Genomic DNA, 72089 nt, shown 5'->3' with positions numbered 1-72089 from the left:
AAAAATAAATCTAACGGTCTAGAAATGTCGAGTTTTTGTAATAATATTTTGCCAATGTTGGAGGTTTCCAAATGAGTTGAAATTTTATGGAGATGATTTTCACAAAACATTGGGATTGAATTCATTTTCTATGTGAAGTTTTACTTACATACTTATCAAGTAGCTACTTTTTAGAGAATATATATATAGGAGATGGTTATATGAACTCCATTTAAAATGACTCTAAAAAAACTTCACCACTAAATATATTGAATTAGAAGCTAATTTTTTGTGTAGATGTTCTCCATACAATATAGATCATCCTCACAAAAAATCAATTCATTTGAAGATGTACAATCTCGTCAAAAATCGTTTATAATGTTATGAAGTTATCCAACGGCCCATATTATTTTAATTTTGGTACAACTTTTGACAATGTTAAACGTATTCGATTGAGCTGATTTTTTGTGGGAGTGTTCTCCATCATGTGATGTATATCCTCACAAAAAATTAGATCTCAATTCATCTTGTAAGTCCACTATTATAAGTGGAGTAACTTTGGAGTCATTTTAAATGGAGTTCATATAACCATCCCTGTATATATATATATATATATATATAGCTAGGAATCATTTGCATGTGGGGCACTTGGATACATAACCGGAAAAAAAATTGATTTGCTTAACCATACACAAGTAATACAACCAATAAAAACTTGATTATTAGGTCACAAAACGACTAATTAAGGATTATATTTTTAACGCCTAAGCCACATAGTATTACATTTTCGTTGAAAAGATTTGGAAATTTTATAAGAATACCGCTCCCTTTCTTTTCTAGTGTTATTTTTTTTTTCTAAATATAAAATACATATAAATATATTATACCAAGAACCTTAACTCTGTAGACATGTTTCACTTGAAATCCTTACATGTAATAAATTGACAATAGTGCAAAATTGATTATGTAAAAACAACATGGTTAAAACTAAGTTTGAGTACTTGTACAGTTGTCCCAGATAGTTATATCCACTTTTTAATTGAGTAATTGTGATTTGAATAATAAACACTGGTAAGAAGTGGCCAGTCACTATAATAATAAAATTATTTTTTCCCTCAAGTTCAGGGTACGTGCCCCATGTAACCTCCATGTGGTTCCGCCACTGGTATTAATTAAATATAGAAATATCTCTACTACTTATAAACAACATGGGCGAGTGAACTGATGAAGCTGTCTATTGGTTATGCCCTTCATGTTTTCTTGACACATGTTCATTTCAACTGTTTTGTTTTTTGTTTTTTTGTTTTATGTTGGCCCACAAGAAAAAAAATAGGTAAGGAAGAGAGTCAGATAGACCATATAAGAAGAAAGAGAGCGATGTGGGAACCACATGCCCAAAACTAGTATTTTTTAATGATTTATAAGTTATACGGTTTGGTTTCTACTAAGGGTGGGTGCAATGGCTTCTCATTCTCTCAAAATTGGTGGGAGTTGTTGTGGTTTTTTCTCTTTATCCGTATTTAACTCTCTCTATATATATAGAATGTTATCGAGGAATGGAGAATGCATTCTATGCGAGTTGAAATGGCGTGGTTTGTAAAAACCTAAATTGCGCCACTTGAAGTGGCGTGGAATGTAAAAACAATTTCATACGGCGCCATTTGAAGTGGAATGGTTTGCAAAGTGTCCCCCACCAAACTGATTTTGAAATACAATTTCATACGGCGCTGGTCGAAGTGGCATTGAAAAACACGTGGGTTTCAAACCACGCTAGTTCAAGTGGCGTAGGATTGTTCAAACTATTGATTCAGCGAAACATCCGCTCTATCTGTATAACACTATTTTTTGGAGGAATATAGATGCATAATACATAGCCATTGGACTCAACAAAAGTTTAGATATATATATATATATATATATATATATAAACTGAAGACCGAACCGAATACGCTAGTTCTTAATTTCAAGACCCATAAACCAAACGAAGGCTATCATATCATAACCCATAAAAACTCTCCGATTTTGGTTCGGTTTCACGTTCTGGTTCTTTGGTGAACAGCCTTGAAGCCCCTGAATGCTAAGGGGTTATTTGTTTTTTTGGGTTAAGTTATAAGATGATCTTATAAGACAATGTGTTATAAGAGTGTCTTATAAGATGGTCTTATAAAGTGGTTTGTTTTTTATTTTAAGTTCCTCTTATAAGCACTTGTAAAAATAGAAAAAACAAATACATGACATCTTATAGATGGTTATTTGACAAATATAACCCTACTTTACATCACATTTAACTTGAATAGATTAATTTGAAACAAACGTATAATTTGATTTTCGATTTCAAATCAATTTTGATAATTAGAATATCAATTTTAGGAAACTACCTTAATTGGCGGTGGTGGTGGTAGTGGTCTTAATAGTACGGTGGTGGTGGTAGTGGAGGTGATGATATTGGTTTTAATAGCACGGTGATGGTGGTGGTAGTAGAAATGGTGGATGTCTTAATAACACGGTGGTGATAGTCTTAATAGTATGGTGGTGGTGGTAGTAGAGGTGATGATATTGGTTTTAATAGCACGATGGTAGTGGAAGTGGTGATGATTTTAATAGCATGGTGGTGGTGGTGGTGATAGTCTTAATAATACAGTGGTAGTGGTGGTGGAGGTGATGATGGTGGTGGTGATAGTCTTAATAGTACAGTGGTAGTGGTGGTGGAGGTGATGATGGTGATGGTGGATGTGATGATGGTGGTGGTGGTAGTCTTAATAGTACGGTGATAGTGGTGGTGGTGATGGTGGTGGTGGTAGTGGCGGCAGTGGTGGTAGTGATTTTAATAGTTTGGTGGTGGTGGTGGTAGGCGGTGGTGGCTAAGGCAATGAAGTTATTTGGAGAATAAGATAATGAAAAGAGAAAAAGATAAAAATGAGGCTAGGGGTATATAGATGAGGGTGTTTGAGTTATTTTTCAAGTTATAAGACTTATAGAATTGAAATAGATCTAATTTTAGAGCCTCTTATAAGACATTTCTAGTATAATGTCTTTTATAAAAGGCAAAAAACAAACAAAAAAAATATCTAAAATCACTAGGCCACATATTATAAGAGGTTATAAGAGCTCAAAGTCTTATAAGAGACAAAAACAAATGCCCCAAGTGTCTAGTATTAGTCAAGTATTTTACCAATTAATAAATTCCCGCAAGAGACTATTCCTCGACAAATTTAAGGTAGAATGTTCAACAACCTTGTTGAGAAACTCATTTCCAGGCGTCTCTGCTGAGATTACACATGCCATGCACATGCAAATGCAAGCGTGCAGCAATGGAACTAAAAGTTTTGTGACTCCTCTACAGTCTACACCACTATATTATTATATATTTCTTCTCCTAATAATTTTAAACTCAGTATTTTCTTTACCTACTACTAATTAAATTAATAGTTAGTGTGGCTAACACTTGTCATTGTAGCTTAATTATTAAAACAACTATAATTCCTTTATTTCGCAGGTGGATTGAGCAGCTGATCGAACGTGGACGGTTAGGTGAACCAAACAACCATAGACCATAGTGTATAAGAGAAATAGGAGATACTCTATCTAGAATTGCATGAACTTAATACAAAAAACACCCGTGAGACTCCTTTTAACTCACCACCACCAAAATACTTATATTATTAAAAAAAAACAGTTGTAGAGAAAGAGAGAGAAAGATGGGTGGGTGTTTTTCAGATACAAGAGGAGGACAGCAAGCAGTAGGAGGAGGTGTTCATCAACCTACTACACCGTTTAAAAGAGGAGATGGAGACAATAATAATAATAATAATAATGATGCAGTGGACATGTTCTTTAGATCTCGTGGAATTACCGCTCTTTTCACTTCACTCGAGGTACACTGTTAAAATTAATATTTGATTACTTTTCTTTAAAAGTTTGCTTACTAACTATTTGACGTTTGTCTTTACCGAGTATTGACTTTTCTTATTTTTTGCTTCCTCTTGTTGTTTACGTGAATTGTGCTGTATAGAAAACGTGTATGATTAGTTTGTATATATAGGTGGGTTTTAGATTGAGAAGTTGAGATTAGGAATATGCTAAAGATAATAGCACTTGCCAACTTTTAACATGGATATTTTATGGAATCCTGGATAGAATGTTTGTTAATTTATGTCTAACACACTTACTAGGGAATCTCTACTATTAGGATTTTCTTACGACGGTTAGAATGGGATACCTGTAAAAGTTGAGACTGATATGTTGTTTCCTGTCCTATCTGCAAATCCTTCCAATCATCGAGTATATATAACTCTTTTTGAGTAATTAATCATAAGGTAAAATCTCTACGTACTATTCAAGTTTGTTCTTAGAGTCAAATCCAAAGAGGAAATAACTGGATCCGTCACCTATCTAATACTAGTATATGCCCTGTGCCTTAAAGGCACTCATCAGTGGGAGCAATCGACAGAAATTAGAACAATGATAAGCAAATCTCTGTAGAGATTATGACAATTTAGAACAATGAATATGAGCTAAAAGGTCTCCACTTTAATTCCAGAAAAAAACAGTGGTAATGGATAACCGGTTAGCTGCTTAAGGTTAACTCGACCCTGGGACCTGTCATTAACGGAATCCCTTAACGGACTGCTAGTACAAAGGAAGTTTCACAATATGTAGGGGAATTTTATTAATGATAACACACATCTCTAGGAAGGTTATCACACAACAGCCATTGGATGGGGATTTAAACCAATATGGACTGTCCTTTGTATTAGGCTAAATGTAAGTACCAATCTGAATCTCTTCTTTCTCGATATAATTACCACGTTGGTCAGGAAGAGAAGGTTAGACAGTTTGCGTGGTCAACAAAGTTGAGCTTTTATGATGGTGGTGGTAGTGATGATTTTTGAGAAGGGGAACACCATCCCTCTTCTTAAGGCCGGAATCAGAATCCGACATCGATTCATTGAAAGAAGTTTCGCATCCCTTCTCTGACTTGATTATCTTTCCAAACTAACGACCTTTGGTGTTTGATGACTTGAATATGGAGGAAGGGAAGGAAGTTCATTTCTTTTTGAAAGAGTAAAACTATTGCGACGATTGTAATTTAAATCGTAAATTCTCCCATAGCTGTGATCGGCATGGTTCTTCGATCCATGAAAACTTTAATGATCCGGCGGCAATGATGACTCTCTTCTTCTTCTTCAATAATACTCCATAACAATATAATTTATTAAAAAGTTGGAGAACTTTTTTTCGCATGAATAGTGCTCGGTGAACAGTACTGTACACAAACCCAGTGTTTTGGGCATGTGATGAACAGTAGTCCGTTGTGAACAGTATTTCGGTGAACAGTTATTTCTGCAAAATTCTCACAAAAATTGATCAGTTATGATACCAAATTTGATGTAACTTGTTGGAGCTTAAACATCAATTAAGCTCCAACAATACTCCATAACAATATAATTTATCAAAAATTTGGAGAACTTTTTTTTGCATGAAAAGTTCTCAGTAAACAGTACCGTACACAAAACGGTTTTGTGTACGCGATGAACAGTAGTCCATTGTAAACAATGTTTCGGTGAACAATACCCGTGAACAGTTTCCTCCAACAATGGGTAAACATCAATTAAGTTTAATGAAAGAAACACCTAATACTAGGGTTTGAAACCTTCAATTTGAAGAAGAAATAATATTCAATAAAAACCAACTAACAAACCATATTCCTAATTCTGGTAACCAAAATAAAAACCTTACTAACTAACCTAGATCTAATACAACTAGGAAACCAATGATATTAAGCTATTATTACGAATTTAATAAAATAACCAATATCCTAATTTAGTAGTCATGCTCATGCATCACAACATCAATGTGTTTCTTGTCAAATTTTGTTTTTCTCTACCTATCAAATGTAAGGTTAACTTCCTCTTAATGCCATATTCAGCAATTTGATGGTCCATGTATCTTTTTCTTCCAATCTTTGATGCCTGTTGATTTTATTTACACATTGTTCAATTTGATGGTTTGCATAACATATTGGCTTGATTGCAGCTATCTTTCACTGCTGCAAAGTTACGTGATATGGATATATTATCCAAGGTATGGCTCTCCGTTAATATAAACTAGTTAGCTTTTAAGTGTATCTGACATTATTTGCTCTTAGTTGTTGCTGATTTCATCTGTTAAAATTGATCATGTTACTTCATTATCCTTGCTTGTATGCTATGGAATACTATGCTTTCTTATTCAAATATTGTTAACCGAATCTCCATTCTCCAAGCATTGCACAAGTGTTTTTATTATCATTGTCCTTTTGTGGGGTGGGGTTGGGTTGCTTTAGCTATGTTTATCATGCACCTTATTTTTCTTCCGGGTTATATGCTACCGACTTCACTAGAGAGGTATTTCTAGCGAGTGATGTTGAACATCGCTTGTATCTTCTTTTCAGTTGGATGTTGTATGACGATTGTTATTTTTTGGTAGCCTTCATAAATTTCAAGCCATATTAGTGGTCCAATCCCATATTTTTAGGCCTCAGTTTTTTCTATGTAACTGTGTCACATCAAATTTTCCTTTCTAACCAATTTTTTTTCTATCTTTATTGGTTAATCAATGAATTTAATTTATTGCGCATTTATACTGTCATGAAGTATATATATCCCTCAGTTGAATTAGTGCCATTATTATGAGTTCTTTTGATTTTTCTGTAGAGTGATCCAATGGCAGTAGTTTATGTAAAGAGCCGGACTGGTACACTTGAGGAAATTGGCCGAACAGAAGTACTGATGAATACATTGGATCCTGTGTGGATTAGAAAAGTATCCATTGATTATCATTTTGAGACTGTTCAGCCACTAGTGTAAGATAGTCTTCCTTATACAATCTGACCTCATCTCCTCAGTAGGTTTAGGTTTTAACCGTTTTATCATTTTTGTTAACTTATTTATGCTTCTTGCTCACAGGTTTCACATATTCGATGTTGACACCAAATATCACAGTTTACCTGCTAAGGTATCTCCAGCTTTACGTATATTTTTCTTTTTCTTGTTGGGATTCTTCGACTGTTTAAAGTTGTACATGTAAAGCCTCAAACAGATCCTTTATATACTTGCAGGCGCTGAAATTGGACGAGCAGGATTTTCTTGGAGAGGCTAGCTGTGTTCTATCAGAGGTAAGTTACTTCTGATTTTTGGGAATTCACTGATGATTTTCCCACCTTTTATTTGATTTCAGAATAATTCTCAGGATATTTAATCAATTGTCTAAACCTCCAAAAAAAAACTCTAGGCACTTATTTATGTTTCTGTGTCAAAGTGTGCAAGACATGTAAATTCTCGCTCGGCGGACACATCGTGTGCCTGCTGTGATCAACGTAGATCTTTACATAATTTTGGAGGGCATTATCAAATATCAATGACTTGACTTTGGAGGCTGTCAGCAAACAAGCGGGTGTCACCTTGCCCTCTCATCCGGGCAGCTTCTTGTCCTCTCTGTCATGCTTTTACTCATCCAAGCTTCCATTCTTGGTCATACTCTTTGCAGTCTGTTTGCCTCTGTGTCTATCCTTCCTGCTCGAGTCCCAATTCACGGCCTTTACATGGATTCATCTCTTATTACTTTAAAGGCTTGAAGACAACTGAGCTTACTGTATTTTGTTTGTTTGATTGATTGTTTGTTTATTTGGATGCCAGATAGTGACAAAACGTGATAAGAGTATGACACTAAATCTTCAAGGAAAGAATGGGCATAGTGGCATGAAAAGATTAGGCACAATTACTGTCCATGCAGAGGAAACGGTTGCTTCAAGGCAAGCTGTTGAGATATTATTTCGTTGTTCAAATCTGGAAAACAAGGATCTTTTCTCTAGAAGTGTATGTACTTTAATGCCTTTATATAAATACCATATACAAGTGCACACTATTTGCAGTATAGTACTGTACTCCTATTTCCCTCCATTCTGATATATAATCTACTGTCCATAATGTAGGACCCATTCTTAAGAATATCAAGAATTGTAGAGTCTGGAGCTTCTATTCCAATATGTAAAACTGAAGTGGTGAATAACAACCTGAATCCGACTTGGAAGCCTGTATCCCTTACTATGCAACAATTCGGAACCAAGGTATGCTTTTCTCTTTCTTTAAATTTTAAACTATATGGGACTAAATTTTAAATAGCAATGAGAGCATAAAATGGTAAGAAGCAAAGAAGGGGGGCGGGGGGGGGGGGGGGGGTGTTGTGGAACTGCCATTCACGAAAGACTTGTTATCACTGTGGGCAAGAAGTCCTAACCACACACTTTAAACTGTCTCCTTTTTATATTTCCTTCTTGACACTCTCATTTGATGCAGGATAATCCCTTAATCGTTGAGTGCTTTGATTTCAACAGCAGTGGAAATCATGAACTTATAGGGTAAGCAATGTCAATTCTCCCAGATACACTATTTTCTGTTGTTTTGTGGTGTGAGCCTAAAATTGTAGTTTTTATGACTTGTGTCATCAGAACACTTCAGCAATCAGTAGCGGACCTGGAGAGACTTTACAGGGAAAAATCTGGAGTGAATTACCAAATCCCTTCGTCTGTTCGGAAACAGCATATGAAGGTGGTCTGTTGTTCTCTTCTTTTTCTTCTTCTTCTTCTTCTTCTTTTTTTATTAAGTTGTTTTTTCATATCTATGTTAACCCTACATGGGGTCCAATTATGTGTACAGACGTTGAAGGGCCAACTTTTCGTGGATGGGTTTTCGGAGAAAACAATCTTTAGTTTCTTGGACTATATTTCCAGCGGATATGAGCTTAATTTTATGGTTGCTGTTGATTTCACAGGTATATATTAATAATCTAGAAAAATATAATTTTAGTTTATTGTGATGTTTTTCTTGCAAATAACATTTGTCTCCTACTCCTTATATGTAGCTTCAAATGGAAATCCTCATCTCCCTGATTCCTTGCATTATATTGATCCTTCTGGCCGATATAATGCTTATCAACAGGTGAGTTTTGTCGCATCAATATCCTCTCCATTTTGAAAAGAACTATTGTATATTTGTATACTGTTGGTACTTTTTTTTAATAATATCCATAAATAAGTGGACCCGCCATCAGATACTTAGTCATCTCCCTTGGAAATTGATTTGATAATAGACTGTTCTAACCATCATTATGGAGATCTATTATCTATGCGCCTACTTAGGGCAAACTCCTTTATGATCTTCCATTCAGCCTAATTCGATGGGTAGAAAAGGTTGCTATGAGAATGGTCCAAATTAGGATTATTTTCATTGGCCTTATATGATCAAAAGCTTATGGATTTTCTATTAGTAGGGCCTGCCTTGAGCAAATAACATTGAGGAATGTTTGTGTGTGTGGTCCAAATTAGGATTATTTTCATTATGATCAAAAGGCAAAAGCTTACGCTTTTTCTATTAGTAGGGCCTGCTTTGAGCAATAACATTGAAGAATATTTAAGTGTGTGCATGTGTGGTTCGATCCAATTGCTTTTTCAATCCGCCCTGTTGATAGAATCCATTGAGTGAACCCAACCTTGTGCGTGCGTTCCTGGATTTCTTTTTGTGCAGTATTACAGCAAGATCTTTTCAATATGCTAATGTAAAATTTCGATGATTTTCTTCAACAGGCTATCTTTGAGGTAGGGGAAGTCATACAGTTCTATGACTATGATAAACACTTTCCTGCTTGGGGTTTTGGGGGTAGGACCAAGGAGGGTGTGGTATCACATTGTTTCAACTTGAGTGGAAGTGCCAGTAATCCTGAGGTAAGGAGATTTTTCTATATAATTTAATTTCATTGTGCAATCATGTATAAATGCAATGTGTTGATTTCACCATTCACGAGATTATGGAATTATGCTTTCAACGATTCATGCCTATTTTCTTCAATATCTTCCTCTGTGGTGATGGTTAGAATGTCTGGGCTGTGTTGAGAACATTTATGCTAGTCTTCTCAAGACCAACCGATACTAATCAACAAGCCACAGTTTACAGATGTCGCTTTGATAGAAATCAAAACTATCCAAGAGAAACCAACTTTGTCCACTATAGTTACGGACTGCTAATGTCCTAATACAAATCTGGCGAAGATGCGACACCAACACTGGTTCATAAAGCTTTGCAGTCATTTGCAAGATCTTAAATATGGGTGGGTCGATTTTCCTAATGCAAATACTGGATCCTAATCTGATTGGTTGTCAGTGTTGGTTCGCTTGTCATGTGATGAGTTGCTTAAGACAGAATTATTTCACAGGGATTGGGAAGGTGTAATTATATCCTAGTATGAGTATTGTGCTGCCACCTTACCCGATGTGCTCTATTCATTGAGCAGCCAAATTTCTTAATCAAATATAGAATGAGAACTTGTTTGAAGTGGTGATGCTCCTTGGCTTATGGGTTGTGGACTGTTATTTATTGTTTTCCTTTGCTTTGTAGGCTGAAGGTGTGAATGGAATTATGGCTGCCTATGCAAGTGCCCTACATAATGTGGCTCTTGCAGGGCCCACATTGTTTGGCCAAGTGATCAACATGGCTGCTAATATTGCTAGCCAATCTGTTTCTTATAACCAGAGAAAGTACTTTGTCCTGCTAATTCTTACGGTAAAGAGAATTTCCTTCTTAACCATTTTTTTGCTAATTGCTAGCCAATCAGTTTCTTATAACCAAAGAGTACATTGTGTTTAATTTTTGTTTGTATCTTTCGATAGGATGGAGTACTTACAGATCTTCAGGAAACCATAAATTCTTTGGTGAAAGCATCTGATTTACCATTGTCGATTCTTATAGTTGGAGTTGGAGGGGCGGATTTCAAACAAATGGAGGTAAGTTTAGTATCATGTTATGACAATGATCTAGTCCTCGTTGTCCATTGTCATTACAGTGAGATCATGAGCTCCATTTATTTTTTTGTGGTGGTTATTATTTACTTTAAATGTTACATCCTATATGTTTGAGCAGATCCTAGATGCTGATGATGGAAAGAGGTTAGAGAGTTCCACAGGTCGGATTGCTACACGTGATATTGTGCAGTTTGTTCCAATGCGTGAGGTGCAAGGTGAGTATTGACTCCTGTAGGGTATTGTTACCACAATCTCGCCTTTTATCATTGCTTCTGCTAAACCTTGTTGTAGTAATTGATACAAGTGCAAATGATCTTAAGATTTATTAACATGAACTAATAATTTATCAGAGACTGACTCTTCAGGACAGATCGGGGGAAAAGTAACTCCCAGAACCAATTTTTTTTTTAATCACTCACAAGGACCGGGTAGATCAAAGGTCAAGTATACCTTTGACGCAAAATTAAAAATGGCTCGGGTAGATAAAAAGTCAAGTATACCCCTAACACGAAATAATAAACGGCTCGGCCCAACCGAAACGACCCAGTGTATATAGTATGAACAATCATTGTTCATATCCCAAATAGTCATTGTTCATACATCAATCTGAGCTATGAACAATCATTGTTCATACCTATTTGGAGTATGTACAATCATTATTCATACCTCAACACAAGCATGAACAATCACTGTTCATGTGAACACTCATTCTTCATACCTATTTGGAGTATGAACAATCACTGTTCATACCTCAACATAATGTATGGTCAGTAGGAACACCTATTGGAGTATGAACAATCACTGGTCATACCTCAACATAATGTATAGTCAGTAGGAATACCTATTTGGAGTATGAACAATCACTGTTCATACCTCAACATGAGTTATGAACAATTATTGTTCATAAGTTCATACCTCAACATAATGTATGATCAGTGATAACACGTACTGGAGTATGAACAATGATTGTTCATACTATGAACAATCATTGTTCATACATTAACATAATGTATGAAATATGTTCACCTATTTGGGTATGAACAACTATTGTTCATATATCAACATAAAATATGAATAAGGCATTGTTCATACCAAAACGACAGAAAGAGTGAAATTGGAAGATATTAATTTCAAATCCGGACTATTTGTCCTTGAGAATTATTTTCATTGGAAAATTGTCTTTGAAAGTAATTTAAAAAAAAAAAACAATAGTTCTAAGAGTGATTTTCATCCGAGAATGGGTTTTGGGACCAATTTCTCGTAATTTATAATTCTATGGTGTCCTGTGTGGGCTGTGGCTATTGGTCAAGGCTTGAGAGGTTGCTCCGTTTTGGTTTCCATTCCCACCTTAACTAGGGAAAAAGGGATGTGAGGAATTAAAGATAGAATTTTTATAATAAAAATAAAAGAATAATTGCATAGACACAGAGAAATATGATAAATAAACTCGATCTCACAAGATATATGTTGTGACTTGTGATACTATTCCTCATTTAGTACGAGGTTAAGAACTAATTGTTAAGGCTCTGTTTGGTGTGAGAACAAAAGCAACACAGGGTCAGCAATACCTGTGTCAAGTCTAAGATACTGACTTATAAAGTGTAAAGAAATGTTTTCTAACACACAAATCAAAACATAACTTTAAGTAGATTTTTTATGTGCCTGTTTAACCTTTAAGACTTGTTACAAATTTGCTTCTCCAACGTGGTGGTATTCTGTGGACAGGTGGACAGATCTCCGTGGTGCAATCTCTCTTGGAAGAGCTCCCAACACAATTCTTGACATATGTTCGTAGTAGGAATATCAAGCCACTTAATACCAGTGAAGGTCAAACCTCTGGTGGCCAACATCCAGTTCAAGGCGTTGGAGCTTAATAAATCTGAATTCACTTCCTACGTTGGATGGGGTTGCCGTTCATCATTTTTTACTGTGCAAAATGTAGTTTAGGTCAATGTGAAGTCAGCCAATTGCATATAGTGATAGCTCATACTATGACAGAGTGCTAGAGCTCCTGACCATTCTTTTAGGAAAGGGGGCACCCATTTTTTTTGTAAAAAGTCTCCTAATTCTTAATTGAATTGACTAGTTACCGAATTTCTAAATGAAGTAAAAAGGGTAAAAGCCTCATAATTCTTGATGCTTACTGATATTTTAGTGTTTTGTTTTTCTAGCAGTTCTAGAGTACGCAAGCGCGAGCTGCACCTATACATAGGCATGAGGGACCTTGATTGCACTACTTCTTGGGGCAATACACACGCACCCCTGCTTGATGAGTGGCTTAGATTCTCGCGCACACCTCTCTCCTGTGCACAGTAGATTTTTTCTTGTTTTTCCATATATTTTTATGAAGATAGCTAGAGTGCAAAAGGAATAACCAAACTTTACATATATATATTTGCAAATTTTGAATTTGATATATGCTCAAAGTAATTCTGACATGATACACAATCACACACGGTACTATTTTATGTTTTAATTATTATTATTATTATTATTATTATTATTATTATTATTATATATATATATATATTTTTTTTAGCGAATTAACGTTTTCATTATTGTCAAATTCCGAATTTGTGACTATAATTCTTAGTTTTAAAACGCAAATACCTTTTATACACTCAGCCATTTTCATTTTAATCTTTTCGCAGGACTAACTCAACAAAGAATGTGCTTGTTAATATCATTTGAAGTCTAATGATCTATATGCAAAGGTTATCGAAAAAAATAATAATAATAAAATAAACGGAAAATTCCTGGATCGGGCGTTGATGACTAACTCAACAAAGAATGTGCTTGTTAATATCATTTGAAGTCTAATGATCTATATGTAAAGGTTATTGAAAAAAATAATAATAATAAAATAAATGAAAAATTCCTGGATCGGGTGTTGATTGAGAAATGAGGACAGAACAGCCAGCTGAATATGTCAGACAAGTTTTATTCCACTGCTGGACGTGACCCCCACTAGAAGATAGTGTGTAGTACCAAAAATACCCTTTCCCATATTAGTTATTTTTAATAGAAAGAAATGAAATTAACATAATAGGAATTTACATATAAACCCTTGAACATCTCTTACCCTCTAGTCACATCTCTTACGAGAGAAATTTTTTTTCTCTCCTATTCCTACCCAAACTGGACGTCTCTTCTTTTCTCTCAACAATATTCACTCCTGAGTATACAGTTTTCAATGAAAACTTTATTTCTTCCCGCCCAATTTCCTTTCCCACACTTTTTTTCCCTCCATTTCTACTCTGACAAGATACATCATCCTTCAGTCTAGAGTTCTTAATCTAAGAAAATCATTCGAGTTAAATGTTAGTTTAATAGCAACATCCTAAATGTCCCAAGTCACTTTGATCATTGGATTCTTTCCACATGTTCTAAAAGTAAAGCAAAATAGGGATGAAAACCGTATTAATCGTCTATTTTCAGGTTATCCAAACATGAATTTTATAGCACTACATATTGTTGTACATTTGAGATAAGATGTCGTACTATGATCATATTCATTTCAGTTAAACTGTAGTACGCTCTCTAAAGTGAACTTATATAGTGGAGTACATATGAGATAAGATGTCTTAATATGATCATGCTTAGTTCAGGTAAACTGTAGTAAACTCTCAAAAGTGAATTGATATAGTGTTGTACTTGGGATATAAAATGTCATAATATGATTATGGTCAGTTCGGGTAAGCAATAGTATGTTATCTAAAGAGGACTAATATAATGTGGTACTTGGGAGGTGAGATGTCATGATATGATCAAGTTCAGTTCAAGTAAACAATAGTACGCTGTCTAATGTGGACTAATATAGTGTTGTACTAGGGAGATAAGATGTCTTGATAAGATCAAGTTCAGTTTAGGTAAACAGCAGTACGCTTTCCGAAGTGGACTAATATAGTGTCATACCTGGGTGCTAAGATGTCGTAATATGATCTTGTTCAGTTCAGGTAAACTGTAGTACGGTGTCTAAAGTGATCTTATATAGTGTTTTAGGTGAGAGATAAGATGTGTTAATATGATCACGTTTAGTTCATTTAAACTGTAGTACACTTTCTAAAGTGAACTAATATAGAAGTGTTTCGTGTTTTTGTTTCAGCCATGGTCACTAAAGCATATCAAAGTCATGTGGAATTATACCATGATGGTGATTTTGAAAAGACTATAGAGAGGAAGTATTGTAGAATGAAAGCCCACTATTGGTGGAAAAGTCATGTCGAGATGGGCACATTTGTCAAGTACTAGATTATTGGCAAGAGACCAGAAGTAGTTGTGGCTATATGTAACAATAATGGATACCTTCATTTTCGTAGTTACCATCCCCAGACCCCTCACTGTCCGGATCTAGAGACTCTGGCCTATTTGATGGAGATCTTCGTGGTGACAATTAACAAGTTGTACAACTTCGAGCTCAATATGGAGGCAGTGGTGAAACGAGAATTTCACAAGTTAGTTTCGGACATAGACTTGCTTAGGAATTGGCGTTTCGATGTAAATTTCATGGCTAGGTATCTGTATGAGATGGGATGCGACTGTAAAGTAAAACCATGTTTTATAGCAATGCAAAAAAGGCCAAAGAAATGAGGTTTATTCTATACCCAAGCGTGGTTTATGCGCTTAAGTTCCTGGGAGAATTCGAAAGTACAAAAGACTATGATGTTTCTGAAAGACCACCACGCCTGGAAGCACTGCCATTTCCACTACCATGCCAAGTATCAGTGGATAGCCAAGGAAAAAAGGTAATAAATATGGTTTTGAAATATATAATAGTATTTGATATATAAGGAAAGGAAAAGTTATTGTTGCCTGTTTATGTAGTATGTTATGTGCAGTAAATCTGAGTTCAAATCTTGTGTAGTTGAAAAGAAAATACGACGAGGCTATGACATATTCTGAGGACATTGAATGGAAGGCGTATCTACTCTCAAAATGACCACGACTAGGAATGGGTGGAAGTGGTCATAAGTGCTATGTGCCTGCAAAGCCAAAGGACCCATGCATCACATATACGCTGCCATGTGGATCTCTTGAAATTGACTTCTACGACAAAGACGAAAATGGTGATTTGGAATAATTTGTATGAGGAAAGTTTTGGAGTTTCAAACTTGTTTTATATGACCCTTTTGTTGTAATGAAAGTGAATACCAGTATTGATAAGTTTTAGTAAATTATATGGTAGAAGTTGATAGTTTGAATCTGTCGAAAGGGAGAACCCAAAACAGACCAAAATACGACGCTTTCCATATTTAAAGTACACGAAAATAAACAAACAAATCCACGACGCACCACATGAACAACTTCAATAAATGTCACTGAAATATGTAATTTTTGCAATGCGAATATAATTAATCCGTATAATCAAAGTCATCAGAGATCTACTATTATCTAATAACAATTACGATGTCGCAAAGCGAGTTTACATTGTTATAGTATGGATATCTTTGTCTCCAGGGCAACAAAGATCTATCAATATTTCAAAGAACGCGCATAAGGTCTCAGTGGGAGCATAAACTGTCTTGGTGGAGGCGATGTTTGGACTGAAAGCAAAAGTAATTAAATACAGTCCAGCAAAAAACAAAACCCAAGAGCACATAATTAGTTTGTCCATTCCGTCAATGAACCACTAAGCCTTTTTATTGTTTTTTCACAGGTCACCAGGCATGGAAGTCATCCCGCAGTCTAGAAGATCTTCGGCTATCGTATTTTTGATGAAGTGCCCAGGGCAGCCAAATTGTAAGAGATAGCAAATACATTGCCTCGACAGAGGAACATAATTACTCACAATAATTGGTATATGATATACGAGACACTTTAATTTATTTTTAAAGATAAAAGGAAGACTTCCAAAGCTAGGAAGGATAAGGCACAACCATTACTGATTGAGTAATAATCAGACAAGCATCCTGCGTAAAAATTGTGCAGAACTCAGCAGGTAACTATGTTATCATACAACAGTCACACAATGTCCTACTGAAGTAGCAGAGTTTTAATCCACAATTAGAGTATAAATCAGTGTTTGGAACATATTTAAACAACCATCTCCACTTCAGCAATAGCAACAGTTAGTGTATATTCAACTTCAGATATACCCTTGACTGTTGGAGTTTTTTCTCCCGCATCAAAGTCCAAAGACCGAGCAACTTTCCTCATACAATACTCTTCGTTGGTCATGCTACACTCCAACAAGTCCTTTGCTATTCTTTTCCTGATATACGTTCGCCTCTTTGATTGAAAGACGGGTGACAAATTTTTAAGTAGGCAGTCAGCAAAGGCAAGTGTGTAAACACCACAGCTGGTGTCGTCGTCCTGTTTGGCGTATTCGGCAAACTCCAATTTCCATTGGTGAACCAGATTTGCCATGTCTATACACTCACTATCTGAGCTTAGAAGTGCGTAAGGGAGCACCGTCAACAACTTTGTCAAATGTGGTGCGGGGTCCAGAGCCCACACGACACCATCTTTTGGCTTCTCCAACGAGTTGTAGATTTGAACAGTCCATGTGACAAAGTTAATGACGATGAGGATCCAATGCACTCCTTCAACATTCACCGTCATCATCAACCCACGACAATTTCTCAAGTCTAGCCTTGAACTGTCATGCTGAACCAGTTTGACGATACGGGTCTTTAAATTACCCACAATTTGTAGTCCAGCTGCCCAAACCTTATCTTCTACGGGCATTTGCTGGTCTTCTAAAATAGTGGCCAATCCATTATACAAATCACACAAATAATGCTGTCATTACAATAATAAAATAAAATAAAATAAATCATTATACTGAATACAATAAGGAAAGAATAAATCCCATAAATCATTATAGAGTTCTGTAGAATAAAAAACACGAAACGTGTGTGACAATTACCGAGAACCACGACTCCGCAACTATGATGTACAAATTCTCCATTCCATAGGGTTGTGCTACGGAAGTGTACCACCGGCCTAGTAAGCACATGTATGAGTCCAGTACCTTGAACCCAAAAACAATAATAATAATCAACTTCAAGTATATGTAGAAGAAGTACTTTAATAGACAGAGACATACCACATCATTAAGCCATCCTGCCCCGAATAGTTCATAGAAGCTGCTGATGTCAATTTGAAACCCACTCCCATACCGTCTAACAATGTTAGAGAGACTGGTTTCATCATTGTCGTGCTTATTCCAGATTTACGACACTTGTACATTCGAGGTATGCAATTCAGTCAGGTCATCTCCGACACTTTTCCGACTAGCAACACCAGGAGCTATATCTAGCAATCCCACTCCCTTATTGAAAACACAAAGAATCAGATCATGGCAAATGTCAGCCACTTCCACCTCGAGTTCACTCCTTATATATTGAGTAAATATTTGTTGCCGTGATCCCTGTGCCATATCTACTTGAATCACAGAAGTAGGCACACAATATTCTTCCTCTCCTCCATCAACAATCAGGAGGCAACCTTCCACCCCATTCTTAGAAAGTCCATCACCATTATCATCCACAATGGATGTCTCACAAGCATCCTGTGTCAGAAAGGAATGAAGTCAGAAGGCATCTATGATGTTACACATCTGGAACTTAATGTCCCACTAAAATAACAACCTTTTAATCCATATATAGAATATAACTTAAGAGTAATCCGGGAGGCAATTAAAATAAAATAAGAAAAATAATGTACCTTGACTACATTTTCCCCTTCTATAGGAGCAGTTGGTGCAATATGAATTTCAGCAATAGCGCTCCCACAAACAGATTTATGTACTGAAATAGCACCTTCTACCGCATCAGCGCCACCACCCTGAACACTCATAGCAGGCATAGGGCATATTTCTGTGGCTTCCATCCCTAAGTCCTTGAAAATAGAAGCCTAAAAAAACATAATAATAACCTATAGACACGACAATATTTTAAAAAAAGTAATTAATAGTGAAGCACAAGCATCGGTATTACCATATCAAGTACAAAATCATCAGTGTATTGATCATTAGGATCAAATTCTAGTTCCCCATCTTCTAAGTTGTCCTCACAGAAAGGAACTAATTCAACTTCACCATCACGTGGAGTCACATAGACTACCTAAATAAACAAACTTTATATAAGCTCAGAAAGTAGATATGATGTCTCAAAGAAGCCACATAAAGTCCCACTCATATACAAAGCATTTAATTGAAGGAACCGTTATGGTTTTGCCGAATGATTTACTACAAACCGTGAAACACCCACGCGCAACGGAATAAGGGGTGTCACGGTTTGGTTAGAAATTTACCTTTTAGATCAGCTTCTTGATATCTCTAAGAATCCAATAGCTATGAAATCCGAAATCAACCTCTTGATCTTCTGTTGTATTCCTATGCATAAAGTGGACGTTGTGTGGGTAACGATCTTCCAACCTCTTCTTTCTCTCTTGGCCTCTCTCACTCACAAAATTGGATCCGATTTATGGATCTATTTTTCTTGAGCAAAACCTTGATTTTTCTTGTGTAGAAGTCGGCCAGAGAAAGAGGTTTCCTTTATATAGGCTATAACAGGGACCATGAGGAGAAATTAGGGTTGGGCCTCCTGACGGGCTTGGGCTTCCCATGTTCGCCCAGAACACACGACCCAAGTCCGTCAACAAATGGCTTATTCTACTAAAGGCCATTGTTGCACTACCGCCCTAATCCCAAATTACGTGTTACGTTTATGGGCTCCATATTATATGCTCGTTGATCTCCCCGTGTTTAAGATATCAAATGTCCATTGATTAAGTCAAGTTACTGACAACTACATTAATCAACTTCTTATGTCCTTGAGTAGTACCACTCAACCTCATTATCATGTCGGATCAAATCCACCTGCAGGGTTTACAATGCAATCCTTATGAGCTCCTCAAGGGGACATTATCAGCCCGACTTTTTGTGAGACACGGATTCTTTCTATAATCAACAGCACACCTTACATACAGTGTCATTACCCAATCCATCGAGTTTTGTTGATTCACAAATGAATCTCACTCATTGATGATTTAAAGCAATGTACAATGCACGTAAATGCCTGTTATTATATCCGGATTAAGAGGACAAACATCCATAATAACAGAGGCGTTTGTTTTCTTATATAGTCAGTATAAACAGAAACAATCTCACTTGGTCCTATTCAATACACACAAAGTGTACTAGTGTAATCCTATAGTCAAGATAGACTAATACCAGATTATACTACAACCATACCAATAGTTTGTCCAAATCCATTTAGGTTGTGAACGTTTACTTATACTTTATAAGGTAATGATGATATGATCTTCTGTGTGTCAACACACACCATATCATCTGCAATATAAAGTATTAGACACATGCATATAACTAATAACATATATAATATGCATAACATTTGCCCATATGATTCTCATTTAAAATATAAATAATTAGAGTTAATACAAAAGTAATGCTTTTAGTATATAACCCTATCATTAATCTCCACTAAGAAAATAAATAAGTCATAGGGACATATTTAAATTTCACTTACCTCGGACGCACTTACGACATCCACAGCTGAAATTGATGCAGTTTCATTACTAGGATATTCCTCTTGATGAGCCTGTTCCCCATCGATACCCGCCATCTCAATCTCAGGAAGCGACTTCTCATTACCCATTGCGTCTATTTGCAATTGCCGATTCCTTGACACATATGATTGGTACACTTCCATGTCACTCATGCTCCCCCTCAGGTGTTCACCAGCCTTAACAGCTGGCTCAGGTTGACTCTGCTCAGTGTAACACTTGTTAAATTCTTCAGCCGAAACATCTTTCAGCAAGTCTTCTCCTCCCCTATCAATAACATCAGGCTGACTCCCAGACAACTGCACACTTAGATACTTGTTGAACAACCCATCCATTTGTTTAGGGGGGATAGGGTTAATATATTGCGCAATCTCCACAACAAATAGGTGGACTACAAGAAAAAAGGTTTTATATCACTGTTAAAAACAGTGACAAAAAGTCTTTTGTGACTGTTTTTTTTTTTTCCAAAACCGTGACGGAGTGAGAGTCATTTATTTTTTTCCAAAACCGTCACAAATAATTCCCTTAGATAAGCCTATATCCACCACATAAAACCGTAACAAACACTTAAAAACAGTCACAAAAAAGCATATCGTTTGTGACGGTTCTAACAGAACAGTAATATAATCTTGTTGGAACGGTCACAAAAAGGACAACTATTCATGACGGTTTGGTTAAAACCGTGATAAATATATATTTTGTTTAAAAAAAATATCGAATACACGTAGAATTGGACCTGTAATAAGCCACTCTGAATATTATCAATTAAATTTCAAATAGCATTCATAAAGTGCTAATTTCATTGAATTATCAGCCAATTCCCTTGGATAACCAATATATATTTGTATATTCCAAAACATAATGAAGTAAATAACACATTCCCAATGTAATACATACAAAGTAAATCAGCCAAATCCAATTGAAAAAAAGAACCTAATCTTGCCCAAGTCGATCACCTACGTGTATGTCTTAAGCCTTGTGGTTGTTCTGCATTTGGTTTTCATCTTGAGAATAGTTCATAATACATTCTTGGATGAACTTAACAAAGTCCATTCGAACGTCACTCCAGTATGTCCTTGTAGGTGTAAGCCGTTTTACGGCTAAGATTCTTTATCTGAAATATAATAAACCAATCGTATAAAATAATTGGAAAAGTTACGTGGTGCTTCCTTACAAAGATACATTGACATATTAGAATCTCCAAGTATACAATGTGGTATTTCCTTAAGTTATGCTGGAAGCAAAGCTCATTTCTCAATATATATAAGACGCCAACCTAATCTATGGATTCTTTGGAAGTAAGGTTTACAAGATGTCAAATCAACACCTAATAGTGGATGGTACAGGAGGCCATTATTAACATAGTGCCAACACCTAAATTATTCACAAACTCACGTTATGTCATAATAGGTTGTCAAACGACAGTCTTAGAATAATACCCATGTGCCGCAGGCCCAAGGCTACAATTTGTATTGTAATTGCAAACTGCTATCATATCTATTTCCAAGGGGGGTCCAAGGCGAATCTATATAACCTAGCGCCTTGCCTCACCCTGATCCGTTGTGTTAGAAGGCCTTAGGTCAAAGAGTAATCGTAAACATTTATTGAGAAACATGATACAACATTAAGATGTAAAGGAAAGATGGGAAGATGAAATGCATAAGAAATAAACATACACAAGATTGTCTACACAATGACATTCACTTTATTGAAGTGGTACCTTAACACAACCTGTCATAAACCTCCATTACTTAAGAGAAAGATAGGCAGAAACTGCTTGCTTGTCACCAATCTTGTCCAATTTCTTCAGCTAAACTCTGTTGAGCAAACAAAATATTCATGGAGTAAGGATTTAGACTCTACATACCGAACGACACAATGACATGCAAACTGAATTTTGAAATAATGTAACTAGTTCATGTATAAACTCAAGAATACGGGACACCTAAGTGGAGGATAGTCAATTAGTCACTCTTAAGGACTAAAATCTGTGCACAACAAAGACACAGAAAGGGAAAGGAAAATAATTAAAGGCTTGTGATTGTATCTTTACCCTGGAAATGTTTGGGGAATTCGAAAAACATCGGAAGTTCAACAGTGTCCATGTGGCTAGAATTGATCCAGTCAGCCACTCAAGCTAACTTGTATGTATCCTCACCAGCATCTCCAATGTTATCACCTAAGAGCAAAAATCATAGAATAATAATTGCTTTTTTTATAATACAATACCTTAGCTTTTATCGACAAAAAAGACTACATATACCAAACAAAAAGGGAGCGGAGAAGAGATTACATCAACTTTCAGTGTCAATATACAACCAACACCCATAAGTCTAAAAGTTGGAAACAATTGGGGGATAAATAAATTGTCCAAATTTACATAAGAAATTGAAATTGATTGAACCTCCGTAACATAATCCGTTGAAGTGAAAACCAGTGGAATTTGCTCCAAATGTCACTGTTCCAACCATACAAATTTACCCAATAAACAAACGGAGCTAGTGTTCATAACCTGCAAAGGATGCAAACATTAAAAGAAAACAATAACCAGTAAAAGGATAGCCCCATATACAAGTTTCTAGGTATGTTGTTGATGTATCAACATTATTCAAAATAAAGAGATTGAAAATACCTTGATGAATGGGATAATGAAGGATTTCAAATTGAGGGTTTTAAGGAAACCCCGTTGAACATATTGGTGCTCCAAGCGCAAGGATTTAGGTTGAATAGCTGGAACTTAATAGAAGTGAAAAGAAAATAAAATGGAAAATAAAAAATTGGATTGAAATACGAAGAGACAGATGAGAGAAAACAGATCGAGCGAGAGCTTACCTTGTCTCCACCATTTGAACTATATAAAAGAATCGCCTTTTACTTGAAAAACAACCCTAAATCAATGAACGCCATTTTAAACAATTGCCTTGCGGTTAAATCTAAGAACAATATGGAAGGGAGAGGGTATGTACCTCTGGTCTTCAAAAAAGATGAGTATTTTCTTCTTTGAGAGATAAATCACGAAGGAAAACATTGTTAAGATAGTATTTTCTTCTTAGGAGCCATAACCATTGGTTTTGGGAATTTCTTCACATCCACCCCAAACCTTACTTAGATATTAAAGTCATCAGAAAAGTACTCAACCAAGGTCATTTCAATATTTTGACCCCTCGAGCTTCGGTTCCATCTAACATCTTTCATTTACAACAATTCTAGAATAAGCAATAGGAACAAACACCATGCTGACCAAGTAAAAACACGTGCGTGAAGGTAACCTTTTTATTTTAGTAAGTCAGAACAACAATATTGAAACCGTCAATTTTAATAGCAAGACAGAGGAATAATATCTACATACACCAATTTTTTTTCCATAGGAAAATGCTTTAAATAGGAAACTCATTGCACGTTATCAGCAACAAAGTAATTCCACATTGGTACACAAGTAACCAGAAAGTATATTTTCGTTTAGTTGTATATGCTTTAAATATCAAAACAGGTGAGTAATAAGTTATCATAAGATGATGCAAACAACTAACAAAATGGCATGATAGCAACAAATTAAGTACCATACCAACAACCTATAACTCAGATTCAAAAGGTAGTAGTCCTTACCCATTCTGCACCAAGGGCATATATTACCTAAGATTCCATGAACTTATGAGGTTCTCTCTGTGTGTTCAGCCCACTCAACAATTGTGCATTGGTCACACTCCCTTTTGCATGAGTAGAAATGATTGGTCCATCTACATTACTTGATTTGAACTACTATAAATTACAGTTGTAAAGTCGTAAAAGTCATGTATACTGTGTTTCTATAAATTCTTCCAAGAACTAATTAATTGTGAGTTACCATACATGTGTTTTAAATTTAATGTTGTGCAAGTCATTACAATTAAGGGACATCCTGGAGTGTGCCGAATAGTCCAAGCATGAAGCATATGGTCTCAAGTCATGCGCAATTTAAAATCTTGCTATACCATTCCTTTGTCCATAAAAAAATGATCAAACCGAACACTTGTTAGCTTGAATTTTCTCTTATAACACTTCCCGGCCCAACATCTCTCTTATAATCCTATATTACTAAGAACAGGATATACATTTGGATACGATAATAACCTAAAGAAAATAACCAGATTGGATTTCCAAATTGTTAGACCCATAGGAGATATTCTTAAAATTGGCATTTTAAGCTTGGGGTCCAGCTTGCTAGGAATATATGGTCTACTTAGAGATGCTTTCAGTGGTTCCAAGTTGTAACATAATCCCAAATGGTCTGAATACTCATACGCCATTAGCCAGAAGTTGGTAATGGGGTGGAGTTAATCGATTAAGTTTTTCTTCTTATTTTCCCATTTATTATTACTTATATACCATGGGTAAGCATCCTAAATGGCAGACCATAATATCCCAAGTCATGTACTAATGCCAGTTCCAAATTACGAAAAACTTTTTTAGAAAACCAGCCCTTACTGAGACCAGAAAGTAAAACGGACTAACAGAGGACTAAGAGTCTAAGAGTCTCAAAAATACCACGGAGGACCAATCTTTTAGCCACTATATACTAGACACCTCGACCTTTAAATGAAGGCACATCGCTACGACAAAAATCGCTAAATGAATAACTTCAGATTTATAAATAAATGATAAATGGAAATGCACTAACGCAGCCTTACCCGTGGGGTTAAGAGAAGTTCAGCATCATGTTTATTGAGCCTAGAATGCAAAAGAACAAAGTAAATCTTCCAAAAGCATCCTTCGCTCATATATCCCGGGCAAATCTCAATCCTAAGGGCTGCTAATCTTGGTGCAAGACGTTCAACAGCCAAAGCATGCTCTTCTTGGGCATCAGACAAATCAAAATCTACGCGAAAAAAAGTTAAAAGTATAATCAGAATTCAATATTAACTTTAACAGTTCAATCTGCATTGCATTAACTAGTAATGGGCCGTGTACCATCGGAGTCTTCATCATCAGCAAGAGGGAAATCAAGCCAAGTTTCAGGATGCATTGCAATATTTCTAGCAAAAGTCAACACCTCATTACAACCCATCCATCCCCTCAACTTCATTTCTCCTGAAACATTACAACAACTCAGTTTGGACAGGCCCAACCATAAAACCCGAGGCACATGCTTCTCAGGCAATTACTCATAGAATAAATTGGTTAGCATTTAAAAGGAGGCTGGAGAAACAAACTAATTAAAGGTGATAAAAAGAGATGCACTACCTCCAAATTTAATCTTAATTTTCATTCGACCATGCCTTTTCATTCTTACAAAACTTTGAGGTTTGAAAGCTTTGCGAGTTCTCTTGGAATTGATCCTGTGAGTTTGTTATTTTTCAAACGGCAAAGCCATCAAAATACAAGATAACAGTGAGTTTACAAATTACAAGAACATAATAAAGATCTAATAACACAACAATCAAAACCCTTATCCAAATAAAACTTACAGAAACTTGAGTGACTTCAATTTAGACATAGATTTCGGAATACTTCCTTCGAGCGCATTCTCATACAAATCCATGCTAATTAAATTCTCCCGTCATTGAGAGCGACCTCCCAGTGATTAGAGTAGAGAAATAATAAGGGGTTTTGAGAAGAGGAGAGAAAGTGGAAGGGGTATTAAGCATGGAGGAGGGACAAAATTTGGTTTCAAGAAAAGAGGGTTTGAGTTATCCACCGAAATTAATTGAGTGAAGTACTCGACAGCGGCAGTTAGAAAGAAGAACGGCAGTGAGAGAGAAAAGAGATTTTTTTGAAATAATGCTAGCGGGATTTTTTTTTGTTTCCCTGTATCGCCAAATTTCGAATTTGTTGGGTTTTCAGGATTTGTAACACTTATTACACGGTTTTATCCGATTTGAAAGTGTTTGAAATTAATTCACGAAATTCACCCGAATTAAAGCAACACTAAACAACATTCCCAAACGTTTATATAGTGTTAGCAACTTACCAACGTCAAAAAAGTGTTACAAAGCAAAAAAAGTGTGCGTTGCAAATATCCTATTATGGTGTAGTGAGGAGAAAGAGAGAAAAAAAAAAAAAAAAAAAATATATATATATATATATATATATATATTTAATTGGTAGAGGCTGTGGCGGACGAAGCTAAGTGGGTGAAGGAGAAAGTTGGCTCATTTGGAACTGTCTAGTATTTATTTTCTAAGTGTGTTTAGTGTTGGGATTATTTTAGACGGATTTTTTTTTTCTTCTGGTGCACGTAGCCACGTATGGGCTGGAAGTGTTTGTAGGAAGTGGGAGTTTGAACGTGGGCTCACTGGGGTGTGTTTGTGTATCTAAGTAGTTATTTTTAGTAGAGTTGTGGTGCAGACCGAAAACTAAATGAGGTCATTTAAGATGGTGACATAAAGTGCAGGAGTATGTAACTGTTTTGGGAGAATAGTCACAAATAATCTTCAATACACGAATTTTTTCCAAGAAAAAAAGAATTGTGACGGTTCTAGATCCGCCGTCACAAAAAGCATTTCAAAACAGTCACAAAAGCCCTTTTCTGCCATTTGTGACCGTTTCAAACAGAACAATCACAAATAACATTTTAAAACAGTCACAAAAACCCTTTTTTCTACTAGTGGGCTCACTAACACTGGGGTTGGGAGTCTCTTGAAGGACCTGCACATCACAACACGGTAGGGAGAGGGAGATATAGTTGCAAATTTGTATCCTAACAATTTAGCAATTACTGTTGCCATAACAAATGAAAAAAATACATACCACTTCGGTAGGTACTTGGTTGTCGGTGCTATGACCCGCTTCAGACTCCTTCAAAAAGTTATACAAATCCTGATTTAGATCAAACCCACAAAGTGAGGAGGTTATTTTTTCATATTTAGCCACTGAGGCATCTAAGGACGGTGCAAATAAACCCAAATAACGATCTCCTTTTTTCATTGCAGCCACTAAGACTCGACTCACCACACATGCTGACGATGACATTCTCTTCTTTGCAGCAGCCTCATCCTCTAATTGTTGATTGTGGATCAGTCTTGCAAGGATAAGCGACCCTTCTGTGTATTCAATAGGGTACTGTTCATCTTCCTCTGTGACTGATAAAGGCCCCATTTCATTCCCCCTAACACGCTGGGGAATAACTCCAGTTTCTCTAGCCTGGGATTTAGTGCTATGTTTGTGTTTGGGGTACTTAGAAAGAGGCAAGCTGTCAGACACGGTATAGTTTGACGAATCCCAGAGTTGTTCAGACACAGCTTTTCTCTTCCTCCCATAAGTTGAGGGGAGCACAACACTTACTCCAAGGGGGGCCGACGATCGAGTTGCCCTTCTAACGGCTCCGGTAATAGGTTCAGTTTGTACTTCTTGTGTTATGGTAGTAGGATTATTTCTTGGAGGGGTACGTTCTTTCATTTTTGGAAGTTGGGGGTGGTTTCCTAGTGGAAGGTCGGGGTGCTTTTTTTTAACAACGACAACTTGTTTCTCTTTAACAGGGGTTCGTTGTTTCTTCCTGACAACTTATACTTTGACAACTTTTCTTTGGGGAACAGACTCACGTCTTGTACATTTCCTGGTATGCACTTTTTTGGACTCACCTTCACTACTAACAGCTTCTTTTCCCTCTTCATCTTCTTCCTCGTCCCTATCTAGTTCCTCTTCCACCGGAGTCAGTTCTCTTCTCACATACCTTTTCGCTCGTTCGTGGGCAAGAGCAAGGATCTCCTCCGCAGTCTTCTTAATCACCTAAAACGAAACAACTTAGATGTCAAAATAGTAGACCAAAATGTCTAATGTTAGTGTTAAGTAACGAGTAGAATATAATAACCCCTCATAGTTATACCAATAACATATCCATCTCCAAATTTCTTCTTTGCACCAGAAGATCGTAATCCCTAGACATATCGAGCCGCTCTCGCTGTCATAACAAAACATGAAAATCATAAAAAAAGCTACTCGAAAATGGTAAACATAACACAGTATAACACCGTGAATGGTTAGGCAAAGAGATACAAACCTCCAAAGCATATCTGACCACTTCCTTATTCCTAATGTCCTCTGGAATATCTAGGCGATCGATAACCACAACATCCACTCTTCCCCTCCGAGTCAGCTTTGATTCCTATCCAATGGCCCGAGAACTTTGCCCAGGAATTTTCACCCACCCTTTAAACCACGGGAAGTTGAGATGATCCAACCGTCTTGCCCTAGGAGTGTAAAAAAAAACCGTTGACCCATCATCCGGTAGGGTACTCGGTCTTCACCCGCCACCCAAACCTGCACCGACCCGAAAATAGACCCGCCCCGCACCGCCACCATTTTTATGCAGTCGGGCTATGGGTGTAGGTTCTATGCTCAAATCCGACCCGTTAAGCCGCCCGACCCGCACCGTGTCAAAAGCTGTTGACCCAACCCCGTTGATCCGCACAATTTCAAGACTCTAACTCTAATATTTTTGCATTTTGTTTATATTTTCTTTTAACTTTTGTAAGAATTTGAGAGATATGAACACAAACTTATGAGTTCAACATCAATTTCAAATATTCAAGTTTGAACATTGGGCAAATATCAAAAGTTTAAATTCAACTTTCGAATTTTGGAGAAGATGAATCATTCATCCTTGTATTAATTTCGAATTTTTTTAGTTTATATTTTATTGTTTTGTACTATAGATCCTCGCTCTCATCTTCATTTTATCATGCTATGGAAAATAATCAATTTACAAATGGTAAATCAGGAGAAAAAAATTTCAAATTTACAAATATGGTTTTGGGTTCAAGTTTAAGTTTTTTTTTTTTTTTTTTTTTTTTTTTTTTTTTTTTAATTTTTTTAATTATTTTTGTTTATTTTTTATTGATGGATTCTATTTTTTTTTCTCTATGTTGTGAATTGGAAATATATTACTTGCAGAATTAGAAAGTTTTTTTTTTTTGGTGAAATTGGGTTAAAATGATAATTTCCACCCAACCCGGATGACCCACCCAAAACCCGCCCCGTAAGGTGACCCAACAGGCCGGGTGATGGTACTAAGACATGACACTTCAACCCGCCCCGCCCCATCGGGGACTACTGGATTTGTATTTCCTAGACCCGCCCTATCACTATTTGACCCGCGATTGATCCGGCCCGCCCCATATTACACCCCTATCTTGCCCCCAGCGACGGAATGTGGAGGAATACCCAGAGGTTGAATGCTAGGACACAACCGTGGAGGTCCCAGTATAAGGGCGGGTAGGAAACGCCGCGAAGTGGGCATTCATCTTCTCATACAACGACTCAACTTTATTGTATACCAGTTCGTAGGTAAGATAACCCCAAGGAAAAGAATCAAATTGAGCCAAATCAGCAACAATGTCAACCCACTGGACTTTGACCCCTTGCGACCTAGTCGGCATCAGGAAAGCACCAAGACAGAAAAGCCTGTTAAGGCAGTGGATATCATCAGCCGTGTTTGGATCAGTTACGGCATTATCCTTGGTTGTCTCTCTAGCCTTGAGAATCTCTTCACATTTAATTTGACCATGTAGTGAAGCATAATCTTCTGTTAAGGGAAAATACCTCGTCCGGAAATCACTCAGCGCATTCTTGTTCATTTCATAATACCAGCTAGGTGGATGTTAGCTGGAAAGCCCGGTTAGTAGTGCCATATCTGACGACTTGAATGAGATGTACTTGCCACTAACACGGAAAGGTCCTAGAGCGATTCTCATTTTCAACAACTCTGAAACCAATTTGGGGTGGCTAAAATGATTGTACGCGGTTCTTGAAGGATCCCGAGAGTCTACAGTCCCATCAACCATCAGAAGAAAACCAAACGAAGAAGTCTGAAAATGTTCTCTTTCATCATTATCAAATACATCAAACAGTTGTGAACGAAGCTTTCTAGGACAACAGCGGGAAGTAATCTTTACTTCAGGTCCCACTGGATGTTCAACTTTCTTGCCCTTCCTCTTTGAACTACTGCTTGTTTCATGACATTTTGTTAGCAAATTAAGACAACATCACTAATAATTAGACAACAAAAAACTTAGAAACATCCTAGAGAGCACAGATGATTAATTCTACAGTTACTGCTAAAGCATACATGATAAGAGCCCAAAACTGTAGTTTTAACCCTGTAACAGTCATACTATTAGACCAATTATGTGAGTAATAATTAAGAGTTAACACTGATTACGTGTTTTTATGCATTTCAGGTTTCAAAGTCCATTATGTGCAGAAATGTGCCACTTTAGCGAGATAAAGGAGCAAATGTCGGTTACTAAGGAGTTCCGTGATTAAAGGCCAAGATTCAAGAAGACAAAGCCTTTCTAAAGCTCGGTCAAAAGCTGAAAAGTCGACGCGGGCAGAAACAACACACAAAGTCAGCAAAACTTCCGAAGGCCATATCTTTGGACTCAGACCTCGGAATGGGGCCTACCTTATGTCAAAACGACCGGCTCGGAAAGAGATTTCCAATGGTCTAAGCCTTGATCCAATCAAAGGAGCAAAAGCGGACAAAAAGTCTGTTGAAGCCAACTGCAGTTGAAGAGGCCTTTTTGGACTGAAAGAATTGGGTTTTGGGCCTGATTCTCTGGCCCAAAACATGGCTCCAAGCCCATGCACGATTTTTGGATCTGAAAGTATAAAAACAAAAGCTTAGCTCTTTGTTAATGGTAGATAGTTAATGGTAGAGAGTTAGGTTAGAAAATAAAAGTAGCTTAGAATTGAAAGTAGCTATTAGAATAGCTTCTAGATCTAGATTTAATTCTTTATGTTAAGTTTAGTTTCAAATCCAATTCTTGTTTTAGATTAAACTCTAGAATCATTATTCTTAATTAGATTGATTAATAAAATAACTAGTTTGTTAATTTCGATTCTTGTCATTTATATTTGTGTTAGATCTGATTTCATTTATTACTTGTTATTCAATTCTTAGTTATTAATTAGATTTTAATTATTGTTTAATTTAGATTAGTAAATTCAATTCGTTATATTATGTTTAGTTTTAATTTAATCGGAAATGATTGCGTAATGATTCTCGGCTAAACCTCCATTAGAGGGGGTTGAGAAGCCTTGATGAAAGCTTGATTCTGATTATCGTAGAGTCGTCGTAATTTCTCTTCCACTCTAGAAACGATTAGTCCACCATGAGAATGGGTTTAATCGTTCACATGCTAGTTATGAATTGGTAGGAATGCCATGTGTAATTAGGGATTAGGAAGAACCAATTGTTCTGCGAAGCAGTTCAAGTTGGATTTCGACGATTCGTCGTTAATAAGATTAAGTTGAGTTAAGGTGGAATCAATCTCCCTCTAACTCGTTATCATCGAATCAACGTAGCATTCCCATAGTTATTTTGATAATCGACTAGTTGCATCTTGTGGGTAGTTGCATCGTAGTCTAGTTGCCACTTCGTTAATCTCTCATTAGACTTTTGAGTTAAGAGTACTTATACGTAGAGAACATTAACATGCGGAAGGACTGGGAGTGGAACGAATCACTCTACTCCACTATATCTCATAGGATTGAGAGTAGAATCTTTGATAAAATATAGGCAGCATAAGATAGTTTTAGTTTACTTACGTTTTGAGTTTATCGTTCATTTCGTAGGTAAACTATTTCATTTTATGATTTATCAAATGGCACCGCTGCCATCTTAGTTTCACTTTCGCATTGTTTTCGTAGAGTAAGTACTTTTCTTAAAGTCCCATTTCACCCACCCACCTTTGTTTGATTCATACTGTGGTTTTCTGATTCAGCGTTAAAAAGTTCCGGACAAAAATACACCGAAGCGACCGGCGCTATAAGGCGCACTACGCCTATAGCTGGAACATTGAGCGACCATCGTGTGGAGCGACCATACTAAAACAACGTAATTTGAAAATTACACGGGCGACGACCATCACTATGCCTTCTATGAGTCTGCCCCCTTTGCTAATTTTTCCGAATTCTACGGTTTTGACTTTCGAACTTTGATTTTTCAAGTTTTTCAGTGTTCTAACTTGTTATATACACTGAACACGCCAAACAAGGCGTTATTCATAAAGCGAAGCAAGGGACGATATAAGGTATTCCTTTCTTCCGCACCTCGCATCTCTGTTAGAGGTTTATACTAGTATATCGAAATTGTTTGGAGTGTTGATGTGTTTAGCTAAATTTGGTTTTAGCCTTGTATGAGATTAAGGTCCGGCGAACAAAAACACCGAGCGTAATTACACAACAACGTTAACAAACAAGTCTATCTAGTATACCACCCACTACACCTCTAGCTACTATTTCACACACATCACGACCTGATGCCCGGCGAAGAAGAGACTCCTCTCTCGACTTCTACAAAGCCTTGGCGATAGCCCCAAATCTTGCATCGTTCTAGCGGACCCGATTGGGGATTTCGAATCCCCAAATATTTTAATTTGTTACCCGTTTTCATGGATTAGACCATGAAAAACCTTATCGGCTATCGTAGGATTGAACAAGTCCTAACAATATTCCACCATCCTACGGTTGGTGCGGAACAAATTAAACTCATGGTATTCCCTTTCACCTTAGCCGATAAGGCGGCGTCTTGGTTAACTGCCCAAACGCCTAATTCCGTGGACTCGTGGGCTAAACTTGTTCAGCTGTTTATGGAATATTTTTACCCACCCCTAAAGACGGATGAGATGCTTTCCAAGATTCATTTCCTTCGACAAAATCCTCATGAAACATTTTCAGAAGCTTGGAATCGTTTCATCGATCTCCTTATAGAGTGTCCACATCATAACTTAGCGAAAGACACGTTAGTTCATGCCTTTTTCAAAGGACTTCTACACCACCATAAAGAAGTCCTAGACATAATGAATGGGGGTAGTTTCTTAAGCAAAGGAGCCTCGGAGGCTTATAAATTTTTAGAGGATCAAACTAAGCGAAATAACAACTGGGGGGGTAGTGATGATATCCACCGCTCCGCTAGTTCATCAAATACAGTTAAGGCCGCCGGTATGTTTGAAATTAAACACGATCCCGAGCTTAAAACTCTAATCGAATCACTCACTAAAAAGGTAGAGGCCATTTCTGTTCAACAAAAGCCTATCCCCGTTATGAATGTAAATTCAAATCCATGTAGTTTCATTTGGAGCCCTGAGCATCCCGACTCCCACTGTCCTATAGCCTATGAATAGGCTTGTTCTATTAATAGTGAACCTAACGCCCCTTGGAGACAAAATCCCAACTTCGGTTGGAGAAATAACTAACACGTCACACCTCCAGGGTACAATAATCAATATGTTAGGCCAACACAAAGTTTTAACCAAGCTCCACCATGACAAGGACAGGGTCAGGGTAATTTTAATAATTATAACAACCAAGTGCAACCTCGACAAGGTCAAGCACAAAGTCAAGGTAGTTATAATAATTATAATGCTAATAGAGGTATCGTTCCGGTAAATAATAACTATCAAAATCCACCAATAAATAATTCACGTGAAATAGTTCGATCCACACCACCGTGACTACTACACCCACACAACCGGATCGTCTTGACACCTTCATACAAGTAAGCCAAAAACTTTTCCAAACCATGGCTCAATCTAACCAACAGCTTCTATAATCCGTTAATAATTTAACCCAACAGTTGGCTCAAGATAAAGCCTAACCCAAAGGTGTGTTTCCAAGTCACGAAATACCTAATCCTAAAACAACAAATACAGCCTTTGAGATAACCGATAATACTAGTAATGAATATGAAAATGTAGGTGAGCTAAAGGCAATCACCACTCTCCGTTCTGGTAGAGTGGTTAATAACAAAGTAACTATGCCTATAATTACCCCACCAGTAGTCCCTACACCTGCTATTTTACTAGATACCGAAATAGAAACTGAAGACCCTACCACTGTAGAGGTACCAGTTACAACACAACCTAAGAAATAGAAAGCCACGGTTAAACATCCAGGTGATACTATTGCTAAATATTGACAGAAACCACTGTTTCCACAAAAATTAGCCGTATTAACTAGGGATACAAATTATGAGGAGATTAGGGATATTTTCAAGAATCTAACTATAAACCTTCCCTTCCTCGAAGCTATTAAAAAGCTACCACACCATGCTAAGTTTCTTAAGGAATTGTGTACTACTAGGCGTAAGACAAATATACCAAAAGACGCCTTTTTAACAGAACAATTCCCAACTCTATCTGAACATAATGGAATTGTTAAGTACAAGGACCACGATCGTCCTATTGACAATGCACCTTAGGAGATTCTTATCTGACGACAGCGTTATTAGACTTGGGGGCTAGTGTTAACTTACTCCCGTTTTATTTGTATAGACAAATAGGTCTAGACGAGATGCAACCCACTAAAATGACGTTGCAATTAGCTGATCGGTCTATTAAGTATCCTAAGGGTGTGGTCGAAAATGTTCTGGTAAAAGTTCAAGATTTTTACTATCCGGCTGATTTTGTCATCCTCGATCTGAGAAGTCGATTAACGACTCTGTCCGATCATCTTAGGGCGTCCTTTCACGGCAACCGCCAATCGCTCATTAATTGCCGCGATGGTTCAATGTCCATGTCTTTTGGCCATCTTACTTTGTTGAAGTCAATGTTTTTAAAACAAAGACCACAGTTACCCGATTCGTCTATGGATGGAGAGGTTAGCATGATTAAAGCTTTGCTTTCGAGATTATTTCAACAACACGCTCCCCGATAATCATATGCCCAAATTTCTTTCCTTTGGAAGTTCGGACTCCAACATTTCCATCCCTATTCTAGTCGATACACATATTACGGATGAGGATGAGATAGATGACTTTCTCAAAGATGTAGAGGACTATCATAGTAACGAGGATATGACCAATCTAGATGAGCAATTCGATGTGTTTCTTAGAGCAGGTGATAATTCATCCTATCAAGAACTACTTTCCACAACATCCACCTCGACTTCCCTCCTTCCACCCTTTCAAAGGAATCTCGAGTTTGCACTCGATCATTTTGTTTCTTCTGTGCTTCATAATTTTTTAAATCCACCTAGTAAACAAATACTTCAGAAGACGAAAGCGTTTGACACCTTCATTTTCAGACTTGAGACAGTCCCTACACACACCATGAATGAGTTTTGTGCTAAACCCACATCCTCATTTTTTACATGCTATCCTTCTACAACTTATCCATATCCACCATATTCTCCACAACCATTCACTTTTCCACACTTATTTACTAGAACACCCACTCGTTCAAAAATGAAAAAGAAGGTGCATGCTAGGTTACGTAATAGGGTGATCCGACTTCGCTTTCATTTCACTAGGTTGCGTCAAAGGAAATCTTGGTGCTTGATTGTGTTTGGATATGTTTTCTGTGATATTTATTTATGGAATGATCCACAACTATTTCGGTTGTTGATATATGATAAACTGCATGTTCATACATATGATAAAGTCTCGAGTATCTGACTATAAACGACTCAACTTTTGTGTTTGGTGCATTTCCTTTTATTTTCATATATTGGTGAGTGCACCATTAAGGTAACCGGGCCCTCCCTATGGAGTGTGTGGCTGTAAGTACCGGATCCTAAGTCCACGTTTAACATAATTCACGTTTTCCACTCTTGCATGTTTTTCTCGGATTTTTGAGTCATGTTTCTCTATGGGGTGAATTATGTCTTTCTTGTTTATTGTTTTTTTTTTAAAAAAAGTATATATATATATATATTAAAGAATAAACATAGTAATCTAGGAAGTCTCGGGAATCTGACTTTAAAAGACCCACTGCTAAAAACAAATTTTCTAAGCTTCAAGTAAAAAAAATTGTTTGGGGGTGGGGTGTTAAATGTTTCGCATACTAGAATGTTTATGTCCCATTACAGTTGCTTAGGCCGTTTAATTGTATTACGATCCGGGTTGACATAATCTTGAATTTAGAGTTCAGTCGTTTGCATAACGTACGTCATGCACGCACTTTGAGGTGTTTTCCACTATCTTATATGTCATCCACGGTCGGAATAGAGTGTTTTATGGATCATTGGATTGGAAATTCTCTCCTGATCATTTCCATATCTCATTTCCAAAAATCGGACCGGTAACGAAGCGGCAATTTTGATTTGAAGTTTCGCGAAAAAATCGAAAAATTCACAAATTTCGATTTGGGCTTGGGCCCAACCCTCGCCCAACCCGCGCCCACCGACAGCACACTCGTGCCCTTACCTTTGGCCAACAGTCGCGGTCATCTTCTCAAAACCGCCATTAACGCCGACCAAAGCTTCCAAAAACCTAAAAAAAATAAAAATAAAAACAAAACCAAATTACCACGCCCACAATCCAAGACCCAACCCAAATCGACTCCAACCGCGACGCCCACAACCTCCACCAATTTCCATCAACAAAAACCACCGGAAAATCAAAATAAAAAATTGGTGCTTTGCCCACACCACCACACCACCACCACCATCGTTCTTTTTAGTGAGGTATCCTCATTGCTTCCCCTACCTTCTACAAACCTCAAACCGTATTCAAACTTCCAATGGCTAAACAACGCCGAATTTTACGGAACAAGCTTTTATCGGTGACCACTTCGCTACCGTTTTACGGTGTAAATGATCGATAGAGACTGGAATAGCTTGTGGTACTTTCGACCGAAGCCTATTATCCGCGAAGACTTAGTCGGGCGGTTCTACAATACGAGGGAGTTGGAGGGGACTAGGATTTTTGTTACGGTGACGAAGAGGAGGAAGGAAGTGACTACTGGGTTGTTGGCGGAGATTCTAGGCATTCCGCCTAGAATCCATCTAACTGTCACGTTGCAGGAATCCCAATATAATGGGGGTAGAGCCATTGATGAACGTGACAGTTACCGAAGGGAACTACATTGCGAGATCGCATTGTGTTCGTCAGGCATCCCTTAGAACCAACCAGCTGGCTGCAGCTCAGTGGATTGGTCGGAACGTCCTGGGGAAGGAGAAGGTCAGCGACATCGGCCTAAACTGCCTCCACATCTTATGGATACTCGGGAGCGTATACGAGTTCTCAGATCTTGGAGTTTTGCTTAGCATGATTAGGGGAGTAGGGAAGTCTGTTGCACCTCTCCCTGTGTTGATAACCAAGATCATCTTTGAAGTTGAGAGCAGCTCGGGCATCTGATAGGTCTTACATCACCCTACACCAAACCCTCGCATCTATAAGGAGTGTGTCCAACGAGTTTGGAGGCTGCCTGAGGATAGAGAAGAAGACGAGGAGGATGGTGGAAACGAGAATGCCGAGGGGGGATGGGGAAATCGAAATGCCTCGGAGGATGAGGAGGACTTGATTTGTTTTGATGCGGATGCCCTGGAGAGGTGTTGGTCAGATGCAGAACGCATGGCTGTGATTCATCGTGGCATACGTTAAACTCAACACTATCTGCGAAGACCTCCGGACTCGACAGGCAACTATCCATCATAACCCGAGATCCGCACCCGAGAGAGAGGATGAGAGGTGGGAACAGATGAGGGCGAGCTAGAAGCTCGGCCCGATTCGGACCGACATGCTTGCCGCGATTCCTACCTCACGGGGATTCTCCTTCCGAGGACACACCATCGAGGCACGAAGCGTCGTCGGCTGAAGGATCGAATGGTGCCGGCCATCGGGAGCTCGGGAGCCATCTCTGGCGTGTGCCCTCCGCTACCGATACAGGAGTGATTAGGGATAGTATCGTTTGATGTTCTATTTTTATTTGAAGTTTCATTATTGTCATTTATTTTCATGTAAGTTTTATTTCCGTAATTTGAATTTTGTAGTGAAATGTACTTCGAATGAAAATTTTAATATAATGCGGTTATTTTCATTATGCGTGGTTGTTTAATATTGATCCCACCCTCCCAAATTGTTTGGGGGTGGTTTTATCTATTCCAAATGATTTTTATATGACCACTCGCCTTAGAATTTATTATGGAGTCAAGGTGAAAATATGGCCATTTAGGCATATCTATGAATAAGTATCATTGTAGGATGAAATCTCGATTAAATAGGTAGATTCTATCATAAATTCAACCTAAAAGATACTAGGTTTGTTTTAGAATCAAGAAAATGAGTTGTTTCCGTTTGGGTTTGGAAATCTTGGTATTTTCGAAACCGCCGTAAAAACTTTTTTGGCAACTTTCGATCCGTTTTAGCAACTTAAAACCTATATAAACTTCATACATTCTATACTCACAACTCACACTACACCTAACCTCCATCACTCACCTTTCACTCCCACGATTCCCACGTTTAGCCTCGCATTTTCCGAAGTTTCAAGAACCGAAAAGCTTTTCGCTTCTACAGAGCCTTCACTCGCTCTGCAATTTTTTCAGATTTTTGTCGAGTGCACTTTCGCTTCAAGGTGAGCGCGACCAGCCAAACACTGGAATTCCAAATCTTGAGCGCACTTTCAGCTCGCTAAGAGAGCGCTTCGCACCACGACTTCCGTGGACCAGAAAAATTCCGGTTTTGCGGGTAGTTTTCGGTTCATTCGCAGCTATTCCAGGCGTAATTTTGAGATGACATCTCCAACATTGATACCGAAACAGTCTTTCGAGGATTTGTTCCAAAACACTACTTATGGTGCTTGGTTTTGAGGCGATCGATCACATTACGGTATCGGGAGCCGCTTATGGTAAGACTGATGCACTTTATTCTCCAACACTAGCATCTTATTTTTCGATAACTGCATTTTCTTTGAAAGACCGGATGGAGAACAAGTGTTCTCCATCAACATTGATAATGAACCAATGGAAATTACCGTGTTCTTGCTAGCATTTGTTCTTGGACTTGCTATGCCCGTTGAAATACAAGACCCATGGTGCTATTGGGTAGATAATATATATGTCTACACTTATGAGTTTTGCATGAGTCCTATGGGGCGGCATTTTTTCATATTGAGGACCAAGGGGACTATAATGTCGCCTTTGGTAGCCCGTCCATGAACATAGGAACTGTTATGTTTTGGATCATGCTAAACATTTTAGGGGAATGGCGTTTTCTTACGTGAATGATGCCACTTGTAAGCGTCTTCCTTGCTTTAGCCACGGGGGACGTATGTGTCATGACCTTCCCGAACCTTGATGTCTAGTTTAGCTCGATCCCATAGCATGAGGCATAAGTTCCTTCTTATGCCTGTTCTAGTTTCCCGTATTATGCTATGTTTCTTTCCTGTTTTTTGTACACGTTTCACGGATTGGATTACGGTCGACATTGTACGACCCACCAATAGTATTATTCGATCTTTCCGTGCAATGACTTGGCACGGGTGGAGGATACAACCTCATCAAGTTGCACCCACACCCGTCCGGACCAAGTGGCTCTTAATAGGTTAGCAATAATAGATGATAAATGGCGGGAAGCCTGGCAAATTATCATGGCATGGCAGGACGCAAAGGAACCTCACTTCTTTATAGAAGAAGAGGATGAGGAAGATGATGAGTAATGCGGGAGATAAGGTAAGTCTTCATTCTAGTTAGTGTCTGCTTATGTCCCAAGCAATTTCATTCTTGTTAACCCCATAATGGGTAGAACTCGTATAGAGTTGCGTCAGTTTTATTTCCTATGTTAGTATGCGTTCTAACTTTATTTTGCAGATGTTCTTGAATTTCACACGCGTTTCAATGGTATTTTTCCTACCCTCTTTATTTACAATACTTTGAGGACAAACCATGCTTCTTGTTTGGAGGGGGCATAGAAACACGGTAATTAAGGCATCTGTTAGGATATAGATATGTATAATATGCATTTGTTTTCTAGTTAAAATTTCAAAAATTCAAAAATATAAATAAATAAGTTCATGCTATACACTTAGGAATATTGGTATTGTTTTCCTTCTCTATGCTCTTAACAATCTAGAAGTCTCACGTAGCTTTTGCATCAGAATAATTGTTAGAAACTTAGGTTAATATGTAGGTAATAATCTTTACATCTATCTATAAATATATTACATGAGTATCTATGATTGTTAGCAGTAAGTTTATGAAATCTATGCTAGAGTACATATTCTACAAATCCTATGAGAATATAGCCTAAAGCCTTATATGAGCGAAACATTTGAGAAATGACACAAGGGAGAAGTAAAATCCGGATAGAGAAATCACACGTCCACTTGCTTGATCACTAAACCATATCCTAAGCGAGAATTTAGGCCCTCTTTGGATCGATATAGCCAGAAATTCAAACCTATGAATTATTTTCCGCTAGTCGCCCCTCTGAGCCTTTCTTTAGCCTTTCATAAACCACAAATCCTTTACCCTGTTACAAAAACAAAACAAAATAAAAAATTCAACCTACCCAATCTAGAATAAGTCTGAGAATAGAATGAGGAAGAAAGAAGAAGAGAAAAACCTGTGTAAACAAAAGTTAGTTAATGGTTTCAGAAAATAAAGAAAAGAAGTTTCCATCCAAAGAAAAGAAAAATAAAAATAGAAATAAAATAAAAATTCAAAAAAAAAAAAAAAAATAGAATAAAAGGAGTCAAAAGCCAAAGAAAAAGAAAAAAATATGGCTAAGGATGGAAACAAAGTATAGAAGCAAAAGAAAATAACAAGGTTTTCTCTAAGTTACATAATATGAAAACTCTATTATCTCAGACTTGTCCTTTTTGAATATCCATTTCTTTCCTTCTTAAACCATCTCCTAATCCCCGCAACACCTAATAAAGACCTCTAGCTCAATTTGGAATATGTTAGTGTGATAGTAAGTGGCAGATGTGTTTGATTGACTTCGGCTTCCTTGTTGTCATTGAGATTGTAAGGTAAAGTGTGCCCACTGCACACTGGAGTAGCGGAACTTGAGTGGAAAAATCAGAGTGTTGTATCTTGACTATTATTGTGAGAACCTATTTAAGGACGCTATTCCGAGTTTCAGAAACGAACCTGCTAGGCATTTCATAGTATTACTCATTGTATATATGTTTATTATAGATGATTGATTATTATGCATATATTAGCTTAGGTTTCGACTTGATTACTCTATATGAATTGCTAGTGAGAGGTATAGTTAATTTAGAGCATGAATAAGGAAACAATAGCTTTATTTCTTAGTCGTTGTAGTATAGATGAAGTTTGTGAGTACCTTCACTGGAAAACTCTCACGAGGCTATAACTCGTCCACTAGGGAATTCCTAGTGGTTTAAGGCCTTGTTGCATATGGTCAATGCAATCGCTTTCAAACGAGTAGATAGAACTCCATTTTGGTCACTTATTCTAATTTCTCATCTTTGCTTGAGGACAAGCAAAATGCTGTTTGGGGGTGGTTTGATAAGAGCCCAAAACTATAGTTTTAACCCTGTAACAGTCATACTATTAGACCAATTATGTGAGTAATAATTAAGAGTTAACACTGATTACGTGTTTTTATGCATTTCAGATTTCAAAGTCCATTATGTGCAGAAATGTACCACTTTAGCGAGATAAAGGAGCAAAGGTCGGTTACTAAGGAGTTCCGTGATTAAAGGCCAAGATTCAAGAAGACAAAGCCTTTCTAAAGCCCGGTCAAAAGCTGAAAAGTCGACGCGGGCAGAAACAACACACAAAGTCAGCAGAACTTCCGAAGGCCATATCTTTGGACTCAGACCTCGGAATGGGGCCTACCTTATGTCAAAACGACCGGTTCGGAAAGAGATTTCCAATGGTCTAAGCCTTGATCCAATCAGAGGAGCAAAAGCGGACAAAACGTCTGTTGAAGCCAACTGCAGCTGAAGAGGCCTTTTTGGACTGAAAGAATTGGGTTTTGGGCCTGATTCTCTGGCCCAAAACATGGCTCCAAGCCCATGCACGATTTTTGGATCTGAAAGTATAAAAACAAAAGCTTAGCTCTTTATTAATGGTAGATAGTTAATGGTAGAGAGTTAGGTTAGAAAATAAAAGTAGCTTAGAATAGAAAGTAGCCATTAGAATAGCTTCTAGATCTAGATTTAATTCTTTATGTTAAGTTTAGTTTCAAATCCAATTCTTGTTTTAGATTAAACTCTAGAATCATTATTCTTAATTAGATTGATTAATAAAATAGCTAGTTTGTTAATTTCGATTCTTGTCATTTACATTTGTGTTAGATCTGATTTTATTTATTACTTGTTATTCAATTCTTAGTTATTAATTAGATTTTAATTATTATTTAATTTAGATTAATAAATTCAATTCGTTATATTATGTTTAGTTTTAATTTAATCAGAAATGATTGCGTAATGATTCTCGGCTAAACCTCCATTATAGGGGGTTGAGAAGCCTTGATGAAAGCTTGATTCCGATTATCTTAGAGTCGTCGTAATTGCCCTTCCACTCTAGAAACGATTAGTTCACCATGAGAATAGGTTTAATCGTTCACATGCTAGTTATGAATTGGTAGGAATGCCATGTGTAATTAGGGATTAGGAAGAACCAATTGTTCTGCGAAGCAGTTCAAGTCGGATTTCGACGATTCGTCGTTAATAAGATTAAGTTGAGTTAAGGTGGAATCAATGTCGTTATCATCGAATCAACGTAGCATTCCCATAGTTATTTTGATAATCGACTAGTTGCATCTTGTGGGTAGTTGCATCGTAGTCTAGTTGCCACTTCGTAAATCTCTCATTAGACTTTTGAGTTAAGAGTACTTATACGTAGAGAACATTAACATGCGGAAGGACTAGGAGTGGAACGAATCACTCTACTCCACTATATCTCATAGGATTGAGAGTAGAATCTTTGATAAAATATAGGCAGCATAAGATAGTTTTAGTTTGCTTACGTTTTGAGTTCATCGTTCATTTCGTAGGTAAACTAATCAATTTTATGTTTTATCAATACATCAGAACAAAGGAATTCCTCATCAACTGGTTACATTATCAAACACATATCCCTTAATATAATATGGCTAACTGAAACAGTATGAAATCCTGGAAAAGGAAACCAAATATTACCCTTATTTTAAAGTATTTTAATCCTATGATTGAGAGTATAATATATGAGAATGTATTTAAAGTTTTTAGATAACTTTCAAATACTATTATTGAATTTAGGACCATTACTTCTTATGAGAGGACAAAAATATCGATGACAAGTGTTATAGTCGCAGTAAACCAACTTTTATATCGGCTATATAATTAAAAAAAATAATTTTAGCAATAAAAATGTATAACCCGAGAAGGAACCGAAACCGAAACCCGAACCGACTTAATTAATGGGTATGGGCCAGGGTTTTTCAAAATATAAGAAAAAACCAAACCTGATAGGAACCGCTAAAAATAGACCCAAAATCGAAACCGATAAGAGCTGACCCAGAACCGACCCATGAACACCCCTAAGTGCCATAGAGGTGCATTGAAGTTGGGGATGTATATAAAAGAGTACACGTGTCTAATTAATTCCAGATGATAAAATCAGAATTAAAACTCCATCGAACAGTGGCAGTTAAATATTAGGTGACAGGTGAAATATATACACTTTAAAATCAACAGAAAATAAATAAATAAGGGTTAAAAATAAAAATAATAACCTAAGACATAATTAGGCATCTCTGACCAAAGAAAACCATACCATGATGCTTACTTTCTTGATGCCATCTTCACCGCATCACGAAGCCATTGAAATCCCTGGCAGCTCTTGCCTTTCAAATACTTTTCTCCAACATACTTGGTAGCCTTAACAGTCCTCCTCCCCTTACAGTCTTAAATATTGCATTCACAATTAAGCCACTAGCATACTACTATTAAACTACTAGATGTAGCATACTCCTATTAAACCACTATTTGTACCATACTCCCATTAAATCACTATATTGGAACAACATAAGTTTTGCGAGCGATGGCAAAATGGTAGAGCTAAATTGGAATAAGAGTTTTTTAGAGATGTACAAAGCGTACATCATAATGAAATATGTCGATGATAATGTGAACGCGAAAACGTAGCCGTTATTTCAATGTGAACACTCAAGTACCACACATACCTGTAATTTGAATGTGAACACTTAAGTACCAAATATAGTCGTAATTTCATTTAAAAATATAACCGTGATTCAAAAACCAACCCATAATGTTTAGGCATTGTAACACAAACTTAAACACGTAAGTGCAACCCAAGAGTGAAACACCAAACTACGTTACAACCAATCAACCACGATTCTCATATGCTATTTATTGTATCATAGACACATGCTATTATGATCGAAAGAAGACGAGGGCTTCAAACATCTAGTTTTTCTGCATTTTGATTTACATTTCTTTGCATACTTACTTGTCCTACTTTCTACTATAATAGGCCTTAGTATATAAGCTATTATTTGAGGTAGGGGACTTTCTATGATGAACAGTAATGCATTAGACTTTGTCAAAATCCAATGTCAAATGAATGGAATTAGTGGTCATGAACTTGGACTAGCAAAATGCAATGTATTGCAATTTTACGCTCTATGTCACATATTCAATAATATTATACTCCGAGTTATGTATTTAACCAAGGAACGTTGTTTCAAAATATGAAGTAGGGTTAACTAGTATTACCCCCCTACAAGATGATCAAATTAGGATTCCTCCTCCCCCACACACACACACACACACACACACACACTAGATGGGGAAATTAGGGTCTCCTCCCCGAATACACAAAAAAAACACGGTCAACCCATGTGAATTTGTACTTAGAGTAACATACTAGGACTACCAAATGACATTGCTTGTAGTAGCCTATTTACAATTCAGTAGAAAGTCCATTATCTTTTCTCTTATTTTATGGCCACCTCCATCAAATGAAGTCCAAATGTATGTTAATTACCAATAAGAAAAGAAAACAATACAAGTTTACAATTTGATATTATGAAGGTCAGCTATACAATACAAAATTATTTCGGTTAATGCCAGAATTGGACATTGAATAAAAGATTAGGACACACTATCCCGTTGAATGTGGCAGACAAATTTTATTCCAACTGCGGACGTGGCCCCACAAAAAGCAAACGGTTTGTTACTTTTATACCCTTTCATTATTTTTCTCCTTTTCTCTTGCCAATACTCTCTCTTTCTCTTTCTCACCAGTACTCTCTCCCACCTCTATAATCTTTGAATAAAAAAAATAACTACAAACAACAATTTAGTTTAATCCTCTCACTCTAACGCTTCTCTTACGCAGATCATCGAAAATTAATGTCATTCAAATGATATGTTGAGAATAGGAAAGTTGCTTTTGTGAGTTATGAGAATGATTATGGATGCCTCGTTATTATCGGTGACGTTATCGATCATAATCGGGTATGTTTTCGATTGATTCATTGTTCAAAGAGATGAGACTAATACCCGATGGGCAAATATTTATAGGAGTAGCTTTAGCGGAGTACATTATGTTTTGATGAGGTCATGAAATTTATCAAAAAGAGCACTCAAATAGCTAGAATGAGACGAATTTAACAGCACCACATAATATCGTACAAGTGAGATACAATGTCTTACTATGATCATATTAGCTCAGTTAAACGTGTTATATAATAACACCACATAATGTTGTACATGTGAGATACAATGTGTTACTATGATCATATTTAGTTAAATGTGTATTTTCAGGCTATCCAAATACGAATTATTCAATAATTAAAGCCAACTTTTGGTGGAAAACTCATGTAGATATGAAAACATTTGATGAGTACTAGATTATTGGAAAGAGTCCTGAAACAGTAGTGATAATAGAGATGAAAACCATATTAAGCGTATATTTTCAGGTTATCCAAATACGAATTTAACAACACCACATAATGTTGTACAAGGGGGTTGCAATGTCTTACTATGATCATATTTAGTTCACTTAAACGTGTGATATAATAACACTACATAATGTCGTACATGTGAGATACAATGTGTTACTATGATCATATTTAGTTAAGTTAAACGTGTATTTTCAAGCTATCCAAATATGAATGCTACAGCACAACATAATGTCGTACATATGAGATATAATGTCTTCATATATAAATGTTGTGGAAGGGTATTATGGGTATTTCACACTATCATCAAGTGGGGGCCACGTCCAGAAGTGGAATACATCTTGTCTGCCATATTCAACGGCCTACTCTGTCCTAATCATTAAGCCAACGTCCGATTATGCTTTAATTTTCTTTTCATGTGTATAGTACTTATGATGTACCTAATATAACTTTCGGACCCTATAACTTTAGCAGCCATCTAACTTCTTTTAAAAAATAAAGTTAATCACAATAAAAAACAAAGGCTCCATCAATAAACACGCCCCAAATCTTATACAATTGTATACCTAAGATACAAGACTTTGCTGGAAAATTTTGGCAGAGTCTCCTCTTTATATTCAACGTTTCATAAATATAAAAAGACCTATCATAACCTGAAAATTAAAACAATATACTTCTCAGTCATTAACCCAACTACTTAACCATCTCGACGAATGCCAGAGCAATTAAATAACCAGTTGACAAAAATGAGATCACTGCAACAATAGGACTTAGTATGCCAAAGAACTTGAATGTCTCGACTAATTACAGATCATCCAAGCACCTCGTACAAAGCTTTTACCGATTACACAAATTAAATATATAGTTTTGAGTCCGATAGCTATCAAAAGGTTTACATCATTAACAAATGGTACTTACTATACAACTTTATAAAAGAGAAACAAAAGAGGTCCAAAGATAAAACCTAGGCACCTTCTGAGTTATGATGGTACTTACAATCAGAACCCTCGAATTGGTTTGTATAACACACAAGTTCTGGATACTAAAAAGCATACTCCATCTAAGAACTTATACACGATAACCAACCTGCGACATTACAACTGATATGTCGAAAGTAACCTCTAACTGTGTACTGTCAATATTGTCTCCATCCCAAGCAACGGTGCTGCAATGAAACACATACATTAGGTATAGCAGTTAATACAATAACATAGACATCTCGGTGATGCAAAATTTAATTGTCATTGCAAATACGTACGACTACGCATTCTTTATAGTCAACTGAATAGTAGGTATCATAAAAGGTTTTCAGAGTGACTTACATTTTACATACTTTACATGTGCAGACTTGAAAAACCTCCCAACCACTAGCTGCCTTTGAGAATCAAGACATTGAAAAGTTGCTGAAGATTCTACTGAAAGTAGCTTTTTACCAAGCTTTGCAGTAGTCGGACAGTCGTCAACACATATTACCATAACCACTTAGACTATTTTCCCTCTCTCTCATTCTTCTTGTTCACTCTTAGGGTAAGCCGACTTTCTCGTCCGTTTCCCACATTATTTTCGGAATACTTAACCTTTGTGTATGTGATGTAGTACTAAGACATTGCTTATCCATGTCTATAGAACAACTCTTAACCTAAAATACAAGTAAATATTTGAGAAGCCGGACATGATAGAGTTAGCTACCCTAGGAGGGTGTCAAGTTATAATGATCTATCCTCTCAAATTGAAAGTTTTTTTCAATTTGGGAAGATAGATCATTATAACTTAACAGCTACTGCGATAGCCAACTCTATCATAACCTTCTTTTCTTATATGAGGTTCTTATATTTCCATGTCTATTATCCCGTGCTTTGAAAGTGATTTCAAATAATAGGGAAATGGCATAGTGAAACCCTCATACATTTATTCCTCTTCCAGACGTGGTCCCCACATGAAATACCCCTAATACCCTTCCACAATATTTATATATGAAACTCATATGTACGACATTATGTGGTGCTGTTAAGACATTGTATCTCACTTGTACGACATTATGTAGTGCTGTTATTTGTATTTTGATAACCTGAAAATACACGTTTAACTGAACTAAATATGATCATAGTAAGACATTGTATCTCACATTTACGACATTATATGGCGTTGTTAAGACAATGTATCTCACTTGTACGATATTATATGGTGCTGTTAAAGAAAATAAAAAAAAACATGAAACTAAATATGATCATAGTAAGACATTGTATCTCACTTGTACGACATTATGTGGTGTTGTTAAGACATTGTATATCACTTGTACGACATTATGTGGTGCTATTAAAGAAAAGAAGAAAAAGAATGAAACAAACCATTAGCTTTTTTAATCTTCATTACTATTGAAGAAATTTATTCTGAAAACGAATATAGAAACAACATAATAAGGAATTAATAAGAGTATTGGCGAGAGAGAAGGAGAAAAAGAATAAAAGGGTATAAACATAACAAAACATTTGCTTTTTGTGGGGGCCACGTCCGCAGTTGGAATAAAATTTATCTGCCACATTCAACGGGCTAAACTGTCCTAATCTTAAAGTCAACGTCTGATTCTGGCATTTACCGTATAATGATCTATCCTCTCAAATTGAAAGTTTTTTTCAATTTGAGAAGATAGATCATTATAACTTAACAGCCACTGCGATAGCCAACTCTATCATAACCTTCTATTCTTATATGAGGTTCCTATATTTCCATGCCTATTAGCTCGTGTTTTGAAAGTGATTTCAAATAATAGGGAAATGACATAGTGAAACCCTCATACATTTAGGTTAATTGTTCAGTAATAGAAAAGTTAAGAGATAAAATTGTCATAGAGTATTACATCACATAAACGAGTTGAGGTTAATGACACACCACTAGCAGTACCCAAATCCCCCATGTCATAGGCTCCAATCCAGTGCCGAGATAAGAAAGCTGGTACCAGAACATCACCTTTTGCTTGTGACTATAACCTTCTTTCCATTGTTATTACCAAGGTGGAAGCATCAATTATATTTATGGTTCCTTTAAAAACTCCAAGAGTCGAATCATAGTCGGTACAAACAAGATATATGTAAAATAGGGAAGCTCTATTGGCAACAAAGATAGGAAAAGAAAAAATGTAGAAGATACAAACAGTGTCCCCTTACCATGTATGAGGTATCAATGAATGGATCATTGATAGCTACAACATCGATATCATCTCTGCTTGTTGCAATACGTAATACCAACCTTCGAATCCGGGCAAACCCTGCATGATAGTAATCTCCAGATAGACTGGAGGACCAGATGCATTCTATGCTCTAAAATGCTACTGCGGCATTGCTAGTCTAGATGGAACCTAAAAGATGCAAATAAGCTAATAATAAACAAGATTTCAAGAAAAATCTTTTAGGTCACCGTTGATCCCAATCTTTGTCTTCCCACCACTCCGTGACTTTATACATGACCAAAAAGGACACCAAATCAAGACAACTGGGGCAGAATTAAAAACTAATCACCTTAAAGTCCACACACTATAGCTCTTACTAGGTAGGTGTTTGGGGTGTCTCTGTGGCCGTGGCTTTGATAAGTGGAATACTTCTGCTACTACATTTCCTATACAGTTCAGACAGAGAATCATGAGATTTACTGTGAAATTAAAGCAAAACTCACTACGATGTCATAGAAACCACACTATTTGATTACTCAACTGTAAGGATCATGAATCAACTAGAACTGAGTTACCGAAAACGCTAGTCTGGACCTTAGCCGACTTCACACTGTGATTGCCACTAAATGATTGCTGAGAAAGACAAAAAGTAACTAAAAGCATTGTAAATGTGACAAACAAACAAGCAACAATAAAATATAAATATAACTTATTTTGAGCATTTGAGACCATTTAATTCAAACATGCCCATATGATATTGTTCTGTCCTCCTCAAGATGTAAAACTCACAAACATTGTAATGGATGATTGACAGTGGAGGGTGTACTATTCACTATCACACTAAGAATCAATAAAAGCTGGCTTTGCAACTTAAGCAGTTACGACAAACAACACCAGCAACAAGAAAGGTCATAGTATCGAAACTTCACCCAAACTTTATTTATATCTCCACTCATAACGCAAAATACTACCTTTAACCAAATAATAACCAATCCTTATGTCCATTCTCAAAAAATTCAATCATTCATTGACAAATTATTTCCATAGTTCAGCTCATCATACCAAAACAAGCAAGTAATCATGACTACATATATAGAAAAATGATATAATATTAATATTAATATATATATATATATATATCACCTTGGGAGGTTCAATGAGAGAAAGAGGTGATGCTACTACAGTAGATCTAATCATAGTAGAGAAAGCCAATACTTCTTCTTCTTCTTTCACATCTATAAACCCTACTACGGGGATCTACTCATAGTAGAGAAAGCCATGTCTTCTTCTTCTTCTCTCAGATCTATAAACCCTACTACGAGATACACTAAGAAGACTGAAACAAGAAAGCAGGCAGAGGAAAAAAATGTTTTTGTTCAGCCTTATCTCTTTTGTTTCGGACATAAAAGAGTTTATGGGGAGAGTTTGCAGTGAGAGAGAGAGTTTAGGGAAGAGGGAGCATTTATGTTTTTACCCTCACTGTTGCTGTTGGCAAAAACAGAAACACCATGTCACAAATGAGTGGTTCAGATTACAATTGGAGGAATAACCAATAACAGTATGATATGCCAATATAACTAGGCTATATGACATTACTAGTTCTCCTCTTAAGTCAATAAAGTAAGCGGTTTGTTTGAAATCAGAGTTGGATGAAATGTACATGGCCGTTCTATGACAACATAATAATATTATAAGACATAATAGTTAGCCTTAATAGGTTTAATTAGAAAATATTTTTTGTGTGTTCATTAAGTGGTTAGATTTAAGAGATTTAAATTTCAAATATAACAATTTGTTTTTTATTTCGTTAAACCGGTATATTCAAGTTCAAATGCAGTTATCCAACTTATTTGGTTTGTTCAAACCTTCTCATGGAGACACCATTCAACAGTTATAAAACCTGAAACATAGTAAAGGATGTCATGAAAACTTCCTTGGAAACTGATTAAATATTCCCATCATTTGTCAGTAGCTATAATCCTATTATATCTATTGAATAAATGAAGGGCGGTCGTTATCGACAAAAAAAAATGGAAACCGATTAAATACCAGCTGAAACCAGAAACATACAAAGGAGGCATCCTCTTCAACAACAAAGGAAATGACATTCCCCCGGAAATGTATGAAGGGATTGTCAAACGTACTCCACTTCATAAATAAGCAAGGGTTGAAAATGAGTTCATTTCTCGGTTCCCTCTTTTATAATATGGAAAATAAATGGGAATCTACGATAACTGTTGCATCCAGCATTGCAAACAATGCACCAATTCCAGGCAATACTATGCACTTCCAACAGTATGGCACGTCGGTCACGACGTCCTCAAAATCTGTAGATCTACTCTCAACAAACATTGGCATTATTTTCAGTTGGAACAACAGGATCATATGGTATGACTTCATAGACAGGAAAGTTCTATCAGAATATCATATCCTAACAGGTGGCCTTCACTTTGTTTGCCATTCAAGTTCGACTTCGCCACAACTCAATTTAACTACTAATTCGAGTGTCTGTTATTTATTTTGACTAAATTAATGTCTTGTCATAGAATTAATACATATAGTTTTATGAATAAATATCTATCAACTGCATTTGATAGTTGTATGAATACATTTAGTTTTATGAATAAATATGTATCAACTGCATTTCATTGACCAAATGGGCAATTACCCGGGCCAATGTGGGGAATCACTTGCCGTCTCTTCATTGACCAAATGGTTTAATCACATTCCAGGTACAACCCGATAAAAATGTTAAAACAGTTATGTGTAACCTTATATCTAACACATCAAGTGTTTATCCGTTAATCATTTTGTTACACCCATCTGTTTAGTGAAAAGAATAATGGTTGTTCTATTCTGTAATCCCATGCCATATATTTTGTTTTTAGAGCCTTATATGATGTCTTATATGTGTTAAGTGTATCAGTTGATTTTGATTGTGACACATGGCTAACATCGACCGTGACAACAATTTCTCTATAATAGGTCATGGTGTACCAGATTAGTTACGTTCAATTTTGGGGGAAAACAAGTTTAGGAACAGGGATGGGAGCCCTCTCGGCTTTACCTCAACTTCTACTTCCTCTTCTCCCATCTATAATCTGACAATATCCCCCCCTCATTTCAGTCATTGCATATCATTGTGACCAGATTTAGTCATCAATTTTGTCGTCCACATATTTATTCAGATTCCTATATATCATGAGAAACCCTAAAAGGTATGTTTCTTATATACATATGAAATTGGAGGTGGGTATTATAGTACTTGATTTGGATTTAAGTAATCCGATAATAATCCTAATATGTATTTATCCGTTTATTTATTGCATAACCAATTGTTTGGTAAGTTATATTTGCTGAGAATATTTTCCTTTGTTTCTGTTTGATATTATTTAGTCACTGCCGGATTGCACTGTTGTGATATTAAAGTGCAACTTCAAATGGCAAGAACTGTCTTAGTTGTTATGAAATATATAGACTATCTGTGGTTACGATTAAAGGGTATTAGTATGCTTACACATTGGCTTGTTCTGTTCTGTTTAGTGGTAAGAAGAAGTTGCCCCAAGCTACTGTTGGGCTAGCCACAAAGATAACTTGTCGCTGCTGTCCAAAAATGCTTCGCGAGAAACTGTTCTCAGTGTTTGATGCCGAGGAAAAGGAAAGGTTTAAGTCATCTCCGTTTGGGTTTATGTGGAGTGTCGTTGGAAATGCCGACGCTACGGATCCAAACAGCACGTCCTACACTCATTTTACCCACCCCCAACTGGTTGTAGAGGTTCTGAAAAAGTGAATAGCCCCCGTCACTTACCAAATTGGAGACAAATTCTTAAGCTTCAAGATGTCTGATGTGGCACTACTTAATGGGCTTTCCACAGACTCTCCACCAGAATAGTATTACGGAATGAAGCCCAAGAACATCAGTGATTTCAGAAAGAGATATTTTACGGGAACTCGTGGTTCCGTACGTGGTGATATTCGACTAATAGATATTATGCGAGCTAGGGAGGAGGCGAAGGTAAATGCATTACAAAATGCAAATATGGCTGATGATATCCATCGCCTCAATAGGCTATACGTGCTTGGAGCTTTTCTCTTACCAACCGGGTCGAAAGGAGTCGATGTCATTTGGGTTGACGTTGCCGACAATTTGAACAAGTTTGATAGTTTTCCTTGGGGATATCTTGCGTATGAACTGCTTAAGCAGAAGTTGGAGTTACTATATGACGCCATCATCAAGCATAACGATTTTAAGGCTGACCACCCGTATACTGGCACCCTCCATGGTTGTGTCTTAGCATTCACCCTGTGGATCTTCCTCTACGTGCCGTCTCTAGAAGCGACAAGGTTAGAACCAAACAGCTTCCCATGGTCCGCAGGGTGGGTGAAAGTTTCCGGAAAAAGTTGTTGGGGTAGTACGTGGGAGAAAAAGTTGAGTGACCTGAAGAAACTACAAGTTGTCACTCCCTTACGTATTCCCCATGAGGTTAGGGAGAAACCCGTGGTCAGAGATGCGTTGGAGGTTCGTATTTATGAGGTCATTACTGCTTGTACAATTTTTTAGTATATTATTGACAATTTTCCTATATTTTTAATGTGCTTATTATGACAGTGGGAGATGAATGATCCTAGTCAGTCATATGATAAGAGCTTAAAACTGTAGTTTTAACCCCTTAACAATAATACTTTTAGACCAATTATGCGAGTAATAAATAAGAGTTAATGCTAATTACGTACTTTTATGTATTTCAGGCATTGAAGTCAATTATGTGTAGAAATGTGCCACTTTGGCGATATAAAGAAGCAAATGGTTGGTTGCTAAGAAGTTCTGGGATTAAAGGCTAAGATGGGCATAAGCAACACACAAAAGTCAACAGAACTTCCGAAGATTGTATCTTTGGACTCAAGCCTCAGAATTGGGCGTACCTTATGTCAAAACGACCAGCTCGGAAAGAAATTTCTAATGGTCCAAACCTTGACCCAATCAGAAGGGAAAAAGTGGACAAAACATCTGTTGAAGTCAAAGCCAGCTGAAAAGGGGCCTGTAGACTGAAGAAATTGGGCATTGGGCCCGATTTTCCGGCCCAAAACATGGACCCTCAACCCATGCACGAAAATGTGGATCTGGTCTCCTCTATTTCCACACGCAAGACTTAGCTCTTAAGTATCAATTAGCTTAGGTTAGAAGGTAGCCATTAAACCTTAGTTCTAGATCTAGTTTTGAGAATTTTAAACCATAACAACATTTTTGTGACATTAGGTTTTTTTCATTAGTGACGCCAAATTGGCGTCAGGACTGTTGTGACACCATTTTGGCATCACTAAATTGCTAAAGCCATCACCAATAATTTGATAATTTTGTAGATTAAATTTTGAAGAGTTTTAAGAAATTTAGTGACGGCAAGAGAGCGTGAAGGTGTCTAAGTTGCTAGAAATTACAACTCAAGGGACCGTGTCTTCTCTTGAATAAATTACAACTTAAAAATCAGTTCCCATATCTCTCCCAACTACTTCGTCTCTTCTCTCCCACTCCTCTCAAGTTCCCATTACTAAATCGGGTCTGCCTTCAAAAAAACAAACAAAAATCCTAGAAATGAAGTCTGAATAAACTCTAGAAATGATTGAAGTAAGTCTCGAAAATACTTTCTATTGGCAGCGAAGGCAAAAATGCTGAAGAAGATGTTGGAGGATGCTACAGATTTGAAGGGACGATAACCATTAAAGCTTGGAGAATGGGAGGATAACCATTAAAGCTCGTGATTAATTTTAGACTGCCGATTGTTTCGGTCTTATTGTTGAAATCATGTCAAGGTTTGAAATTTCCCCCTTTTCTTATTTTCTTTCTCTTATTCCCTGATTTCAGTGTATTCTAGTTTAAATTTTAAAATTTTGGTGTTAAGAATTGAAACTTTGTTGTCATGTTTCATCAAAATTTGGTTACTTTTTGATTAATCTTGTGTTATGGAAGAGAATGAACACGTTTTGACGTTAATTACCTTCGTCATATTTTCTTATAAAAACTATTCTTTTTTGTATGGCTTGGTATATATACATTGAATAGTGTTTTTTTAATTTAATTTTGACCTATGGATGGATTTGGTTGTGGAATTTCTTGGATTTATGGTAGGAGCAGCTTTATTTCTCTGTGAAGCAAAACACACGTTTTGGAGTTCTTGAGTTTTTAGTGGTGTGAATGTTAGGCCTTTGTCACTTGATATTAGAGTATCTAGTTTTTTTCTCTTTTAATGAAAGTCGATGTTTATGACAATGATGGATGGTGGGTTGGGAAGGTTAGTGGTAGGAAGGGGTTGATGTAATATGTGTATTTTGAAAGTTGTAGGCAAGAAATTGCTTACCCTCAGTTTAGGTTGAGAGTTCATCAAGAATGGGAGGATGGAATATGGACTCTTTACTCTTACAGGGTATAATTTTCGGTTTCGGCTCACATTTGCATTTTGATTTGAGGGTAAAGTGTGTTTTGTTGAGTGTTTGTTTTTCCTTCTTGGACTTTCATTTATTGGTTATGTAACCTTAATTAGGTATGCTTGTTAGTGTATTTTGGTCTGAATTGGTGTTAGGTCTGTGCTTGTATTGGGTATTTAACATACCTAGGATATTGCTAGTCATAGAGGTTGGGGTTTTCCCAATTCCATTATTTTCTTTTTCCCTGAAAAATCAAGTGGGGTTGGTTTAGTATCATTTTGCCTATAGTTGAAGGCTTAATTGACTATGGAATCTCACATAAGTGTGCTATGAGTAAAAGGTTTGCATAATTGTGATATTGTTACAAAGTTTCTGTCCATTAAGGTTTGCTAAATGGATTTCTCTGATCAAAGAGGTTTGGAGTTTGCTCTGTCTTTAAGCTTTCTAGTCAAGTCTATGTTTGTAGCCAACCCCTTAATTTGAAATTTAAATGTAATGTAAATACGAAAACGAAGTTGAATTTGATTTTTCTTTTCACTTGTTTGCGTTATTATTCCTATTTGTTTTCAAGAGCTTCTTGCACTTTAATGTGCACATCTCACCGTCTCTTATATTCTTTTGGGTGTTTTCTTAAGCTTCTCTTTTTGCTTTTTTGCCTTTGCCTTTTGTTTGTTTGGTCATGAGTGATCGTTCTTTAATCAGATATGCTTAAAGGTTAAACTAGTATGAAGTAGAAATGGGCTTTCGTGATCATGATCTTTTCTTAGTTTAATACAATATGAAGGTGGTTTTCATGCTCTAGATAGTTAAAACAAACTGTTCTTGTGGACTTGGGTCTTTGGAAAAAGAAGTGGTCTAGATAGTTTAATACTATATATAGTGTTGAAAAAAAAAGAACATGAGGTTCCTGATATGAAATTATTAGAGTGATCCAGTAGTTAAGTGCGCTTATTTTCTTAAGAGTGTGACTAGCTTAGCATTCAAAGCAGGGCTAAAACTGATGTGCTCTCCAAACTGACCATCTAAGTTACTGCCAAGAAAATCTTTGAAATACTATCTTACAAAGTGACTGGAGGCCCTGAACTCCAATTGGACAAGTCATTCTTTAATCAAAATGATTATGAATAATATTTGGACAATTACACTTAAACAAGTAAAAGATGGTATAAGGAAAACCTTGTGGCTTGTAGTATAGTTACCCCTTCTTTGAGGCTAGCCAATAATGCACTACATATACTGACCCATCTTTTTGACTCACATCTCTAGAATTAATGTTATCTTTTTGTTGTTGTTGTTGAGTATAATATACACCTTATTATCCATATGTATTGTAAATAGACTTGGTTAGCCTCAGACTATGTGTTACTCGGCTTTTGTGTTTAAATCCTTTACATTTCCATGTAGATGTTGGGTTAGGTGGTACAGAGTTTAACTACGCTAGCTTTATATCTATGTCATATTACAAGTGAAAAGTCACTTCATTTTGTGTTTGTTATTGTTTTGCCTAGTTTTATTTTACATATAAACAATCTAGTATAAGGAGTTATTCTTCATAAATGAGGATTATGGGGAAGGGTCAAGTTTGGAATAATGGTCGAGCACATCATCTTTGTCTTCTTTATTCTTTATTCTTGCGTCGTGTGCTGCTGCTACTTGTTTTGTTGGTTTACATTTTCACCGGGTTTTGAAGCGGGATCTTGAACCGGATGATTTCATTTATGGTCCTCGTGAGTCGTTGATAAAATTTGTTGAAGAGAATTATCCTTTGCCGCCAAAGCCCGATTCTCTGCTAGGTATCTATATTTTCTTACGCTTTTGATTGCTAATCATGTCGGTCGTGCAATTTCACGGAAACTTCTAAGTTTTTGTTTTTCGGAAAATCGACTGAAATATATTAATAGTTCGACAATATTCCTTTAAAAAGTACCAAAACTTACCGATTTTTTCGATCTAAATGCTAATTTCCGCCTTTTGTCCCCCCACATGGTATTTTCAACTATACTTTAAACTTGAATCTTCCTTTTCTTTTGTATGCTCTGGTCACGGAGAGGTCAGCGAAAAGAGGCACTCGAATGACACCTGGTGTTTCATTGGGAGGGACAATTAGGAGAGCCGCAAAGTAGGTGGATACTAATGTGGAAAGTGATGAAGATCCGAAGGTGAGGTTCTCAAGTCTTTTAAATGTATTGGATAGAACATTTCGTGAAGCTCTTTTATAGTGCCATGTTCTTTTCAGAATTCTGGGATTTTTTTTTTGCATTACCTCTGTACCTGCTACGGAAATGACCAAGTGCTTTGCTTTCTTTAAAAGGTTGGAAGGTCTTCAACCGCAGGAAGTCTCAGAACTAAAACCCGGCATTCACATATTTGTCGCCTATGGTCTAAACTATTTCCCTTCTATTTAATTAGCTTCAGGTTCTGGTACTAGTATATTGGACATTTTATTAATTTCTATCTAAATTTTCTTTAGGGGACAATTTTTTCAAGGCTGCTAGCTATACCATTGAGGCTTCTTTGTGCAAAATCCTTTGAGGATACCTCAGAGAAGCTGAAAGAGATTGAGTCACAAATCTTAAGGAAGAGAAATGAACTGCAGCTGTCTAAGACTGAATATAGAAAGGTATGTCATTACTTTCCCAGCTAGAAAGTATCTACAAGTGTTTTCACCCGAGGGATAAACTTTGTGATGCAGTTGATGACTTGAAGCTTGATTCTCTTGTGGTTGGAAGCCGAGGTTTAGGAATGCTAAAAAGGTTCTACTCTTAACAGTCTAAATGCTAGTAAATTTCATTTTTTTTTGTGAAATCATGCATGTGGCAGAGCATATTATGTTACGACTGCACGGTTAGTGAAAATTGTGTATATTGACTAGTCAATAGTTTGTTTTAGTGGTTCCTTAGCTTGTATTGACTAAGGTCTAGTTGAAATAATTTTTTTTCTTTTTATGAAGGAAAAATGAACATCACCGAAGATCTGTAGGCTACCCGGCTTGGTCCAGTATGTGTTTTAGAGCGAGACCGCCAGGAGAATCGTGAAGGACCCCATGCTCTTGCTTCTTAAGATGTGATCTTGAGTTGTTGTATAGAAATTATATTGAAATAGTATGTTGGTAGATTATGCTATATCCATACATCTATATCTTTTAATTTACATGTTATTCATTAAGTGATATATATACTTAGTCAAATTTTGGTGATGGTTATTACTAAGATTTTCTTTGTGTATAATTGCTTATAAAGTCTTAATTATATTATGTGTTTGTGGTTTATGTCGTTGTATTTATGCAGGCGATTTCAGGGGGAAAAAAAAATATAAATATTAGGATGGAAACCAAAAACAAATATTTTTTTTTTAAAAATAAATAATAATTTGTGACGCCTGACAGGCATCAGTAAGCATTTAAAAAAAAAAAATTTATAATTACTGACGGCGTAGAGGCGTCAGTAATGCAAATTTAGTGACGGTGTAGAGGCGTTAGTAATGCACATTTAGTGACGGCGTACATGCGTTAGTAATGCATATTTAGTGACGGCGTACAGGCGTCAGTAAATATGTCAATTGTGATGGCAGTTTGGTGTCACAAATATTTCTGACACCAACACAGACGCCTAAATTCCAACGCCTTGTAGGCGTCACAAAAAATAATTTTGACGCCTCCTAGCCGTCACAAAAGTGCTGTTTGGTTGTAGTGAATTAGTTTATTAATCAAGAAATGGGCCTCAGCCCCCTCGTTCTATTATGGTTGTATAAAAACACCCTCCCATCGGCACTTACCTCTTAACCTCCCTGTTTTATACTATCTCATCAAATAACCTCCCCGTTTTTTCAGTTGAGAAAAAATCACGGTTGTTTTTTATTTTCCCAAATTTTTTTGCTTCCTTTTTTACCCTTTTAGATAAACATCACATATTCATCGCTATTTCAAAGGAAAAACACTTATTCAACTTCAATAACATGATTCAAACATTGATTCAATTCGATAACACGATTCAACTTGGAAATTAAGGGAATAAGGTTCGATAATGAGGAAATCAGGTTCGACGATGAAGAAATCAGGTTCGACAATGAAGAAATCAGGTTCAAACAATGAAGAAACAAAGTTTCATGATGAGTAAATGAAATAATCACTTATTCCCTTGTTAGTCGTGTCTCTGGTATTTGTTTTATTTATTCTTCTTCTTCTCCTTCTTCGATCTATTTTGAACATTTTCCATCACTATGTAAATTGTTTTTTGTATACAAATTTTAGTATGCAATTTTTTTTTTACATAATGATGTTTCTTTGCAAATCCCATCAATATGTAAATATGTTTTTGCATAGAAATTTCACTATGCAATTTTATTTTTACGTAGTGATTTTCTATGAAAATTTATTTTTACATATTGATTTTTCTATTTTTCTTCTTCATCTATTCTCAAACAAATTGGCTCCGTCACTATGTAAAATTGTTTTTATGCATAAATTTGAGTATGCAAATTTATTTTTACATAGTGATTTTTCCATGCAAATCCAATCACTATGTAATTTTGTTTTTGCATATAAATTCTACTATGCAAATTTATTTTTACATACTGTTTTCTATTAAATTTTGTTTTACAAAGTGTTTTTTTGAAAGTCTATTTTATCTTTTGATATATGAATTTTTGCATTTGAAATCCGCGACTTGAACAAGTTTTTTCAAATGATATCATCTTCAAATGGTTTTCGATCCCAAAATCGTCTTGTAAAACCGGATCTACAACTTTCATGAGACAGGCTACCACTTTTGTAATTTATTTTGTCATGAAATTAATGATGTTAATATTTTTGCATTTTGTGTTATTTTGAAGTGATTTCTCTGCCAAACGCAAAAAACTGGAATTCTCATGTTGAAAATTGAAAAGAGAGGAAAGAAGAAGACATTATAGGGTATTTTTGTCTTTATCATGTTTTTCTCAAAAACAGGTGGTTTCATGGGTTGGTTCGTTTTGAAGGGTGTTTTATTGAACCATTTACCTGGCAGGGAGATTTTTCTTAAAACCTGGTTTATTAATTAGTTTTCATTCCTTGTTTTAATTTAGATTGTTGAATGATTGTTATTATTCATTGGATTAAATAAAATAGTTAGTCTTGATAATTTCGGTTTTGACTTATTGAATTACTTAGATCTAAATTCAGTTATTAGTTGTTATTCATTTCTTAGTTGTTTAATTTAGTTTTGAATTAATGATTAGAATCTTTATATTAATAAAATTAGAATCTTTATGTTATGTATTATTCAATTTCATATGGAAATGATAGTTTGATGAATCAAGGCTAAACTTCCATTAGAGGGATTTGATGAAGCCTTGATGAAAACTTGATTATGTAGTATAGAATCATTATAAGAGTCTATTCCACTCTAGAAGGTCGTTGATTTGCCATGAGAATGGGTGGATGTCCTCACATGCTAGTTATGAATTGGTAGAGATGCCATGTATAATTAGGGATTAGAACGACCAATTCTTACCGTAAGAACGTAAGAATTGGATTACAACAATCTATGCTAGTTTCTTAAGTTGGATTCAAGGTGGATTCAATTCCCCCCTAATTCTTATTGTAGATTCAAACCTTAGTATTCCGTAGCATTTCGTAGTATAATTCGTAATTCTCTCATTGACTTTGGTAGGATTGATAGTCGTAGGAAACTTGAATGCTAAAGAACTAGGAGTGGAACGAATCTTCTATTCCAACTCTACTTCAATAGTATCGAGAGTAGAAATCTTTGATAATCATTAGTACAAGTTCAGTTGTTAGTTTTACTTTCGTTTAGAGTTTCATCGCTTTTTTCATTAGTAAAACTATTCATTTTATTATTATCAAATGGCGCTGCTGCCATCTTAGTTGCCTTTAGCATTGTTTTCTTTAGATTTGTTAATTTTCCAAAGTCCCATAACCCACCCACCCTTGTTTGATTCTCACTGTGGTTGTCCGTTTCAGCACTAAAAATTTTCCTCGAAAAATTACACAGAGCGCGACCCGCGCCCTGGGTAGGCATAATTGGAGCGCTACCCGCTCCCAAGCGCCTGGAACTCCACTCTTTGGCTGGAAGGACCAATTCGCCTTTGCCAAAGCAAAACACGAAGGCCCCCACCGAAGGACCTCGAGGTTTTCCTTGAGCGCTACCTGCGCCCTACCAAGGCTAAATTGGAGCGCGCCCTGCGCCCAAGAGCCTAGAACTCCAAATCTAACCGGCGAAATGCTCACCCTCTCATTTGCGCCCAATTTCCACAGGTTTGTTTCAAATTTCCATTTCTTCATAATTTTCAATGTTTTAACTTGTTATACACACTGATCACACGTAAACAAGACGCTATTTATAAGCGAAACAAGGAGGCATTAAGGTACTATTTTCTTCCACACCTCGCATCTCCTGTTAGAGGTTCATACTAGCATATCAGGATTGTTTGGAGTGTTGTTGTGTTTTGTTAAGATTGGCTTAGCCTTGCATGAGATTAAGGTCAGGCCAAAGAAAAATGCCTAACGTAATCAACTGGCAACGTCAATAAACACGCCTTTCTAGTATACCACTCACTACACCTTTAACCAATATACCACACATACCACCTGACGTAATGGCTGAAAAAAGAGAGTCTCCTCTCTCTGACTTTTACAAAGCCTTGAACGATAGCCTTAAATCTTGCATCGTTATATCAGACCCAGTGGGGGATTTCCGAATCCCCCCAAATATATTTAATTTGTTACCCGTTTTTCATGGGTTAGACCATGAAAAGCCTTATCAGCACATGCGTAGGATTGACCAAGTCTTTACTACATTCCACCATCCTACAGTTGGTGCTGAACAAATTAAACTGAGGGTATTTCCCTTCACTTTAGCCGATAAGGCGGCGTCTTGGTTAACTTCCTAAGCGCGAAATTCTGTGGACTCGTAGGTTAAACTTGTTCAACTGTTTATGGAACATTTTGACCCACCACTGAAGACCGATGAAATGCTTTCCAAGATTCATTTTTTTCGACAGAATCCTCATGAATCATTTTCAGAGGCTTGGAATCGTTTCACCGATCTACTTATAGAGTGTCCACATCATAACCTCGCGAAAGACACGCTAGTTCGTGCCTTTTTCAAGGGATTGTTACACCACCGCAAGGAGGTGCTTGACATAATGAATGAGGGTAGTTTCCTAAGTAAGGGAGCCTAAGAGACTTATAAATTTTTAGAAGATTAAACTAAGCGTAATAATAACTGGGGGGGAGGGTAGTGACGATTTCTCCAGTTCCGCTAGTTCTTCTACAACAGTTAAAGCCGCCGGTATGTTTGAGATGAAATCCGATCCGGAACTTAAAAATTTAATCGAATCTCTAACTAAAAAGGTAGAGGCTATTTCTGTTCAACAAACGCCGATCCCCATCATGAATGTTAACTCCAATCCATGTAATTTCTGTTTGAGTCCAGAGCATCCCGACTCCTATTGTCCGTTCGCCTATGAACAACAATAGTCACAACAAGATAATGTTTGCTTGATTAATAGTTTTCCTATTCCTAACTCCCCTTGGAGACAACATCCTAATTTCAGTTGGAGAAATAATCAACAAGTAACACCTCCAGGGTTTAATAATTAAAATGTTAGGCCAGCAAACAATTATAACCAAGGCCCACCACGACAAGGTCAGAGTAATTATAATAATTATAATACTAATAGAGGTATTGTTCCGGTAAATAATAACTACCAAAATCCACCCATTAATAATCAACGTGACATAGTTCCTGTCACACAACCAGTGGCAAATACTACTCCACAACCGGATCGTTTTGATACCTTTATGCAATCTCAACAACAGATTTTACATGCCATCCAACTTTTCTTACAACAGTTAGCTCAAGAGAAAGTGTAACCCAAAGGTGTGTTAAACAGGGATACAAACTTTGACGAGATACGCTAAATATAGAGAGAAACCACCGTTTCCCAAGAAATTTGCTATGTTAAACAAGGATACAAACTTCGACGAGATTATGGAGTTTTTAAAAATCTAACGATAAACTTACCTTTTCTGGACGTAATTAAAAAATTACCTCACCATGCTAAGTTTCTCAAAGAGTTGTGCACTAAAAGGCATAAGACAAATATTCCTAAAGACGCCTTTTTAACTGAATAGTTTCCAACTTTAACAGAACACAATGGAATCGTTAAGTACAATGACCCTGGTCGTCCTACTGTTCAATGCACCTTAGGAGATTCCCACACGACAACCGCTTTACTAGACCTGGGGGCGAGTGTTAACTTACTCCCCTATTATCTATACAAACAAATAGGTCTACAAGAGATGCAACCTACTAAAATGACGTTGAAATTAGCGGATCGATCTATTAAGTACCCTAAGGGTGTGGTTAAAAATGTGCTTGTTAAGGTCCAGGATTTCTACTATCCTGCTGATTTTGTTATCCTCGATACAGAAGTCACTAACGACTCTGTTCCGATCATCTTAGGGCGTCCCTTCTTGGTGACTGCCAACACGCTTATAAACTGCCGCGATGGTTCGATGTCCTTGTCTTTTGGCCATCTTTCGGTTGAGGTAAATATTTTTAAAATGATGAAATAGTTACCAGATTCGTCTATAGATGGAGAGGTTAGCATGATCGAGAGCTTAGCTCAAGATTACTTTAATAACTCATTTCCAGAAAACCATATGCATAAATTCCTTTCTTTTGGAAGTTCAGATTTTGTCGATGACTCCTACATAGAGGAAGTCAACACCATCTTCAAGTCTACACAAATCGTAGACCCTTCGGTTGCTCCATATACAAAGCTTGAAGACCTACTGCCTAAGCAAGTATTCATTACTCAAAATGAGGACCCTCCAGAAGTATTTATCGATATTCCTTTCACCCCGTTGCTTAAACCTCTTCCTCCTGAGTTAAAGTATATTCAACTTGATCCGGATGGTAGTCATCTGGTAATTATATCTTCTCTGTTATCTAAGGAGGAAGAGACACAGTTGATCAGGGTGATTAGGGAACATCGTTCTGCGATTGGTTGGTCCCTAGCCGACATTAAGGGAATTGACCCTAATGTGTGCACTCATCGTATCCATTTAGAGGATAACGCAAAGACTTCCCACCTAACCTCGGCGCGTTTTAAACCCTGCCATGAAAGAAGTGGTCAGGGAAGAGGTCTTACGGTTACTCGATGTGGGTATCATATACCCAATATCTGATAGCGAATGGGTAAGTCCCATTCATGTAGTTCCAAAGAAATCAGGGATTACCATGGTATGTAACGCCAAGGGTGAATATGTTGCCACGCATGGTCCTATGAAATGGAGGATCTGTATTGATTACAGATGTTTAAATGCCATGACACGAAAGGATCATTTTCCTTTACCCTTTATAGATCAGATACTTGAATGTCTAGCTGCTCATGCTTTTTATTATTTTTTGGATGGCTACTCTGGCTATTTCCAAATTATTATTGATATTGATGACCAAGAAAAGACTGCCTTTACATGTCCTTTTGGAACATATGCCTATAAACGAATGCCTTTTGGCCTTTGTAATGCTCCTGGTACCTTCCAGCGGTGTATGCTTCATATATTTAGTGACATGGTAGAGCGTTTCATGGAAGTGTTCATGGATGATTTTTCTATCTATGGAGACTCTTTCACTGAATGCCTGTCTAACCTGTCTAAAGTTTTAACACGATGTGAAGAGAAGAGTCTCATTTTAAATTGGGAAAAATGTCACTTTATGGTGAAAAAAAGTATAGTACTAGGTCACATCGTATCTAGTGATGGCATCGAAGTAGATAAGGCCAAACTAGATAAGATAGTGACTCTACCTATACCACGGACTGTCCATAATATTAGAGCCTTTCTAGGCCATGTAGGTTTTTATAGGCGTTTTATTAAAGATTTTTCGAAAATAGTTAGACCCTTAACTAATCTGCTTTTAAAAGAGGCCATCTTTGATTTTAATTTTAACTATAAATAGGCTTTTGAAACTTTAAAAGCCGCCTTAACTTCTGCACCCATTATACAGCCTCCCGATTGGCCTAAACCTTTTAAACTCATGTGTGATGCTAGTGATTATGTAGTTGGTGCTGTCTTGGGACATAAACTAGATAATAAATCCACTGTTATTTATTATGCTAGTAAAACTCTAAACGATGCTCATAGGAATTATACAACTACTGAAAAAGAATTCTTAGCTGTCGTTTATGCTTTAGATAAGTTTTGTCCTTATTTGGTTGGTTCTAAGACTCTAGTTTACACGGACCATGCAACCCTTAGGTACCTTCTCGCAAAGAAGGATGCTAAGCAGAGATTAATCCGATGGATTCTTCTCCTGCAAGAATTCACATTAGAAATAAAGGACAAATGAGGGGTAAAAAATGTAGTTGCCGACCACTTATCTAGACTTACAAACGACGATGATAGTGATTCTGACTTCATACCGGACTCTTTTCCAGATGAGCATCTGTATGCTATTTTTTCTGTACCATGGTATGATGACATTGTGAATTATTTAGCGTCTGATGTTATTCCTTATGATTGGTCAAGAAATGAATGTAAGAAGTTCTTGGCCAGAGTTAAGCTATACTACTGGGATGAGCCCTACCTTTTCAAGTATTGTGCGGATCCGATTATTCGTCGTTGTATTCCCCAATGGGAATATAATGAGGTTCTCTCATTCTGCCATGACAAAAAGTGTGGTGGCCATTTTAGTGGTATGAAAACAGCTTCTAAAATTCTTCAATGTGGGTTTTATTGGCCTACTCTCTTTAAAGATGCCCAAGTACATTGCAAGACGTGCATTCGTTGCCAACAACTTGGGCAAATCATGAAGCGTAATATGATGCCATTGAATCCAATCATGGCGGTAGAAATTTTTGACGTATGGGGCATTGATTTCATGGGCCCCTTTCCAGTTTCCCACGGTTTCATTTATATTCTAGTCGCCGTGGACTACGTGTCTAAATGGATAGAGGCCATGGCTTGCCGTAGCAATGACCATAAGTGTCACACCCCGAATTTCGACAGAATTCGGAAAAACATTATTTGTCCCCGACTCTTCGATCTCCGAGGTGTGACGCACTCTCCACTTCCAAAAACCCATAAACAGTTTAAAATATGCGGATAATTAAAACCCAATAAAAATTTCAATTATACATAAGTCCTCTTCATTACAAAAATTCCCAATTAAGATTAGGTTACAAATCTCTTTTCAATAACTCTTTAATTAAAATATACAAATAAGAATACAAAAACATTGTCTAGACTGAAAAGCTATATCACCTCAAGGGAAAAACAAAACGTATCCGGAGATGTAACACTAATGCAAACCACAAGCAGCAGCCAACCTTCTTCAACACTAAACCTGTCAAAACTTATCAACTATGTTCATTGAATGAACACACCCGATAAGCAAACATGCAAATCGGGTCAGCATTATAAACAATGCTGGTGTGAGTAGCCCTAAAGTACAATCTATAATTATACATATATATACACAATCCATACGGCAGTTAGTTCCTCCACCGAGGCGCCTTAACTTTCAACGACTAACATAACAACCTTTAGTACAATAATTAAGGCAGGTAGTTCCTCCACTGAGGCGCCTTAACTTCCAACAACTAATACGACATTCTTAACTACAATAAGTAAGGCAGGTAGTTCCTTCACTGAGGCGCCTTAACTTCCCACTAACCACACAACAAACTATACATCTAATAAATAAGGCAGGTAGTTCCTCCATCGAGGCGCCTTAGGTTCTAACTAAACAAATAACCAACCAAACATATTACCATAATTAGATTATTTCAGGCTTTCTTTGCGTGTCCCTAAAATTCACGTCGTATCTATGTCTTACCTAGTTTCCCTGGCTACCACAATCGCTACCCAACGCCGAACATGTACATCCACATGCCTCCCCTTATATAATGTACCACTCCGTGCGTAACCACCCCCGAAATGGATGCCGCGACACCGTAAATCCTCACATGGAAGCCATTATATAAGTAATGCCCCTATTCGGCATAAAATATCGCGCGTCTCGTTCCAATATTTGCGAACGGAATAATCAACATCTTATATATCAACATCTTATATATCAACATCTTATATCTCAACATCTTATATATCAACATCTTATATCTCAAGCCACTATTCGGCTACGATTGCCCAACACATGGGTCAATCAACATCTCATATATATACAACATCTTATATATCAACATCTTATATCTCAAGCCACTATTCGGCTACGATTGCCCAACACATGGGTCAATCAACATCTCATATATATACAACATCTTATATATCAAATACGCCCACACAGGGCAGATCACATGAGTTGTGGTAGTCAGGTTCTAGGATTTTCGTTACGTAATTTATTCAGGTGTCATACATTAATGACTCATAATAATTCCACTATATCACGTGCAGGTCAATTGCCTTATTGCACTAAGCCACAATATATAGAAATATCTCAATTATATCTCATAGTCACTTTCATTCTTTCACGTGCCAATATATTATTGCACAACGCCACAATCCCGTGGGCAAATATTCACCAATACTATATTAGCATCTCACATATAAAATAATGGAGTGTATATACATTTCTCCAAGATATTGCATTAATATATATATCCCAACATATGATATCATGTCATAATGCTTCAACGTATCGCCTACATTTTTATTATAACGTATTAGGAATATAATGTCTCCTAACATCTCAATATCGTCACGTGCCAAAATACACAACATCAATGTCAAATCTTTCTTAGATAAAGACAACCAAATATATACTAGCTTCCACAGCATTTTATTACTATATGTGTCCATATAATATACACATAAAACGTAGCACAAATAAACAGTCCACAATCCACAATCAAAGCCTAATATATATATGCTTTACACACTACTCACGTCAAATCTAAATTAGATAATGACCCACCAAGTTATATAATATCGACAATATTTTATTACTATATGTGTCCATATAATCAAATATGTGAAAAACGGGAAAAGTCAACGTTTCAAAGTCAACGGTCAAAGTCAACGGTCAACAGTCAAAGTCAACAGTCAACGGTCAACAGTCAACGGTTAAAATCAACGGTCAACAGTCAAAGTCAACATGCCACGGTCAAAGGCAAACTGTCCTGGTCAAAGTCAAACTGTCGTTTCCGTGTTCGACAGGTTCAGGGTCATAGCCATGGTTCATGGCTAAGGTAATGGTTCGGACCCAACTGGCCAAGCCCAAACCTTAAAACCCGAAAGTCTAAACGTTTAAAGACCCAATTACATTTATTTTAAGTCCTACGGACTGGCCCAAAAACTTTGAATTAAACTGGTCCACAAATCTTAATTAAATCGGGCCCAAACAAAACACTCTAAACTAGCTAAGGCCCAGCCACTTAAAAATTAGAACTGGCCCCATCTAAAAATAGAATCCGGCCCACATAAACTTAGAATTTTGGCCCAACCAAACAATTAAACATTTCGGCCCAACAATCACCTAAGGCCCAAGTCCCAGGCCCAAGAGATGAACAGTGCATCTTCTTCCTCAATTCTCCTCCACCACCACCAAAACCGACCACCACAAATTCCAATCACCACCCCTCCAAACATACCCGAAAATGCTCAGGGGAAAAACCCCCACAACATTAACAAAGCCGAAAATCCCAACTCTTAAATCCACCATCTTATCCAAATCTAGATCTAAAATCGCACCACCATTAAAGCTTGTTTCAAGCTTCCAACCGCCACCATTTTCAGGCCTCACACACACTACCCTAGCCATCACCCCCAATCCCTTCCCAGCCGACGAATTCCCACCAATGAAAACTACAAAAGTTCAACTCCAGTATATCAGTAACGCCATTAATGGCTTCCCCAACCTTCACTCGACAGCCCACAATCGCAGCACTCCTCTCCTTAATACAAACCCACCACAACAACATCCTAACCATCCTAACCACAAGTTCCAACCAAACAATGGGGATGTTTACTCTGTCTCGGTTTGGGCGACGCCATTAACGCCATTTCCAAGCTTTTTCCAAGCTTTAACAGCACCCCTTAACACTCCTTCCAGCTTCCATAACCCCATTCAATCGACTAACAACCAACAAGAGTTCCAAAATATAAACGGGTAGGCGACGCCATTACAGTAATTCAAAGCTTTCAACAGTTTAATCATTTTAATTACAACAACGAAATTTAAGAAAGTTAAATAATACAAAGACACGAAGTCCAATACAACAGGCTTTAACAATGCTACAGGACGCCGAGTAATGAACAGTAAAATTAGTGAAAACATAGGACAATAAAACGGTTTCTGTATTCCGGTGAAATAGCAAAATAGCTATGATAAGAGCCCAAAACTGTAGTTTTAACCCCTTAATAATCATACTGTTAGACCAATTATGTGAATAATAAGTAAGAGTTAATACTGATTACGCGTTTTTATGCATTTCAGGCTTCAAAGTCCATTATGTGCAGAAATGTGCCACTTTTAGCGAGATAAAGGAGCAAAAGTCGCCAGAACTTCCTCCGAATGCCATATCTTTGGACTCAGACCACTGAATGAGGCCTACCTTATGTCAAAACGACCGGCTCGGAAAGAGCTTTGCAATGGTCCAAGCCTTGACCCAATCAGAGGAGCAGAAGTAGACGAAAAGTCTGTGGAAGCCAACTGCAGCTGAAGAGGCCTTTTTGGACTGAAAAAATTGGGTTTTGGGCCTGATTCTCTGGCCCAAAACATGGCTCCAAGCCCATGCACGATTTTTGGATCTGAATGTATAAGAACAAAAGCTTAACTCAGTGTTAAGGGAGTCGGAGTCAAAGTCAGAGCAGTCAATGGCAGTTAGGTTAGGTAGATAGCTTAGAATAGAAAGTAGCCATTAAAATAGCTTCTAGATCTAGATTTAATTGTTTTATTGAATTAGTTTCAAATCCTTTATTAGATTAAACCTTTGGATCTTGTTCTTCATTTGATTAAATCAATAAAGTAGTGTCCTTTATCAATTTCGTTTTTGTCATTTACAATTTATTAGATCTAAATTCAATTCTTATTACCATTCAATTCTTAGTTATTAATTAGATTCCATTATTGTTTAATTAAGTAAATTTCAATGCTTTATATTATGTTTAGTTTAAATTTAAATGGAAATGATTATGAAATGATTCAAGGCTAAACCTCCATTAGAGGGGGTGAGAAGCCTTGATGAAAGCTTGATTCCGTTTAACGTAGAGTCGCCATAATTTCTATTCCACGCCGAATAATTAGTTCACCATGAGAATGGGTTTAATTGTTCACATGCTAGTTATAAATTGGTAGAAATGCCATGTGTAATTAGGGATTAGGAAGAACCGATTGTTCCGTGTAGCGCTTCAATTGATTACTTACGACTTCGTCGCTAGTGGATTAAGTTGAGTTAAGGTGGAATCAATCCCCCTCTAACTCCTTATCATCGAATCAACGTAGCATTCCCTTAGTATTCTGATAACCGACTAGTGCATCTTGTGGGTAGTTGCACCATAGTTTAGTTGCCCCTTCGTAAAGCTCTCATTGACTTTAAGTAGAGTATTGAGACTAGAAAACAAGCATACGGAAGGACTAAGAGTGGAACGAATCAATCTACTCCACTATATCGTATTATTGATTGAGAGTAGAAGATTTGATAATTGAGACAGTAAAAGTTAGTTGTTAGTTTACTTACGTTGTGAATTCATCACTCATTTCGTAGGTAGACTAATCATTTTTATCAGTTATCAAATGGCGCCGCTGCCAAACCACCACCACCACATCATATTTAAACCCTCACTCCATTCCAAACACTAGATGGCTCAACGCCGAATTATACCGGAGCAAGTTTTCATCGCAGACCATTTCGCCCGCTTTCACGGTGACGAAATGGCTAGTAGAGACTGAATAGTCTTCGGTACTTTCGACCGAAGCCTTCTACCACGAAGACTTGGTCCGACGTTTCTACTACAACACCGGGAGTTGGAGGGGAGTAGGATTTTGTGATGGTAAGGAAGAAGAGAAGGGAGTTGACTCATCGGGTTGTTGGTCGAGATTCTAGGCATTCCGCCTAGAATCCATCCGGAGGCCACCTTTACAGAGCCCCGGTTTGACGGGGTGGGGCCATTGATGGGCGTTATCGCCATCAATGGGAGCTACAATACAAACTCCCATTGTGTTCGCCAGGCATCCCTCGGACCAACCAAATTTGGCTACTGACCCGATGGATTGGGTCGGAATGTCCTAGGGGAAGGACAAGGTCGGCGACATCGGTCCGACCTGCCTCCATCGCCCTATGGATACTCCGTGAGCGTATACGATTTCGTATCCCGGAGTTTTTGCCGAAAGCATGATTAGGGGGTTGGAAGGTCTTTGGCACCTCTTCCTGTGTTAATCACCAAGATCATGCTGAAGATGAAAGCAGCTCCAGCGTCTGAGAGGATTTACATTACCCTACACCGGAACACGCGTATCTATAGGGAGTGTGTCCAACAAGTTTGGAGGAGGGCGGAGGATAGAGAGGAAGAAGAAGAGGATGGTGGGGCTGGGAATGAAGAGGAGGAGGATGAG

The 72089-nt window shown here is 37.0% G+C and overlaps 3 protein-coding genes, 1 long non-coding RNA gene and 1 pseudogene across 10 annotated transcripts in view; 1 reads left to right on the top strand and 4 right to left on the bottom strand.

Annotated features, from left to right (window-relative positions):
• The first annotated feature begins 3475 nt into the window (after nucleotides 1-3475).
• On the top strand, nucleotides 3476-12960 carry LOC147517503 (protein BONZAI 3-like). Its single transcript, XM_086589669.1, has 16 exons — nucleotides 3476-3854; nucleotides 6016-6063; nucleotides 6675-6823; nucleotides 6927-6975; nucleotides 7079-7135; nucleotides 7656-7835; nucleotides 7952-8086; nucleotides 8316-8377; nucleotides 8468-8567; nucleotides 8676-8790; nucleotides 8881-8957; nucleotides 9602-9739; nucleotides 10410-10574; nucleotides 10682-10795; nucleotides 10932-11028; nucleotides 12539-12960. Exons 1-16 carry the CDS (start codon nucleotides 3678-3680, stop codon nucleotides 12685-12687), a joined length of 1812 nt encoding a protein of 603 aa, XP_086445795.1. The 5' UTR covers nucleotides 3476-3677; the 3' UTR covers nucleotides 12688-12960.
• Nucleotides 12961-16656: 3696 nt separating this feature from the next.
• On the bottom strand, nucleotides 16657-17979 carry LOC147517502 (uncharacterized). Its single transcript, XM_086589670.1, has 2 exons — nucleotides 17682-17979; nucleotides 16657-17554 (listed from the first exon to the last, which is right to left on the bottom strand). Exons 1-2 carry the CDS (start codon nucleotides 17769-17771, stop codon nucleotides 16847-16849), a joined length of 798 nt encoding a protein of 265 aa, XP_086445796.1. The 5' UTR covers nucleotides 17772-17979; the 3' UTR covers nucleotides 16657-16846.
• Nucleotides 17980-21172: 3193 nt separating this feature from the next.
• On the bottom strand, nucleotides 21173-26318 carry LOC147517501 (uncharacterized). 7 transcript variants are annotated; one of them, XM_086589662.1, is made up of 11 exons: nucleotides 25789-26318; nucleotides 25565-25659; nucleotides 25292-25411; nucleotides 25012-25199; nucleotides 23311-23532; nucleotides 23177-23232; nucleotides 22977-23080; nucleotides 22749-22856; nucleotides 22398-22523; nucleotides 22065-22161; nucleotides 21173-21458 (listed from the first exon to the last, which is right to left on the bottom strand). In XM_086589662.1, exons 1-5 carry the CDS (start codon nucleotides 25860-25862, stop codon nucleotides 23488-23490), a joined length of 522 nt encoding a protein of 173 aa, XP_086445788.1. In that variant the 5' UTR covers nucleotides 25863-26318; the 3' UTR covers nucleotides 21173-21458; nucleotides 22065-22161; nucleotides 22398-22523; nucleotides 22749-22856; nucleotides 22977-23080; nucleotides 23177-23232; nucleotides 23311-23487. The 7 variants fall into 7 exon arrangements, with proteins under 7 accessions (XP_086445788.1, XP_086445789.1, XP_086445790.1 ...); XM_086589663.1 differs by having other exon boundaries at nucleotides 22977-23074; XM_086589664.1 differs by having other exon boundaries at nucleotides 23177-24089.
• Nucleotides 26319-32956: 6638 nt separating this feature from the next.
• LOC147517500 (small nucleolar RNA R71) lies at nucleotides 32957-33050 on the bottom strand (annotated as a pseudogene).
• Nucleotides 33051-66623: 33573 nt separating this feature from the next.
• LOC147517499 (uncharacterized) overlaps nucleotides 66624-72089 on the bottom strand; it is an 11053-nt gene continuing 5587 nt past the window's right edge. Inside the window, exon 2 of the long non-coding RNA XR_015213889.1 lies at nucleotides 66624-66880. This is a non-coding gene — a long non-coding RNA (uncharacterized LOC147517499). The remainder of the gene's footprint in view (nucleotides 66881-72089) is intronic.

This window comes from Coptis chinensis, chromosome 2, assembly GCF_015680905.1.
Source record: "Coptis chinensis isolate HL-2020 chromosome 2, ASM1568090v1, whole genome shotgun sequence".
Lineage (NCBI taxonomy): Eukaryota > Viridiplantae > Streptophyta > Magnoliopsida > Ranunculales > Ranunculaceae > Coptis > Coptis chinensis.
Note: the sequence above shows the minus strand (reverse complement) of the source record. Positions and strands in the feature narration are given on the sequence as shown.

Excerpts from the sequence above, each read along its gene's own strand:
- LOC147517503 (XM_086589669.1), top strand. The coding sequence starts at position 3,678 with ATGGGTGGGTGTTTTTCAGATACAAGAGGAGGACAGCAAGCAGTAGGA. Across the intron at positions 8,378-8,467 it reads GGAAATCATGAACTTATAGG|AACACTTCAGCAATCAGTAG; the intron begins GTAAGCAATGTC and ends TTGTGTCATCAG. Across the intron at positions 9,740-10,409 it reads GAAGTGCCAGTAATCCTGAG|GCTGAAGGTGTGAATGGAAT; the intron begins GTAAGGAGATTT and ends TTTGCTTTGTAG.
- LOC147517502 (XM_086589670.1), bottom strand. The coding sequence starts at position 17,771 with ATGTGCTTACTAGGCCGGTGGTACACTTCCGTAGCACAACCCTATGGA. Across the intron at positions 17,555-17,681 it reads TTGCGGAGTCGTGGTTCTCG|CATTATTTGTGTGATTTGTA; the intron begins GTAATTGTCACA and ends TTGTAATGACAG.
- LOC147517501 (XM_086589657.1), bottom strand. The coding sequence starts at position 25,862 with ATGGATTTGTATGAGAATGCGCTCGAAGGAAGTATTCCGAAATCTATG. Across the intron at positions 25,660-25,788 it reads TTGAAGTCACTCAAGTTTCT|GATCAATTCCAAGAGAACTC; the intron begins GTAAGTTTTATT and ends ACAAACTCACAG. Across the intron at positions 25,412-25,564 it reads AATTAAGATTAAATTTGGAG|GAGAAATGAAGTTGAGGGGA; the intron begins GTAGTGCATCTC and ends GTAATGTTTCAG.